The sequence below is a fragment of the Gastrolobium bilobum genome, unplaced genomic scaffold, assembly GCF_033153095.1.
Source record: "Gastrolobium bilobum isolate Gb01-03AN ecotype WA unplaced genomic scaffold, APGP_CSIRO_Gbil_v1 utg6635, whole genome shotgun sequence".
NCBI classification, from domain to species: Eukaryota; Viridiplantae; Streptophyta; class Magnoliopsida; order Fabales; family Fabaceae; genus Gastrolobium; species Gastrolobium bilobum.
Genome location: NW_026895505.1, coordinates 1 through 72089, shown reverse-complemented (window position 1 = coordinate 72089; position 72089 = coordinate 1). Strand labels below are relative to the sequence as shown.

General features: G+C 35.5%; 5 protein-coding genes and 1 pseudogene across 6 annotated transcripts; 5 read left to right on the top strand and 1 right to left on the bottom strand.

Moving 5' to 3' along the window:
- Positions 1–36305: 36305 nt before the first annotated feature.
- On the top strand, positions 36306–38070 carry LOC133314308 (uncharacterized). Its single transcript, XM_061515773.1, has 2 exons — positions 36306–37730; positions 37981–38070. Exons 1-2 carry the CDS (start codon positions 36306–36308, stop codon positions 38068–38070), a joined length of 1515 nt encoding a protein of 504 aa, XP_061371757.1.
- Positions 38071–47519: 9449 nt separating this feature from the next.
- LOC133314289 (uncharacterized) lies at positions 47520–50480 on the top strand. The gene is made up of 2 exons (XM_061515742.1): positions 47520–49537; positions 50087–50480. The coding sequence occupies exons 1-2, from the start codon at positions 47666–47668 to the stop codon at positions 50195–50197; spliced, it is 1983 nt and encodes a 660-aa protein (XP_061371726.1). The 5' UTR covers positions 47520–47665; the 3' UTR covers positions 50198–50480.
- An 11498-nt stretch (positions 50481–61978) lies between these two features.
- Positions 61979–64535, top strand: LOC133314338 (E3 ubiquitin-protein ligase At1g12760-like). 2 transcript variants are annotated; one of them, XM_061515814.1, is made up of 3 exons: positions 61979–63340; positions 63832–64216; positions 64345–64535. In XM_061515814.1, the coding sequence occupies exons 1-3, from the start codon at positions 62847–62849 to the stop codon at positions 64489–64491; spliced, it is 1026 nt and encodes a 341-aa protein (XP_061371798.1). In that variant the 5' UTR covers positions 61979–62846; the 3' UTR covers positions 64492–64535. The 2 variants fall into 2 exon arrangements, with proteins under 2 accessions (XP_061371798.1, XP_061371793.1); XM_061515809.1 differs by having other exon boundaries at positions 63823–64216.
- Positions 64536–65590: 1055 nt separating this feature from the next.
- On the bottom strand, positions 65591–66237 carry LOC133314301 (SKP1-like protein 12). The gene is made up of 2 exons (XM_061515765.1): positions 65947–66237; positions 65591–65776 (listed from the first exon to the last, which is right to left on the bottom strand). Exons 1-2 carry the CDS (start codon positions 66235–66237, stop codon positions 65591–65593), a joined length of 477 nt encoding a protein of 158 aa, XP_061371749.1.
- Positions 66238–66253: 16 nt separating this feature from the next.
- On the top strand, positions 66254–68692 carry LOC133314296 (AP-1 complex subunit mu-2-like; annotated as a pseudogene).
- Positions 68693–69022: 330 nt separating this feature from the next.
- Positions 69023–70754, top strand: LOC133314280 (SKP1-like protein 11). The gene is made up of 4 exons (XM_061515732.1): positions 69023–69119; positions 69225–69580; positions 70499–70639; positions 70719–70754. Exons 1-4 carry the CDS (start codon positions 69023–69025, stop codon positions 70752–70754), a joined length of 630 nt encoding a protein of 209 aa, XP_061371716.1.
- The last annotated feature ends 1335 nt before the right edge of the window (positions 70755–72089 follow it).

Genomic DNA, 72089 nt, shown 5'->3' with positions numbered 1-72089 from the left:
CACGTAGAATCTGATATGGTCTAGGGTTTTGAGCCAAAAGTTGTATTTATAGATCATTTAAATTTAAACACACAGTATTAGCACTAATAGCTACGCTTAGCATTTTAATCCCAAACTTTGGAATCTGAACTTACTCATTTTTCTAAGATTTTTCATATTTTTATTTTATTTTTCGCAGCACCTTTCCGGTACGCGCTTTTACTTAGCCAGTATCAGTTCTAGCACAAGTTCTCATTATTTTGACTTGAAACTTGTTATGCCAGTCCTATATATTTTTCTAGTGACATATACATACTTCTCATAATTTTCCGGGGAAATTCATCGGTACGCATTTATACTGTGCAGCAGAACCGGTATCTGCACTTTTCATCAGAAAAGCGGCTTTCAGCATTCTTAATCACTTACTATAATTATTTAAGCCTTCTCATAATTATTAAGGTCAATTATGGAATTATTTCCTAATTCTCATATTTCTTTAATTAATTTCCTAAATCAACAGTGCGGGTTCTTACATTTACCCCACCTTTTTAAGGATTTTGTCCTCAAAATTAGGAACATACCTGTCTCGGAAGTCGGGGTACTGTCGGAGAAGCTTATACTTTTTCTCTCAAGTAGACTGCTCAGGAGTTCTTCCTGTCCACTGTACTTTGACCATTGAAATGATCTTGCTCCTCAGCTGCTTCTCGCCACGATCGAGAATCTTGAGTGGCCTGACGGGAGTTTTCAAGTTCTCCCGAACCTCCGCATCATCTGGTTGCACCACATGCGAAGGGTCTGCTATGTACTTCCGAAGCTGAGACACGTGAAACACGTCGTGGAAGTTGGCCAAGTTCGGAGGCAAGGTAAGCCGATAGGCAACAGATCCTACTCTACCAAGTATCTAGTAAAGCCCAATGAATCGCGGGCTCAGCTTCCTTACTCCGAGGGCCCGACCAACACCGGTGACAGTGGAAGTCTCACAAACACGTGCTCACCCTCACTGAACTCCAGTGGACGATGCTTGACGTCGTAGTAACTCTTCTGGCAATTTTGCGTCTGCTTCAGCTTCTCTCTGATCAACTCGATCTGCTGGGTAGTATCTTGGACAAAGTCCAAGCCAAACAACTCTTTATCTCCAACCTCAGACCAGCAGGTAGAAGTCCGACACATCCTACCATACAATACCTGGTAAGATGCCATGCCCAGGCTAGCATGGAAACTATTGTTGTAAGAAAACTCGACCAATGGCAGGTACCTATCCCTTGCTGAACCTTGCTCCAAAGTACAAGCCCTCAACATGTCCTCCAAGGTCTGGATGGTTCGCTCAGTTTGTCCGTCAGTCTGAGGGTGATAGGCTGTACTCAATTGCAATTGAGTACCAAAAGCTTCCTGCAGCGCCTCCCAGAACTGAGATGTGAACTTCGGGTCCCTATCACTGATGATACTCTCGGGCACCCCGTGAAGTCTCACAATCTCGCGAACATATAGTCTGGCTTAGTGAAGCTCACCTTCACCGGAAGAAAGTAGGCTGACTTCGTCAATCTGTCCACAATAACCCAGATAGAGTCACAACCAGCCTGAGTCTTCGACAAACCCACCACGAAGTCCATGGAAATGCTCTCCCATTTCTATTTTGGAATCTCTAGAGGTTGAAGTTTACCAGACGACTTCTGGTGTTCTATCTTCACCTTCGGGAAAATCAAACATTTAGACACATAGACCGCTATGTCCTTCTTCATGCCCGACCACCAGTAATTCCTCTTTAAGTCCTGGTACATCTTTGTAGCACCAGGGTGGACAGTAAACTGGCACTTATGAGTCTCTGTCATCACCTCAACTGTCAGATGCCCTCGAGGAACCACAATCCTCTTCTGGAAAGTCAACAATCCATCCTCATTCCAAGACACACTCTCCTGATTCTTCACATAATCAAGGCATTCTATCTGCACTTGCGCCTCTTTGATTTTTTCCATGAGCTCATTCTCAACTTGCGCGGTTTCCATTTCGAGAAGTGCACCCCCTGACAAAGAGGTCACTGTCAGATCTCGAAACAGCTCAATAATATCATAGTCACCCATGGTCAAACTAGATAGACTCGCGGATTTCCGACTAAAAGCATCAGCTACCACATTGGCCTTGCCAGGATGGTACTTCAACTCAAAGTCGTAGTCCGTCAGATACTCCATCCATCTCATCTGTCTCATGTTCAGCTCTTTTTGATCAAACAGATACTTCAAACTCTTTTGATCACTGAACACGGCAAACTTCATGCCAAACAGATGATGCCTCCAAATCTTGAAAACAAACACAATAGCAGCCAACTCCAAATCATGAGTCGGGTAGTTCTCCTCATGAGGCTTCAACTGCCTCAAAGCATAGGAAATGACTTTGCCCAACTGCATCAACACGCAGCCCAGCCCCTTTCCGGATGCGTCGGTGTACATCTCAACTTCCTCAGCAGGATCAGGAAGGACCAATGTAAGAACCCGCACCGTTAATTTAGGTATTTAATTAATTAATTATGCAAAAATAGGAAATGATTCCATAATTGACCCTAATAATTATTTATGAGGCTTAATAATCATAATAAGTGTTTAAGAATGCTGAAAGTCGCTTTTCGGAAGAAAAGTGCAGATACCGGTTTTGCTAGTCAGTATAAGTGCGTGCCGAAAAAGTATCCCGAAAAATTAAAGTAAGTGCATGATAATTACTAGAATAATATGTAGGACTTGTAAACCGAGTTTCAAGTCCAAATAATGAGAATTGGTGCTAGAAACCGGTACTGGCTTTGAAAAGCGCGTACCGGAAAGTTTCTCAGAAAAATATAAGAAAAATATGTTAATTCTTAGAAAATTATGTAGTTTCAAAATCCAAAGTTTGGGATTAAAATGCTAAGCGTAGCAATTAAAGTTAATATTGTGTGTTTAAGTGTGTTTGGGCTATAAATACTCTCATTATGGGCACAAAACCCTAGGATCAGATTTCTATACGTGAGTTGGGGCTGACCATTTGCTGGTTACTGTTCCATTGGCTTTCCTTTCCATTTCTTGAGCCAAGTTGTGATCTTTCTTGAGTTTCTTCACATTTCCACCTTGTAAACACTTGGGAGCAGCCTTGTGGGAGTGAAAGGAGGGTCTTTTCTGAGTCTTAGCCACTGTTTGAGTCAGTCTTGAGGGCTGAGTTTGGAGGTTGAGTAGTGGAAGCCTTGGTCTTGTCATTTGTGAACTCCAAGTGTCTATCTTTGTGGAGAAAGGAGCCATCTTGTTGTGCATTTTCGTGCACCTTCTTAGTCAGAATTGTGAGGAGCTGTATTGATCTCCAAAAGCATCTCCATTTACTGTTTTTGAGCTGTGGTATGATCACCAACCTTTAACTTGAGTTTTAAGGCTTAAAAATGGTACCTTGATGCATCTAATGACTAAAAGATGATAACTTGTTGTTGGGTAATGTTGAACACGCCTATAAATGCATGATTAGGTGTTTAAAATCGGTAAAAGGGAACCTTTTTGGGATATCTTCACGAAAATGCAGAAACTGCATTCTGTCGTGAAATATCCGGATATCAGCCCGTAGAATATCCGGATATTGGATATCCGGATATGTGTATTCGGATATGGGATTTTGGGATATCTGGATATTGTATATCTGGATATGTGAATCTGTATATCCGGATATTGCATATCCGGATATGGACAGTGAGATATCCGGATATTGCATATCCGGATATGGTCCCGAGGAGTATCCGGATATTCTGGGATTTCGCAGAACAGTAGCTGTGTTGTGCATACAGTAGGCTATTGGGGGTTTGTAGACCCTAGATTGATGAAGTTGAACTTTTGTTTTTAATGGATTAAGCCAGAATCATAGGACTAAGGGCTTGTGGCTTTGTTAGAAGCTTTAAGACTGGAAAACGTAATGAAAAGGCGTTGTCTTTAATTTGTATGCATGTGGTACATGTTATTGATTTATATTTGGTCCATATCAGATTGTGATTGGACTTTGAGCTTGTGGCATTGGATAGCTAGCTTAGAGGTAAGCTTTCGTGTCCTCGGTTTAGCCATGTTGTGGTTCCACCATGTCCCATGGGGATATGGTATATGCATGTTGTGTTACATGATTTTGATGTTTTGGAAATGTTGTTGAGCTATTGTATTTTAGTGCCTTGTTGATATGCATGGAGGTGTTCCACCTATATGGTAAGCCTGAGTATGTGGAACATACAAGAGGGTGAGGCTGTGGGTGAGGTGAAAGCGGTGTTCCTTGTACTACATGTAGGGAATAGACGTATTCCTACATTTCTCTGGCCAGTAGATAGTGATTACACACATGCCATAGATATCTGTTGCACTACATAGTTTTGGAACTGATAATGATATAAATGCTTTTGAACTTATATTGCACATGTAAGTGAGCTTGGGGTGGAAGATCCTTGAGGACCCCTTGTCTTACTGAGATTTCTAGTTTAGAGATCTCACCCCACGTTTGGGGAATGCTTATTTCAGGGTCAGGTAATGTTGAGACCTCAGGCGGCAGGAGGCCGGAGCTGAGTTAGATTGCTGTTATATTATGCTACCTTGATTGGATGCTGGATTTGTATGCTGCTTTTATGCTTATAGCTTCAGTTTATGTTTTGGAGTTTTATGTTGAGACTTGTTGTTTACTATGTTTATTTGGTGAGCATGGGGATTGTCCATGACATATAGTATTATTATGTCTTGATTATGTCTTGAGTCTTTTGGAGTTGTAATAATGTATCAGGATATTGTCCGGATTACTTGATGTAATGTCATGATTTAGATACACACTTTATCTATATATTGAGGTATTTCAGTAGATGTCTTATTGCAATTTTACATACAGGCGATATTTTATGAAATTGATTAAGTAATCAAGTTGGTAATTGATAATGACGTCATAATTGAAAAGAAAAAGAATATTCCGCATTTTTAATTAAGCACCGCTTAATACGATGTAATGTTAATATTCTGAGTATACACGGGGTGTTACAACCAACACAGGTGCAGTCGTTAGTCTCTCCTTCAACTCCTGAAAATATTCCTCACACTCGTGATTCCACACAAATGGAGTCTCCTTCCGGGTAAGACGAGTCAATGGTAGAACCAACATGGAGAATCCCTTGATGAACCTCCGGTAGAAACTTGTCAAACCCAGAAAACTCCTCACTTTAGTAACCGTATTGGGCCTCTCCTAATAAAGCACGACCTCAATCTTGTTCGGGTCAACTGCAACTGCCTCAGCAAAGATCACATGCCCAAGAAACTTCACAGACTTGAGCCAAAACTCGCACTTGGAAGGCTTAGCGTAAAGTTTTTTCTCCTTCAGCACTTGCAACACAATCCTCAAGTGCTCTGCATGCTCTTTCTGTTAGTATATGGATGTCCTAGAGACAATCTTTTGATTAGATTAGGACATATGTGGACCTTTTTATATTGTCGCAAATAAATAATAAGCACTATTTATCCTGTTTCATATTTTGTCTCAATATTATTGTTAATATATTATATGAGTAACTGGATAATTCCCTTGGAATAAAATAGGTATCTCTTGAGTATCTGTGATGAGATCACGATCATGAGGATTTAAGGATACCAGATGTTTATTCCTAATTTTATGTTCCTAGTCTAGAGATACTGAGAATGGGGATCAGTAATCTCGGGTAAGACTAGCACGACTTATCTACTTGTATTCAAATACAAGGTAAAGACCTCATGAGCTACAGATATGGAGATGTCTTAGCTAAAGTCGTGGGTGGACCGATAAGGGTATAGCTCGCACTGAACAGACCCACAAAGAGACTCTATGAGGAAATCTTACAAAAGTATCATTAGAGCGGTCTCTTAATATTTGGGTATGTCTTTCCTTAGACCATAAGTTGTCACCTAGACTGTGTTCTAGAAGGCATATTTTGATTGTATACCTCGTCTTCCTGAAACATGGAGACTTATAGGTATACTTTTGGGCATGTCTTGAAAGAGCACAGGCCTAGGGTGATAGGCTGAAGGAATTCGTCAAATCTCTGTAAGGGATTAGGTTATCTGTAAACCAGAAAAATCAGGATGACATTTACACGACTCGAGAATCTATGCATAGTAAAAGAGATCATGAGATGATCTGCCTTTAGAGTCAGTAAATTGAAGATTCCCTATTTCGAATTAAAGCTTACCCTAAACCGCAAGGGTTGATACATTTCCTCACCCTAGATTTAAAGGGAAGGTAACCGAGACGAGAGGAAATACATACGGTAACCAAATATATGTAATAGGATGATCATGTCATTAACCTAACTAGTTCTGGGGCAACAAAACATTGCTAGTGCTTTGTGTTGTCATTAAATGGGTTGTGGGCTTGTTGGGCCCAAGCCCATTTATGTCAGTGGCTATGTTGGGCCTCATGGGTCACACACTAACACCTTATTGTCTTGATGAATATAGCATTAAAGGTATTGAGCCTAATAAAGGTTGTTAGCCCAAGAAGAAGTTTGGAAGCCCCCTAAGAGGGAAAGGCGCATGGTACATGTAATGGGCTTGGATGGTCCAAGACATTATTAATTAATTTAATTAGTTAAATTAATTATCAAACATTTAAATTTTGAATTTGAATTTTGAATTTAAATGTTTGAACGTTTGAATTTAAATGTTAGAATTCGAATTTGAATTGGCTATGAAAAGTTATTTCATAACAAAAGGATAAGATAAGATCTTGTTGGAACAAATCCCAAGTATCAAGAAGATATCTTTGGGCATCATCCAAGGCTGATTTGGGGCGCTGATTTTGGGGTCTTACGATGGTCATAGATCAACCAAATAAGCTCCAATCAGATTTGGTTGGTTGAGAGAATAAGTGAGTGAGTTGGTTCAAATTTGAATACAACTACTTAATGTATTTGGACTCTTTTTGGGCTGAATAAGGGCGCACCATATGGCTGGCCATATGATGGTTATTAAGTCAGATTTTTTTTTTTTTTTTTTGTAAATAATTAAGTCAGATTTTTGACAAGGTATAAACTTAGTCTCATGAGGATATGATAGGAGGTTGTTGGCTAGATTTGAATTGCAACAACTCCACTTATTCCCCTACCATTGGGCGCTACATAGGTCAGATTTTTGGGAGAAAAATCCGATTCAATTCAATCATTCTCTCATCTCCAAGTGTGCTTCCTTTTGTGAGGTTCTCTTTAGGGTTTTTCAAAAATGACATAGCCTTTTCTCATAGAATCCATGCGCCACTTTGTGAGTTTTTCATGCTGAAAAATTCACTCATCTAAATACATTAACCTTGCCTTTTTCTTCTCCTATTAGGACGCCTAAAGTGCCTTCCTTGTGGTGTTCGTTTGGTGGCTTTTCAAGAAGGGTTCTTGCATCTTGACGTAGGGTGGTGTGGATCAACGTTAAAAGGGTTTGAACTTTCAAACCTAACACTGATCACCTTGGAGTTTTGAATCACGAACAAGGTACATCATACTGTCTTAAAGCATGTATCTTGATTAGCATGTGTGATTCCGCTTTGAAAAATTTTTGTTTTCATCCTCACATGCCATCGCCTTCAAGGCCATTTTCTTTTAAGTGGTATCAGAGCCCAGTTGCTTTACCATCGAAGGGTGATGGTACTTTGTTTGTAAAAACTTGTTCTTTACGGTCAAAAGTTCTTTAAAGAATTAAAGCTTGAATCTTAGCATGTGGATTATGAATTACAATGCTTTAAATTGTTAAAAGTTTTTTATTTTATGAACATGTTAATATGATTGCTATGTTCATATATCTATATGTGTTCATGGTTTTGTTTCTTTTTCTTTGTGAAAGTTTTGAAAAGAAACACCTTTTTGAAAGGGATGATTCAGCCATAAGGGGTGCTTCGAGTACCTTGATTGTTTTCTTATTTTTCTCTAGGAATTGTTCCATGAGAATAGCATGAAATTTTTGTGATAAAATTTATCATATATATACATATATGATTCAGCCATACAAGGTGTGATGTCTGCATGCGTGGTTTAATTTTATGTTCTTTGAGAAAGAGTCATCAAAATTTGAATTATATTAATTGTTATATAATTCGGCCATTAAGAGAAAAATTAAGAAAATTTGAATCATGATTCTTGTAATGACATTTTAATTGTTAAAATGTTAAGACGTATGGATGAACATATTTTGTAATATTTGATATTTTGTGCTTGCAAGTTGTCTAACTTTTCAGGTGCAAATTGGAAGGGGTAAATTTGAATTTTAAATTTTGTATATTCATTTGTCCCTCCAAAGATGTTTTGGAGTTTCTTTAATTATTTTGTAATTAGAGAATTAGGCTAGTGGCGTTTAGACGACAAGGAGCCGTGGCTTAAGAAGCAAGATGGACGAATGCACGAGCACCATGACCGTCTCAAATAAAATTGTTTTATATGCTTGTATGTTTTTAAACGACTAGTATGCATGAGATAGTGTATCGTGGATGTATGCTTTTGTGTTTTTAAACAACTAGTATGCATGAATTGGACAAATCGCGTTTGTATGTATTATCGTGCACGTCCAATTACGACTAGTGTAATCCGATAGATGTTTGACATATGCATTTGATGAGACTTAGTAAACCCTAAATAAAAGGAATCCTTAAAGGAATTAATTATTAAGTGCATGATTTACCTCCCACCACCAATATTACTCAAACCTCCTTTAAATAGTGGTGCTCCACAACTCAGTTGGAACCCACTGTTTCGTTGAGTAAGAGTAGTATTAGAAGTGTTAGACACTTAGGGTGCTGGTTAGTGCTTAACTGAGAACATGAGTTGCAGGCTCAGCCGGGCTCATGTGCTTAGGGTAATAGTGCTAGGTTGGTTGCATGAGATGCACCACTAAGTGACAAAGAGTTGTCAACCTAATGTTAAGAGAGGGTATGAGATACTGTTGATAAAGATCAACCCATTATTTAATCTAATCTTGCGGTATCAGACGAGGGTTAAAATAATTAATCGCACTCTTAAAATCCCACTAAGGTAAAATCTAAAAGTAGAACAACCCTAAGTCAAAGTTTAAGGGTCGTTGACTTAGATAAAATAGTGGGAGGGGCATATTATTTAAAAACTTTAATAATTTTCTCTTATTACACGACAATATATATTAATTAATCTATCTTTACATCTTTCAGTTTTTAGTATGACTAATCCACTGTCACTGCGCTCAATACTCGATACGAATACATTAACCGGTCCTAATTTTATGGACTGGTATCGGAACGTCAAAAATGTTCTGTGGGCCGAAAAAGTTACTTATGTCCTTGACACTGCTTTACTTATTACGCCTAAAAAAGGGGAAGATGGGTTCGCGAAATTTGAATTCGAAGCCCACAAGCAACACATGGATGATAATGTGTTGGCTTGTTGCATCATGCTGGAATCCATGTCACACGAGCTGTAGAAACAACACGAGCATATGGATGCCCCCTCCATTGTCCTTCATCTCAAGGAGTTGTATGATAAGAAGGATAAACATGAGATGTATGAGACCTTTAGGGAATTGTTCCTATGCAAGATGACCGAAGGCATGTCTTTTAACCGCCATGTCCTGAAGATGATAGCGCTCATTGAGAAGTTAAAGGGTCTAAGCTTTATAATGGATGCTGAATTAATTAATGACTTAGTTCTATCATCAATTCCTCCTTCTTTCAGTGAATTCATTTTGAATTACAACATGCACGGGATGCTTGTGAACTTGCCAGAGTTGTTAAGTATGTTAACAACTGCTGAAGTGTCTATCAAGAAGGATAAGACACAAGCTCATCTGATTGGTGGGCCTAAAAAGGCCAAGGGTAAGGGCAAGGAGCCTGTAAAAGGCAACTCCCTTAAGCCCAAAGGAAAACCCAATAAGAAGAAAGGCAAAAAGAAAGGTAAGAGTGCACCCAAGGACAAAAACGATGTTGTGTGCTTCCATTGTGGCAAGAATGGCCATTGGAAGAGGAATTGTCCAGACTACCTGAAGAGTGTGAAGGACAAGAAGCATGATGATGCTTCTACCTCAGGTATTTACATGATTGAGATAAATTATTCTTGTGCTAATCTGACTTCATGGGTATTAGATACCGGTTGTAGTTCTCATATCTGCAATATATTGCAGGTTCTTAGGAGCCCTAGAAGATTGGAGAAGAACGAGGTGGACCTCCGTATTGGTAATTGAGCAAGAGTTGCTGCGCATGCTGTTGGAGATACCGGCCTCATTTTGCCTACGGGCCTTTTATTGCTTTTAAATAATTGTCTTTCTGTTCCTAGCATTTCTAGAAACATTATTTCTATTTCTTGTTTAGAACAAAATGGTTTTGCTTTCACTATTAGGGATGGTACATTTTCTATCATTTCGAATGATATTGTTTTTGGTACTGCTTCTTTAATAAATGGCTTATATGTTTTGGAAATGGGAACTGAAGTGCTCAATGTAGATGTGAAACGACCTAGGACAGATAATCAATCTTATCTTTTGCACTGTAGACTAGGGCACATAAACGAAACAAGATTGTCTAGGATGCATGCAAATGGATACCTAGATTCCATGGATTTGGAATCCTATGGACAATGTGAATCTTGTCTAGATGGAAACATGACTCGTCACAAGCCCAAAGGGCTTGAGAGTCATAGGGCTAGTGAGTTATTAGAACTCATTCACTCTGATGTTTATGGCCCAATGTCTATAGAGGCTAGAGGAGGATACTCCTATTTCATTACCTTTACTGATGATAAATCGAGATTTGGGTACGTGTACCTAATGAGATATAAATCCGAAGCTTTTGAAAAATTCAAAGAGTTTAGGAATGAAGTAGAGAAACAGTGTGGCAAGATGATTAAGACATTGCGATCAGATCGTGGTGGTGAATATCTTAGCCATGAGTTTCAGGATTATCTGAGAGAAAATGGAATTCTCTCGCAGTTTACTGCACCTTACACACCACACCAAAATGGTGTCTCCGAAAGGAGAAACAGGACCTTGTTAGACATGGTCAGGTCTATGATAAGTGAGACTCAACTTCCAAAATCATTTTGGGGATATGTCTTAGACACGGCGACACACCTTCTAAAAAGGGTACCATTTAAATCTGTTCAGAGCACACCATATAAGATATGGAATGGTAAGAGACCCAACCTGAGTTACCTCAGGGTATGGGGATCGCCAGCATATGTCAAAGCGTTGGCATCAGACAAGCTTAGAGCTAAGAGTACTAAATGTCTATTTGTGGGGTATCCCAAAGGTACTAAGGGATACTACTTTTACTCCATGGATGAACACAAGGTGTTTGTGTCCAAGAATGCTGAGTTCCTTGAGAAGAATTTGATCTCTCAAGGAGCTAGTGGAAGTAAGATTGATCTTGAAGAAGTTCAAGGACCACAAGAACAGATTGAGGAACCCGAGTCTGCTCCGCAGGTGACGTTCTCCAATGGAGAAGTAAACACACAACTCTGTAGGTCTACTAGGGTCATCCATCCACCTGAGAGGTATGGGCTTGTGATTGAGAATCAACAAACCTTCGAGGATGATGAACCTAGTAACTATGAGGAGGCGGTCAAGGATGTTGACTCCTCTAAATGGCTTGAAGCCATGGAATCTGAAATAGATTCGATGCATCAAAACAAGGTATGGACCTTGGTTCCTAAACCGCAAGGATTGTTCGTATCGGTAATAAATGGGTCTTTAAAAGAAAGACTGATGCAAATGGCAATGTTCAAACCTACAAAGCTAGGTTGGTTGTGAAAGGATATCGTCAAAGACAAGGAGTTGACTATGATGAGACTTTCTCACCAGTTGCCATGATCAAATCTATTAGGATCATGCTTGCAATAGCAGCATATCACGACTATGAAATTTGGCAAATGGATGTCAAGACCGCCTTCTTGAATGGATTCTTGAAGGAGGAAGTGTACATGACACAACCTGAAGGTTTTGAAGCCAAAGGTCAACAACATATGGTATGCAAGCTTCAAAGGTCGATATATGGGCTAAAACAAGCATCAAGGAGTTGGAATATTCATTTTGATGGTTAAGGAGTTTTGAATCATCTTGGAGTTTTGAATCATGAACAAGGTACATCATACTGTCTTAAAGCATGTATCTTGATTAGCATGATTGATTCCGCTTTGAAAAAATTTTGTTTTCATCCTCACATGCCATCGGCCTTCAAGGCCATTTTCTTTCACTTCCTCCGTCTTGGAGTATATCAATATATCGTCAATGAAGACAATCACAAACTGATCCAGGTACGGCTGGAAAATCCTGTTCATGTAATCAATGAACACTGCGGGTGCATTGGTGAGTCAAAAGGAATCACCAAATACTTATAGTGACCGTATCTCGAACGAAACGCGGTCTTCGAGACATTTTCTGGCTTCACCCGAATCTGATGGTAGCCTAACCGGAGATCAATCTTTGAGTATACACAAGCTCCCTTGAGTTGATCCAACAGATCATCAATATGCGGAAGGGATACTTGTTTTTTATTGTCACCTTGTTCAGCTGCCTGTAATCGGTGTACAATCACATAGTTCCATCTTTCTTTTTAACAAAGATGACTGGTGCTCCCCATGGAGACACACTCGGTTGAATGAAGTCTTTCGCCGAAAGATCTTCAATATGCTTCTTCAGCTCAGTCAACTCTGGTGGTGATATCCGATATGGAGCTAATGAAATAGGCCTCACACCAGGCAACAAGTCTATGGAGAACTCTATCTCCCGCTGTGGCGGAAACTCAGGAATCCCCTCGAGAAACACTTCGAGGAATTTCCTCACCACAGGAATGCCAGCGATATCCTCTTGTGACCCATTCACCAAACCTCCCAACATGACATAACCAAATGCCCCTGCTCTCAAGGCTCTCCTAGCCTACAACAATAAAATAAAAGGCGAGGAACTGGCTGTGAAATCACCTGGAGACATCACAACTCGCTTGGCGCAACAGTCAATCATCACACAATTTCTGGACAACCAATCCATGCCCAGAATAATCTCAAGATTGGCCATCGATAATCCTATCAGATCTACCGAAAAATCACGGCCATCCCACTGAAACATGACATCTCGATGAACAGTGGTGGTAACACACTTTTCTCAGGTGGCGGTGGTCACCCGCAACGGAGGAGAAAGCACAGACATAGGCAACTCAAGCCCCACAGCAATCGGGGTTGCAATAAAGGAATGTGAAGCCCTTAAGTTAAACAAGACATCAACTGCCGAATCACCAATGGAAACAGTACATCTGACAAGGTTCAGAGCTCTCTCCGACTGCTGATGATCCAGGGTGTAAACACGAGCCGTGGCAGGTGGCACTACAGGTGCCGCTGTAGGTAGAAGGGGAACCATCTGAAGTGGAACTGCCTGAACCGCTGCAGCTCTCGCCGTCGATGACGGAAACTCTCTGGAATAGTGGCCCTCCTTGCCACACTGAAAACATATAACCTGGCCGGTAGCACACGGCCCCGCATGTACCTTCCCACATCCCGTGCATCTGGGAGCAGGAGGACTCGCTGGACTCCCTTGAGTGGGAGTCCTCTTAAACTGATTTGGCGCTTGCTTAGCCGCCAACTGCTTTCCTTTACCTTTCCCCCCAAACTTCCCGTCTCTCCAGGAAGTGGAACTACCAGTTCCCTTCACATCAGCAATCTTGGCCCTCTTGGTCGCTCACAATGCACACATCCACGATGTCTCGACACTGATGTACCAGTGTCCCAAAATCTCTCGATGCAGCTCTAGCAATGCGATCGGCTATCACCTCATTAAGTCCCCTACGGAACTTAGCAGCCAAGAACGTCAAAGTAGGCATAGCGATCCAGAAATACGCAAACTTGACCAGTTCATTGAACTTAGCCAAGTACTCCTCAACAGACAACGAGCCTTGCATCAATCTGTCGAACTCCCCCTACTTCCTCTCCTGGGCATCGTATGGGAAATACCTCCCAAGAAAATAGTTTTCAAAGAATGGCCATGTCACGACATGACTCTGCATCTCAAAAGCATGAGAGGTGTTCATCCACCACTCATATGCATCGCCCTCCAGCATATATGTGACGAACATCAACTTCTGCGGGTCGGTGCACTACATGACTATGAAGATCTTATCCAGCGCCTGTAGCCATCTCGCAGCAGCAATATGATCATAAGATCCATAAAAAAAGGATGGCTTATGCTTGCGAAAAGCATTAAGCAGGCGGTCTATCACGTCATGATCCTCAACAGGCTCCAAGTAGGGTTCCATCACCCTAGTAAGAGGAGTGGCACCCTCAACGTGACTCAAGCTCTCGTCTTGAAGACTGGGTGGAGGCGGTGGTGGTGGTGATGGTGGGAACTGACCCTCATAGCGGCCAACCCGCATTTCCTCCAACATGACCCTCATCATGGTCGTGTTCGCCAGCCTGTTCGCCTCAAGAACATCTTCCATGGCCTTCCAGTTCGCCTCTTGAACGACGTCCATCATTGCCAAGTTGGCCAATCTAGCAGCCTCTTAATCGGCTAGTCTAGCCGCCTGCATCTCAGCTAATGCAGTCAAGACCGGGTCGGTTTGACCCTCAGTCGTCTCACAGTTTCTCCGCGGTAATACCATGACTCTGCACAAGTTACACAAAGAATGAGTTGATCAGGCTCACACAATGTGGTCACATATGCATCATCATAGCAAAACCCAATAGATAAAACACACAAGAAAGCAAAACATCCTAAGTTATTGCAATACATACAGGCTTTTCCCTAGAAAGTGCTCTGATACCATAAAATGTAACACCCCATGTATACCCGGTTTGTTATCATGTCATCGTATTAAGCCACGCTTAATTAAAAATGGGGAATATCTTTTTCTTTTCAATTATGACGTCATTGCAAATAGACAACTAGCTACACTGAATAACCTCATTATATAATAAAGGTGAGTATCTAAGTCACAGATCTACAACACGTAGTCCGGACATATTCCTGATACATTAATACAAGTCAAATCTAAATAAAACATAGTAAATCAATGCAGCATGGACAACCCCCATGCTCACCAAATAAGGCAACAGGCCCAACAGAGTCTCAACAAAAACAACATAATCATAGAGATAGAACATAACAGCATCCAAGCATCACAGTATAATCAGCAATATCTAACTCAGCTCCGGTCTCTTGCCACCCGAGGTCTCAAACCCCGAGTTACCTGAACCTGAAATATGTGCCCCAAACGTGGGGTGAGATCTCTAAACAGAAATCTCAGTAAGAGAAGGGGTCCTTAAGGATTTCTCCACCCCAAGCTCACTTACATGTGCAATATAAGTTCAAAAGTAGTAATATCATATAAGTTCCAAAATCAGTGCAATGCAGCATATCATCAAGTAATGTGTGTTAACTATTCTACTGGCCAGAGGAATGCAGGATGCACGTGCATCTACAACCCACAATAGTACACGCCAACGCCGTACCTGCCCACACAATCATAATCCAATCTAGGCGAACATCACATACATATCATAGGCATTTGCTATTAACATCTCAAAAGCATTTAAATAAATCAATACATGAAAACACATCATGCATATAAACCATTCCCTCATGGTGTATGATGGAACCAACAATGGCTAAACCGAGGACACGAAAGCTTACCTCGCAAGCTAACTATCCCAACAAGAGTCCAACCAGCTCAAAGTCCACAAACAGCAGAATCACAATCTGTTTTAGACCAGCAATCGTATCAACAATCATACTTTACAAGCATATAACATAAAGACAACGCTTTCCTTTACGTTTCATGTCTTTAGGCTTCTCACAAAGCCATAAGCCCTTAATCACTTTGATTCTGACTTAGATTATTTATTACAGAAGTTCACATTAGCCATTCATGGGTCCACAAACCCAAAATGTCATTCTGTATGAACAGTACAGCTACTGTCTCGAAATTCCCAGAATATCCGGATATATGTTGGGGGCAATTACGGATATTGATATCCGGATATCCATATTCGAATATCACAAGACCCCATATTCAGATATCAATATCCAGATATCATATCCGGATATCATATCCGGATATTTCACGACAGAATGCAGTTTCTGCATTTTGCGAGATATCATTCCCAAGGTTCCATTTTAACCCATTAGGACGTCCAAGCATGCATTTTTATTCACTTTAAGGTTCATGTTCAGGTTGGTTACTTATTTAACCTATTAACATATCAAGACTCAACCTTTAAGCAACTAAAACTCATGATCAAGGTTCGACAACTTACCCCAAGCACCAAAACAGAGGTACAATGGCTCTTGGAGCTCTCACGACAGCTCCTCAAGTTCTGACTTTAAGAGAGTACGAAAATACTCCACAAGCAAGATCCTTTCTTTCCAAAGGTTGCTTCTTGAAGCTACACAAGCAAGGAACAATGGCTTCCCAACACTCAAACCAACAAGGTCAGCTCCCACACCCCACACACAGTAGCTAAAACTCAGAAATAGTGGCTCTTTCCCACTCACAATGTTAGATCACACAAGGCCAAGGTATTTTGGTGAAGATTGCAAGGAGAAAGGATGACAGTTGGTTGAGTTTCAAGAGGAAGAGAGGGTGGCAGCCTCAAAACCTCAGAAATGACCCACGTAGAATCTGATATGGCCTAGGGGTTTTGAGCCAAAAGTTGTATTTATAACTCATTTAAATTTAAACACACAATATTAGCACTAATAGCTACGCTTAGCATTTTAATCCCAAACTTTGGAATTTGAACCTACTCATTTTTCTAATATTTTTCATATTTTTATTTTATTTTTCGCAGCACCTTTCCGGTACACGCTTTTACTTAGCCAGTATCAGTTCTGGCACCAGTTCTCATTATTTTAACTTGAAACTTGCTATGCCAGTCCTATATATTTTTCTAGTGACATATACATACTTTTTATAATTTTTTGGGGTACTTCATTGGAACGCATTTATACCGTGGAGCAGAACCGGTATCTGCACTTTTCGTCAGAAAAGCGACTTTCAGCATTCTTAATCACTTCTATAATTATTTAAGCCTTCTCATAATTATTAGGGTCAATTATGGAATTATTTTCTAATTCTCATATTTCTTTAATTAATTTCCTAAATTAATGGTGCGGGTTCTTACACTTATGGTGAAGTTAAAAAGGAAATTTTCTACGAATTCGTTAAAAGATCCAATCGAATTCTGTGACAACCTAGAGAACCAAGTCATGGCTGCCCCCATCAATGTAGATTCGAAAATCCATGAAGTAATCGGCTTTTCAATACCCTTAACGTACATATCCATGTTAAAAGCATCTAGGTGAACCTTAGTTGGCTCTTATTATAACAACCCTAATTCTCAAACTATTTGAAATTTGACAGTTACGTGAGACAGTGTGTAAATTCTGTCAGTTAAGGAAATTTTGTCAGTTGAATCATGAAACTATCATGATAATGGATGTAAGGATACAATTCATGCCTAACAAGTCAATTAGAACCTAAAAAGAACGTAAGTTGTGTTTAGAGACAAAAATACATAAAATGGTGTAACGAGGGTATTTTGGGTAATTTTGCAAACTAGGTCTGAACTGATTTATGAAAGTCTAGTTAAATTCTCTGGTAAATTCTAAGGTTTGTATATGTGTTTAAATTAATTAATCAATGTGTATAATAATTTAATTAAATAGGTCAAAGTTTGATTAATTAAAAAGTCAACTAGTTGAAAAAGTAAGCTTTAACCTTACACCTAGGCTTAATCTTTAGTAAAAGATGATTGTCTTTCTTTCTATGCTATATGTGATGTGTAATTATATTATTGTATGATTGGTTGGTCAAAAATTCAAGTGGATGATGTGTAAAGTAAAAATCAATGAAAATTAAGTTAGTTTAAAGCTTTGAAAAGTCAAAAGTTTTGTGCTATTCTCCTCCCACTTGTGCAAGTCGGTTCCTAGCTCTTTTGGACCCATTTTCATGGTGAAAAATCTGATGGGAATGAAGCTTAGATTGTCTTAAAAGTTTGGTTAATGTTGGATAAACATGTCTAAGTTAAAAAGCTTAAAAAGTCATAAAAAGTAAAGCTTTAAACCTTTTAATTTCAAACCACTTGTCATCTTCTTATTCTTTCTTCAAGACACAAAAAATACTTCATCTTCTCCTCCTCCATGAATGTGGCATCCTTGGAGAGTGATAGCTTGAGAGAACTTGATTTCTAGTCATAATTTCAAGAAAGTTACAACATGAAAAAGATTCATTGTGAGCTTGTGAGAAAAAGCCCTCAAACCATACACCTTCTAGCCTTATATTGAGTGAGATAATCCCTCCTAAAGGTTGAATATGGCAGCTTCACTTTGGTGTTTTGGATGTGTTTTGTTTGGGTTTTTATGTTGGAAAAAGCTTAAGGTTACCTAAAGGAAGCTATATAAGGTAATTGCTAACAACTTTGTTGATTTTATGATGATTTATGAACATTTGTGCTCTCATGTTCAATATGAATTTCTATGTATGTTTATGATGAATTTTGAAATGGTTGTGTTGGAAATTGAGTTTTTAATCTTGTAAATCAAATGCTATATCTTGAATTCTTGAAAAATTGCAAGAATTAAACATAACCCTAACTTTTAATTTCGGCCATGAATACTAAATTAGAATTTGATATGATTTGATGATGCTTGTATGTTAATTGATGTGGTGTGATGTTGAATTGATGATTTAACGTTTAATTAATGATTTAGATATTAAGAAAAATGTATGCAAAGAGTTGATGTTCAAGTTGTAAATTTGACTATGCATACTAAGTGTATGATAATGATGTGATGGTATATGATTGATGATGGAATTAAGGTTGTGTGATGATTTGTTAATGAATTGTGTGATTAAAATACAAAGAAAACCCTAAGTACGTACCTATGTATACATTCGGCCAAGTGTAGGTAAATTAGGGTTTATATGCAAAAAGATAAATTGAATGTTTATAACATAAATTCAATGTGTATATGATGATGTGGTGTCATTGATTTAAAGTTTGAATGCATAACAGTCATGAAAATCTAATATATATGATTCGGCCATTTCAAGTTAAATTGGTATCCATGATGTTTAATTTGTTTTGAATGATGTTATATGTATTTGATGGATAATAAAGTGTATGTGAATGGTTGGTTTAAGTGTTTAAACTTGTGAAAGTAATTTGACAATTAAAGGATATAAAAGCAATGATTTGAAAGCTTAAGTTCAAGTATTTGTTTTGATGCATGATTAAATGCTAATGTGGTGTAAAGAATAATGAATGAAAAGTATGTGAATGTGATGGTTAACTTTCAGCCATATTAGGTTAAATTGGTTGGAATTGAAGTTAATTGGTAATTAAACCATAAAAGCTTAAATAAAGAATGTGTAAGTAAGTTTGAATGATCAAGTCTCTAATTGGTAATGTGTGGCTATAGGTTTAACTAAATATCAAGTTTAAAGATAGGTTGACTTGTGGCATGGGCATGAATTGTTAAAGAGTGAATTTGTAAAGAGTGTAATATAGATTGCACAATATATAAATCTTCTGTTACAAGTTGTTATGTGTATGTCAAATCTGATGTATATTTGGGTACAGGTGTGAATCGGGAGATACAATGATTCCTGATTAGTGTTCGAAGGATTTGAATTGATTATTTGTTGTACAAGTAAGCTTGCTAGGAGCTACAAGAGGTAAGCTCTTGGTTTAGGATGATTCTTCCTCTTTGTTTGTTCCACTAGGATTTTATTATCTTGGAGGTATATCTGTATGTTTGTGTTTTATGATAGTCGGATATATAGTGTAGTTGCATTCATATAGATTATAACATAATTTGATGTGATATGAGTTGTGGTATATGGGTTCTTGTACAATGAACATTTTCAGATAGGCCATGAGTGCACCTAGACTGGTAGGCTCTGGTTGCTATTGAGATTAAATTCCTGGAGTTATTTGTGCAAACGAGTAGTCTGATATTATTCTGTGATTATATGATGTATGTTATACTATGTATCTGACCTTTCATGCAGGAAAGTGAACTCATGGGTGGAGACTTCTCCATAAACCCTGAGTTTACGAGATTTATTTCTCACCCCGTGTTGTGGGGATATATTTCAGGTATTCCAGCAGTTATTGATCAGTCATCTCACGGCAAGAGGCCTGTGCAGAGTGGCTAGTGTAGGAGCTAGATTTTATATTTAGATATGTGTGTATATGTATATACTTTTTGAGGCATGTGTAGTATCCATGCATGTTGTCAGTTGTTGTCTTTTGAAAGTCATGACTAGTCTTTATGTTGATTATTTGTAATGGAGTTATGAATTTCAGTATGTATGTTGTGTATTTGCTTTAAGCCATAGTTTAGTACGAGCTATTTCAATATGTTTTTGTAACTGTTGCAATTTAAGATTCGCAGGTTTAATTATGTGCAGGACTGACACTGAGTTAGATTCTGTGAGAATTCATGAATCAATTCTAAGTCTGATAATGTTTAAATATGTTTCGTGTAGATTTTTTGTATTACAAGAATCTGGATTTATCCGAATTACAGCCGTTATGCTGTCGGTAGGTTTTCTGTTCGAAACGGTCTCTATGATCATATTTGACTGGAATATATCTGTTCAGTACAGATATAAGTAGAATAGATGTAGGTAGGCCCTTCAAGAAATTTGTACAGGTATGGAACTGTACAAATTATAACATTTGGAATTAAGTTTTGTACGTGGCAAATCAGGGAATAATAGGAAATGTGTTAATTCATTAATGGAACGTAAATCAGAACATTAATAAGATAAAAGAAAAATTTTATTTGTATTTTTTCATAACTTAATTAAATACGCGTCTTAAGCCTTCCGCTTAATTCATAAATTGTAAAGCACTAGTGTACCATATGTAGGTTAACTCACCGGCTTCAGACAAGGTATTACACTTATCGTACTTCAATAGGTGTACCGAGTTTTAGTCTTCTGGGTAGGGAGCATTGACGATGTCATACGTAAATAGGTTGTTGTTGTACATCCCTTATGGTATCTTCTCCGAAATGCGCCACATTCAGCTCAACCTCTGATATCAGATTGACCTTGGCCATCGTTGTTTCCACCATCACTGTTTTGACTATGGTTCTCATCTCGTCATTGACTGCCACTTCCCTTGTTATTGCGGTCGTGATTATCCCTTCGACCTCAGCCTTATACACTATTGTCACCTCGACCATGACCTTGTCCACTGTCTTTATTCCTCTCAATCTTGTGATCTCGGCTTCCCTGCCTCTGCACCCAGCCTTAGTCTCTACCTTGTTCTGGATCGTTACACTTGCTCGCTTATCCTCTGTGCGTCCATCCGGCTCTAGAGGAGGTACCTATTCTGCATCTCATCCATTCAACGCAGGATGGTAGTCTGGGATATACGATTATTGTAAGAACTCGCACCGCTAAATAATTAATAAAATAACATTATCAATGTCGGAGCATAGATTAGATAAAGATTATGCATAATCATAGGAAGATAATTATTTAGAAAGTTGAATAATGCTCAAAGTCACTTTTCAGACAAAAAGTGCATATACCGATTTTGCTTCGCGGTATAAATGCGTACCGGTGAAGTATTCTGAAAAATTATAATAAAAATATGATAATTCCTAGAAAAATGTCTAGATTCAGAATATTAAGTCTGGTAGCGAAATAATTAGCAGAGCTATCAGAACTAATACCGATGGATTAATTAAGTGCACTTATAAATAGGAACGCACATAAACCTAGGTCAAAATTCTCCACACTCCTACGTGACATTCGGCAGCTGCCATTGTGTCTCCACCTTGCCACCATCTTTCCTCTTCAAGAAAATCTCCAAGTGATCACCTTTCTTCTAGCTTTCTTCACCAAAACACCATTGATAAGTGTGAACAAGATTGGTGTGGGAGAAAAACCAGTTCTTGATCGTGTGAGTTTCTGTTTGCTTTGAGTTAGTGGGCTGACTTCTTGGTGTGGGGGAGAGGGAGTCATTTTCCTTGCATTTGATGCTTCAAAAAGCTATTTTATGGAGGAAAAGACCAAGCTTGTGAACCAAATTTGTGGCCTTGCAGTAGCAGAACTGTAGAGTAGTGTAGAGAGCTTCAAGACACTCCCTTTGTTCTGTTTTGAGCCTTTAGGTATGCACCACTACCTTTGTTCATGAGTTTTTATGTTAAAGATTAAGTCTTGGCATGTTAAATGAGGAGATTAATCAACCAACATGAAAATTAGCTTAAATGTGTATAAAAATACATGCTTGAACATATGGAAGTGTTAAAAATGGAACCTTAGAAGGATATCTTCGCGAAAATGCAAAACTGCATTCTGTTGCGAAATATTCAGATATGATATCTGGATATTGATATCTAGATATGATATCTAGATATTGACCCTGTGATATCCGAGCACCGGGTGCACACAGGGTGTAATATTTTATGGTATTAGTGCACTTTCTAGGGAAAAAGCTTGTATGTATTGCAATAACTTAAGATGCCTTGTTGTGTGAATTGTCTTGTGAGATTCTGTTAGGTTTTGCTGTGATAATGCATGCATGACCACATTGTGTGGGTCTGATCAACTCATCTTTTGTGTAACATGTGCAGAGTTATGGAACCTCCTAGGAGAACTCAGAAGACGAGCGAGGGTCAATCTGATCCTATCCTGACTGTATTAACTGAGATGCAGGTGGCTAGACAAGCCGATCAAGAGGCTATCAGAGCGGCCAACCAAGCTATGTTAGATGCCGTGAAAGAGGCAAATAGGAAAGCCACTGAGGACGTGCTTGAGGCAAATCGACTGGAGAACATGACCATGATGAGGGTTATGTTGGAAGAGATGAGGACTGGTCATAATGATGGCCAGCATCCTCCACCACCATCTCCACCGCCTCCACCTAGTCACCAGGATGGGAATGGAGGAGGTGGGGCGCACATTCCTGAGGACGATGGTCAGAGTCACATGGAGGGTGTTAGCCACCTCACAGGGATGATGCAACCTTACTATGAGCCCATGGCAGATTAGAAGACGAGAGATCGCCGGCTGAATGCTTTCTGTAAGCATAAGCCATCTTCTTTTGATGGATCTTATGATCCCATTATTGCTGCTAGATGGATCCAGGCCCTGGACAAGATATTCAGGATGATACAGTGTGCTGATCCATAGAAGCTGATATTTGCCACCTATATGCTTGAGGGAGATGCACATGAGTGGTGGATGAACACCTCTCAGGCATACGAGATGCAGGGCCATGTTATTACTTGGCCATTCTTAGAGGAACTATTTCTTGGGAGATATTTTCCTTATGATGCTCAGGTGATGAAGTAGGGAGAGTTTGAGCGCCTGGTGTAGGGCTCGATGACTATTGAAGAATACTTGGCTAAGTTCAATGAACTGGCCAAATTCGGTCGCTTTCGAATTGCTATGCCTTCACCTGCATTTTTGGCTGCTAAGTTCCGTAGGGAACTTAATGGAGAGATAGCGGATCGGATAGCTGGAGCTACATCCAGAGATTTTTATACTTTGCTCCAGCAGTGCCGAGACATAGAGGATGCTTGTGTGAGAAACAAGAAAAGGAAGACTGGAGAGCCAGAGGCGAAAGGAGCTAGTGGCTCCACTACTTGGAGAGATAGGAAGTTTGAGGGAAAAGGCAAAGGAAAGCAGTTATCTGCCTGGCAGACGCCTAACCTGTTCAACATATGATTCTGGGGCTACGCACTCTTTCATTGTAACCTGATTGCCGTGGGGCTTAAGTTTCCCATATCTGTGCTTTCTCCACCTTTGCAGGTTATTACCGCTACCGGAGAGAGGTGTGATACTTCATCTATGCATCGTGATGTTGTGTTTCAATTGGATGGCCGAGAGTAATCGGTAGACCTGATTGGTTTACCTATGGCTAATTTGGAGATTATCCTTGGCATGGATTGGTTAATGAAAAATTGTGTGATGATTGATTGTTGTGACAAGAAAGTGGTGATGTCTCATTGTGATTCCACTACCAGTTCTTCTCTTTATCTATCAGTGTTGCAGGCTAGGAGGGCCTTGAGAGTATGGGCATATGGCTGTCATATTGGGAGGTTTGGTGAGTGGGACATTCCTTAGTTTCCGCCACAGCAGGAGATATAGTTCTCCATTGATTTCTTGCCTGGTGTGGGGCCTATTTCATTAGCTCCATACCGGATGTCTCCACCCGAGTTAGCGAAATTTAAAAAGCATATTGAGGATCTTTCTGCAAGGAACTTCATCCAACCTATTGTGTCCCCAAGGGGAGCAACGATTATATTTGTCAAAAAGAAAAATGGGAGCATGCAATTTTGCACCATTTACAGACATATAAACAAGGTGACAATCAAGAACAAGTATCCCCTCCTACGTATTGATGATCTTTTGGATCAACTCAGGGGTGTTTGCGTTTATTCAAAGATTGATCTTCGGCCTGGATACCATCAGATTCGGGTTAATCCGGAGGATATTTCTAAGACTGTGTTTCGTTCAAGATACAATCATTATGAGTATTTGGTGATCCCGTTTGGACTCACCAATGCACTGGAAGTATTCATGGATTACATGAACCGTATTTTCCAGCCGTACTTGGATTTTTTATGATTGTCTTCATTGACGACATATTGATTTACTCCAAGAACGAGGAGAAGCATGAGGAGCACTTGAGGATTGTATTGCAGATATTGAAGGAGAATAAACTTTATGCAAAGCCTTCGAAGTGTGAGTTTTGACTCACTTCAGTGAAATTTCTTGGGCATGTCATTACTGCAAGAGGAGTGGCAGTAGACCCAAATAAAGTAGAGGCAGTATTGGATTGGGAGAGACCCAAAACGGTTACGAAAGTGAGGAGTTTCTTGGATTTGGCAGGCTACTATATGAGGTTCATTGAGGGATTCTCCAAGATAGTATTGCCACTTACTCGCCTTACCTGAAAAGAGACTTCATTTGTATGGACTCACGAGTGTGAGGAATGCTTTCAGGAGTTGAAGGAGAGATTGATAACTGCACCAGAGTTGATCCTTCTTGATCCTGTGGAGCAGTTTGAGCTATATTATGAAGCTTCTAAGAAGGGGCTAGGTTATGTATTGATGCACACTTGCAGAGTTGTTGCTTATGCTTCGAGGCAGTTAAAGCCTTATGAGGAGAACTATTCGACTCATGATTTGGAGTTGGCTGCTATTGTTTTTGCCTTTAAAATTTGGAGGCATTACCGTTATGGAATGAAGTTTGCGGTGTTCAGCGATCATAAGAGTTTGAAGTACATGTTTGACCAGAAGAAGCTGAACATGAGACAAAGAAGATGGATAGAATTCCTTAAGGACTATGACTTTAAGTTGAAGCAGCACCCAGGCAAGGCCAATGTGGTAGCTGATGCTTTGAGTCAGAAATCCGTTAGTCTATCCAGCTTGATGATTAAAGATTTTGATGTGATTGAGAAATTTCGAGACTTGACAATGACCTCTTTGTTTGGGGGTGTACTTCTAGAGACAAAAACAGTGAGAGTTGAAAATAAGTTAATGGATAAGATCAAAGAGATGCAAGTGCAAAGGGAATGCCTTGATTATGTGAAGAACCAAGATGGTGTATCTCGGAACGATCAGGGATTGTTATTGTTTTAGAATAGGATTGTGGTACCAAGAGGTCCGTTGACGGAGGAGGTAATGTCAGAGGCTCATAAAGGTCAATTCACTATCCATCCTGGGGCTACAAAGATGTACTAGGATTTGAAGAGGAACTTCTGGTGGCCGGGTATGAAGAAAGATATAGCAGTTTATGTGTCCAAGTGTTTGATATGCCAAAAGGTGAAGATTGAGCACTAGAAACCATTTGGTAAGCTTCAACCTCTTCAGATTCCGCAATGGAAATGAGAGAGCATTTCCATGGACTTCGTGGTGGGATTGCCTAAGACTTAGGCTGGTTGTGACTTGTTGGTTGCTTAATATATTCTTTGAAAGGACGTTCCCTTAATTCAGTTCATCAAGAGAAAACACATTCATTCTCTTGACTTCAACCCAAGTGCGCAAGTGCACGCATCAAGTAATAAATGGGACTATTAATGCCCAGATTATCGTTTCCACGAGGATAGAACTCTAATATTATAAAGAATTAAAAATGATAAGAAAAGACAGTATTTGAACTGTTTGGTCGAACGTTCCCTACTATCTTGATAACGTTCATCAAGGATAGTAGGTTCAGTCTGACTTCAAACAACTCCTCGCGTCGTTATATATGAAATCCTTCTTGATGAGAGAAGGAACGACAATATTCATTGGAGATTTGATTTTGTTGTCACAAGATTTAATAAAGAAAATAACAATAGCATAACAATACTTAAAAGACAACAATATGGGTGGATAAAAACAGTTTTTAACACAAGGAACGGATCCACTGTTCCATTTTTAAATAGCTATATTCTCAACTCAAGACTTAACCCTTCTGAATTTGTTCAGGTCTTTTCACTTCCAACTCTGATTCCTCAACTCATGAACTTTAATAACTCACAAGTTTCCATATTCCTATGGCTCCCTTGACTCCAACAGTTACTAAGTTCAGAACCTTAAGTGAACGAGGTGGTTCCTTATTCCTAAGGCAACCAGTAGTGTTGTTTTCACAACACTACCTTCCTCCTCTGATTAAGCTGCCTAAAATTCCTTCCTTATGGAAGTTCCTTTCTCAGTATTAGTTCAATTTCCATTGATACGCAATGAATATAGCACAATTAATCACAGAAATACAAAAGCTTCAGTGCAAAGTTTTGAAAATAGTTCTTTAAGAACTTCGCAGCTTTTCCGTTCCATAAATAACTTAGCCCATGGCTATAACAATAAACATAATTATTCCAAACTGAAGTCTCATAGACCCGAGATTCAGTTCAGAGATAACAAGTGGAAGAAAAGAGAAATAACAACTTATATTGATAAGAAACAAGTTAGGTTACAACAAAATAAAATGGAGAATGATGGTGATTGCTCGTGAAAAGTCTCAAGTGGTGATACATAATAGAGAAAGAGTGTTGTCACTTAACTACTGCTAGAACTGTTGCACTTCCCATACTTTGCTTTCCTTTTGGCCAATGGGAGCTCTCTATTCTCTGTTGTACATGTTTCTTCCTGCTTGATTGTTGTACCTCTTATGCTTTATGGAAGCTTCTTTTCAACGTTTCCTGCAAAGTGTACAGAGAGATTGAGTTAGTGGAGCAGGTGTATTTAATGTTCCCATTTCAAATTCCCCTTTTTTCTATATTTCTCAAATGATTACATCATCATCCATTCCCCACTGTGTTTTTGTCATAAAGATATAAACATGTATTTTTAGTGCAAAAGTTGCTCATCAGATGAGGGAATAGATGGTATTTTGCCATCAAAATGGGCTTAGATGGGAACAAATCTTTGTCTCATCATGACTCTATTTGGGTCATTGTGGACAGATTAACTAAGTCTGTCCATTTTCTTCCAGTGAAGGTGAGCTTCTCTACAGAGCTATTGGCTAAGCTTTATGTTCGCGAGATTGTGAGGCTTCACGATGTGCCCGGGAATATCATAGTGATAGGGACCCGAAGTTCACATCTCGGTTCTGGAAGGCGCTGCAGGGAGCTTTTGGTACTCAGTTGAGATTGAGTACAACCTATCACCCTCAAACTGATGGACAAACTGAGTGGACCATCCAGACATTGGAGCACATGTTGAGGGCTTGCACTTTGGAGCAAGGCTCAGCATGGGATCGGTATCTACCATTGGTTGAGTTTTCGTACAATAACAATTTTTATGCTAGTCTAGGCATAGCACCCTATGAGGCATTGTATGGTAGGAGGTGTAAGACTCCTACCTGTCGGTCTGAGGTTGGAGATTGAGAGTTATTTGGCTTGGGAGCGGGAGGACGAACTTCTCCGGTATTACCCCAAGTTTAGGAGACAGGTATGTCTCTAATTTTGCGGACAAAATTCTTAAAAGGTGTGGTGAATTTAAGAACTCGCATCATGATATGCATTCAGCATATAAGGAAATCTAAGCCAAAAAGAGAAAGAATGTTGATTAAATCTTAAGCAAAATGGGCAATAATCACTATTGATCTGTCAAAATATTAATCAGAGATTGCATACTGATTTTATGTTGATTTCGTAGGAAAAACAGACAAACTGGAGCTAAAAAGGAAATTGCTAAATTGAAGGCCCACGCTGAGATCGTGGGTGTGACCCTCACAGCGTGAAGGAAGCTTTTCAGCCAGAGGCATCCACGCTACTAGCGTGGGATTCACGCTAGTAGCGCCAGAGATCAAAAACAGGCAGAAGCTACCACGCTACTAGCGTGGCATTGATGCTAGTAGCACCAGACTCTCAATCAGTCCACACTTGCAGTGTGGAAGCCACACTAGTTGCGTGGAGCTCCAGGATCATGAAGAAAAACTTCCACGCTCACAGCGTGGGAATCACGCTAGTGGCGTGGGAGGTGCGTCAATCAACATTAAATCTGTTTTAAATCAGAGACAGATCACATTGAGATTACGACAAGGATTCAATTAAGATTCTACACCAGGTCAAAGACTCTATAAATAGAGATTCAGACCTCAAGAGAACAGAACTCTTGCACAGAGAGGAAGACGGAGGCAGAACGCAGAGCAAGCTTCTTCTCTGATTTTCTGGTTTTATTATTTTATTTTATGAATTCTTTTCAATTCTTTGAATTGTCAGACATAAATATGTCTGGCTAGTTTTTCTAATATTGTGGTAAGGGTCACAACCCTTGATGTGAACCCATTGTATTTTGGTTAAGTTTTTAGTTAATTATTTCAATTGAATTTATTTTACTCTGTTCTTCATCTATAATTCTTTTAGAATTGGCCACTTTATTAGGATTGCGAGGGTTAGAATTTTCAATAGGAATATTGGGATTCTAATTCCTGACAAGGGGTAAAATAACAATTCATGTATGCACTAGGGATAGGCTACATGAACTGCAAACGGGAAAAATTCACTGGGTTAATGGATTAACTTGAAAAAGGATTTCTAAGAGATTAGGATTATAATAGGGTTAATAAAGTTAAGATCACTAAGGGATTAGGGCTTAACTAATTAATTATTAGATGGTGAATTGTTTGATCAATTGGGTAATTAAATATAAACATTAATCAATATTACAAGGTGGGGATCGGAAAGGTGTTGGAGTCCTTTACTGCAATATCTTTTTATATATTTTTCTCAATCTCAACCTTTTACTTTAAGTTTTCAAACTTCTTTTTGAATTGTTCACGAAATACTGAATAGTTCACAATTGTAACAACACAATTATTTCAAAAACCTCTTTTTGTTAATCCAATAAGAAAAGAATAGTTAAATTAAATTTGGTGCTTCAATCCTCGTGGGACGATATTCTTACTCACTTTTTATTACTTGGTACGATCGGTGCACTTGCCGATTTTACGCAACACATCGCTAAATAATTAATAAAATAAAATTATCAATGCTGGAGCATGGATTTGATAAAGATTATGCATAATTATAGGAAGATAATTATTTAGAAAGTTGAATAATGCTCAAAGTCATTTTCCGAACGAAAAATGCAGATATCGGTTTTGCTTCACGGTATAAATGCGTACCGATGAAGTATTCTGAAAAATTATAATAAAAATATGATGATTCCTAGACAAATGTCTAGGTTCTGAATATTAAGTTTGGTAGCGAAATAATTAGCAGAGCTATCAGAACTAATACCGATGGATTAATTAAGTGCATTTATAAATAGGAACGCACATAAACCTAGGTCAGAATTCTCCACACTCCTACGTGACATTCGGCAGCTACCATTGTGTCTCCACCTTTCCACCACCTTTCCTCTTCAAGAAAATCTCCAAGTGATCACCTTTCTTCTAGCTTTCTTCACCAAAACACCATTGATAAGTGTGAACAAGATTGGTGTGGGAGAAAAACCAGTTCTTGATCGTGTGAGTTTCTGTTTGCTTTGAGTTAGTGGGCTGACTTCTTGGTGTGGGGGAGAGGGAGTCATTTTCCTTGCATTTGATGCTTCAAGAAGCTATTTTGTGGAGGAAAAGACCAAGCTTCTGAACCAAATTCGTGGCCTTGTAGTAGCAGAACTGTAGAGTGGTGTAGAGAGCTTCAAGACACTCCCTTTGTTCTGTTTTGAGCCTTTGAGTATGCACTACTACCTTTGTTCACGAGTTTTTATGTTAAATATTAAGTCTTGGCATATTCGATGAGGAGATTAATCAACCAACATGAACACTAGCTTAAATGTGTCTAAAAATGCATGATTGAACGTCTGGAAGTGTTAAAAATGGAACTTTGGAAGGATATTTTCGCGAAAATGCAAAACTGCATTCTGTCGTGTGATATCCGGATATGGATATCCGAATATTGACCATGTGATATCCGGATGTGCCCTAGAGGTATATCCTGATATTTTGGGAAAAATCATGTTTTGAGCTATTTTGCCCAAACAGAAGCGTGGGTTAGGTTTCTGGACCCTTAATTGGTTAGTATAAACCTCTGTAATGATGTAACTAAGTCTAAACCAATAATATTGAAGGCTTATGGCTTTGAGAGAAGCCTATGGTCATTAAATGAAAAGGAAACGTTGTTCTAATGCAATGAACTTCTAGACTATGAATATTGATGATATTTCTGGTATAAACAGACTATGATTGTGCGGTTTGGTGATCCGTGAACTTGTGTGGACTTCTAGTTGGTATTACTAGCTTGACTGGTAAGCTTTCGTGTCCTCAATTTTACCTATTGATGGTTCCACCGTACCTCATGAAGGGGTGGTTTATACGCATGATGTGTTTCCTAAAATTATGTGAAGAATATTTGATATGTTGTTGAGCTTTTTTATGAGTGCAAATGCCATATGTTATGTATGTGGGGTGTTCCACCCTTGACGGTAATCCCTAAGTATGTGAGGCACGTACAAGATGGTAACTCCGTGGGTGAGGTACAAGAGAGGAGCTTGTATTGTGGGTTGCAGACGTGCGTAATTCCTACTTTTTATTCTCTGGCTAGTAGGATGCATACACACATGACATAGACATATGTTGCATTGCATGGATATCTGCCATTATACTGTTATTATCTTTTTAGAACTTATATTGCACATGTAACTGAGCTTGGGGTAGAGAGATCCTTGAGGACCCCTTGTCTTACTGAGATTTCTTGTTAGAGATCTCACTCCGTGTGAGACACATTTTCAGGTACAGGTACCTTTGAGGTTGAGACCTCTGGTAGCAGGAGGCCGGAGTTGAGCTGGTATTATGCATGCTACTTTATTGCCATATTTAGATATGATCATGCCTTGTTATTACTATATGGCTTTTGTACTTAAGACAATATTGACTATGTTGTTTTATTTGGTGAGCATGTGGGTTGTCCATGCCACATTGGTATAAGCTATGTTTATTTCAGACCTGAGTTGTAATATTGTATCAGGATATGGTCTAGTCTACGTGTTGTAGTTCCATGACTCGATACTTATTTATGCTATAAGGTTATTCAATATAGTTATTTATTGCAATTTACATACAGATAGCTTTTCAAAAAGAATCACTGAGTAATATGATAATGAATCATAACTGGAAATTTTAGCTTCCGCATTTATTGAGCTGCGCATTTTACCATTCATATGTTTAATACACCGGGTGCACACAGGGTGTTACAATTATCGACATCCAATGCTGGCTGTGCCTAGGTAGGTCCGAGCTAAGCTTCTGTCGGGTTGGTCTGACCCGACATGGATACTGATTCCGAAATGGCCTCCCTAACATGGACGATATTGTCTTTCGGCTGGGTCCGTTGAGCGGCTGCTCTGTCTGGTGGTTGAGATGGGGTGGCTGTAACAGCGATTGCTACTAGTGGTTGTTGGCGATGTTCCATGTGTTCACCATGATGGGGCGAGAGTAGAAGTTTATCTTTTACCACAGACGGCGCCTATGTTCGATCGTAGGTGGATCGAGATGTGCAATCAAAGGATTGGTTGGTTTCTGTATGATCTGTATGACCTCTCTCAAGTATTTATGTAAGAGATACCTTAGAGACTAGCGAATTACTATACACAATGAACTAGCAGCGTAGCCAAGATGTGGGGTGTATATATGCACAATGATAACTAATAAGGCAGAGAGAGTAAGTGTCATACCTATTGATTTTATCTTTTATTTATAGAGTTTACCTGTAGGTAGTGAAATTTTGAATCTTTAATATATCTTTGGGGTCCAATGATTTGATCCGCTGAAGATATACTATGATATATTTTGGAAATCTTTCCTTGTTTTCTCTATTAGCTGTTTGCCTTTATTAGGCCTTTTAGGATATAAACGTTATAGAATATTGGGCCTTCAAAAATTACTTACCCTAAGTACTGCATCAAATTTGGAGATTCTACTGCAGGGTACATGTTTGTAGAAATATCAAATACATAGAAAGAAGGCAAGTGTATTTATTGTTTCTAATCTCTTTAAATTGTCTAACTGGTTAGCACGTACACTTATTATTACTACCATTGGAGGCAAATAATTGTACTAAAATAGTGGCTTAATTGGTAACACATGTTGAGTGGGTGAGAAATAATTTGAGTTTAATTCTTATTAAATATATCTTTGAGGAGGAACATTAAACTTTAATTATGATTAAGCCCGAAATTAGTCGCATAACGAGCACTAGCGCCATCTCAAAGAGGTAATATCGTGTTTCTTAAATGGCTAGTAGAAATATGTGAAAAGAAAAATAATTAATTAAAAGATACAACAAATTAAATATGTGAAAAGAATAATGGTAGAAACTTGGGAATCTAATCTCGAGAGAGAACAAAACGAAATTGAATAGAATAGTGGAATCTTACGTCAGTGAAAATGAGGTCACGAAGAAATTGGGGATTTACGACCAGAGACAAAATATTTTTATTAATCTCATGTTAAAAGAGATAAGTTATCTCATGTTATATAGATAAATTTGAGGGTTCTATCAAATGAAAAATAAAAAAGAAAAGAAAAGAAAAAGATGACACAGTTATAAAGGATGTGTAAAAAAAAAATTTATCACATTACAATGTAATGTAAGAATAGTTTTTCTTTACAGATAACCGACCGACATCTTTTTTGCTGGGTCCCGCATAAGTCCACTTCGTAGCAGCTATGAAATCCCTCTCACCTGTTTGCTTGCCGAGATAGATTAGGGAAAAAGAAAGGAAAAGTGTATGGTTATTTTCTCCGAGAGAGAAATTAAAAGAGAAATAAAATGATAATGGACTATGGCCATTGCAATATAAAGCTGTAACCAAGAAAAAAAAAAGTATTCACCAAGGTAACTTTACTGCTATTATATGTGATAAATTGTTGAAGTAATTAATTAGACCTATCTCATATTTACCATTGTAGTCAAATTTTCTTTAATAATATAATGATATTTAAAGTTAAAATAATATAAAATAAATTTTATATTAGAATATTATTTTATGTTAAAAAAACACTCCTGAACTTTCCCATGACACAAAGAAATGGGGAAAAAAATAGTTTTTAAGCTTTAGCATAATTACTTAATCATGATAATGGAAAATAATTATCGACAATCCTTTTAATCAGTGTTATTAAACCCCCCTCGGGCATCGACTCGGTTGGGGTACTGGGTCATCGGGTCACTGGTCGGACCGGTTGACCCGGATATATATAGATATATAAAAATATATATAATTATGAACATATAAATTCAATTATATTCTTTATATCTAAAATGAATTAAACAAGATTCATTAAATAAGAATAAAAAACATGAAGCATAAATAAATAAAAATGCATGCTATTACTATGTTAATTTAAATTGGAACTCAAAATCGTCCTAAACATACCTCTCAATGACATTGAATTCATATTTTTCAAATTCAACTACATTAAAAATGACATATGTCACAATCTCTTAATTTATTATTCCACAAATTGCTTCAGTATTGGAAGCTGAAATTTGAGGTCATTGTAGAAAAGTATAATAGCAAATAAGATTACAAAAAAAAAAATTAAAATGAGTTCTACATTTTTTTTGACAAAAACAATTTTGGTTTTTTTTTTAAAAAAAAAATGGATGACCCGACCGGGTCACCGGGTTTGGCCGGTTTTTTCCTGGTTTTGACCGAGTCGATGCATGACCGGTCCAATGCTTGACTAGAACCGGTCTGATGACCGAGTCACCGGATTCTGGGTCGACCCGACTCGGTCGGGTCGGGTCGGGTTGGGTTTTACAACACTGCTTTTAATATATCCACCCGGATTGTAAATTATTAATCTCACTTAATTTTAATGACTCGTCTAATTGATATATTATTAATGTTTGATACAAGCTGAATTAATAACTAATCATGAATATATGCCCAAAAAAACACACACATTCTTTTATATGTACCATACGTGACAGGAGCGAAAACAAAAGTGAAGTCAAATTAAATAATAAAAAAAGAGTATGAAGTACATAAAGTAACGTGTGAATAGCAGTGATATTATGTTATATTCCATTTCTAGTTTTGTTTTAACCTTGCACTGCCGCATTCCTGGTCAGTTTTTTTGAAGAAAATGAAATCAATTTTGATGACATGGTGGATAATTACACTGCCAAGTTTTATGAAACAGCGTGTGATTCGATAGAAATGTTGGCTGTGCGTATAACATGACTGAATTTCGGAGAGAGACGGTTAATTATGGGCTAAATGAGTAACGATCTTAAATAAATTTAGACACCACAGCGAAATTCAAAATCTCAAGATATGAGTCTTCCATTTATATAATGCTTACTTAGTCAATTTTTAATTAATGCGGGACTTCACTTACTCACACTTGAATTCCTTAACATATATAACCGGAAATGGAGCCAGATTTTTGCGGAACATGATTCCCTTTTACGAGAACTTGTAATCACCAGTGAGGATTTTCCATTCAAGGAACTGAAGTATCTAAGCATCTTTTTGCTAGTAGTAAAATTGTGCTTGTAAGCAGTGCCAAATTTATGTTCAACCTTGCAAATTCCACAATCTATATATATATATATATATATATATATATATATATATATATATATATATATATATATATATGTACGTAGCTGCATAATTTTGTTTTCAATTTTTATCTGACTAAACGGTATTTATTTGGGTTATGTTTTATCTGATCATATCAGAGTCTGGACAACAAGTGATGTGCATGCTTCCAAGTTCAAACCCCACTAGTGTCAGCTTTGTGGAAGTTTTGGGCATAAAGCTAGGCAACTAAGGCTGGAAGGCAGGTACATATTGGTTATTGTCTTTTTCTGTTATGCACCTTTCTGACTTTCTTGTACATGTATTGTGGCCATCGGGTCAAAAAACCCTTTCTGACTTTATGATTCTGCCACCACATGTTCACGTATCTTTTCCTTGTATTTTCGTGGAGTTTCTGACTCGGCTCAGAACTAAAACAAAACAAAATGCAAAGAAAGCAAACATGTGGGGTTCTAACGTCTAAGATTGGAGTGCCTACAATCCAATCAATTCTCTTGGAAGTTTAAATTATCAAGCGAGTACATTAACAGATTTATATTAATATCTTTAATATATTCTCTCCTAACAGGTTTTACACTTAAAGTGTGAATATAATGCATAAATTTATTCTTTTATTTATTTTAAGTTGAGCTGATTTTGGACTTTTTTAATTTTATTAATACATGAGTGGTAATTAAGGTTTGAACTCACGATTACGTCGAAAATTTTTATAAGAGGGGGTGCGTAAAAAACAAATTCACACTAATTTAGATGGGATAACACGATTGCGGGTTGATACGTAGTCAGATTTAAATAACTCCCAAGTTTTCTTCATAAATAAGAAATAATAAAGATAGAGGAGAGGCAAACCTATGTTACACTATCTTTCTTTTAAGTATAAACTTAGTCAAAGATAAATGTTTGATGAAATTGAGAAAGCGATCCCCTCTCTAGCTCCACCAATATTTGTCGTAATTTGAAGCACATAAGTAATAAGGGGTTTGCATTTATCATTTAATATGACACAACAAAGTTTCCTACACACACAACATTTTGTGGGGCCCACACTTTTTGAAATAAAAAAAAATTACGGCGCAAAACGAATCTCTATAACATTACACAATTACTTTTTCTACAACATAACTCTTATAAAACTCTTATATTAATACGTGTGCCATGAAGAATATGGTATAACAAACAAACAAACTAGTTTCCCTTTCTTTCCGCGTCCTTTGTTTATCTGTGCTCTGTGCAAGTGTTGCCATGCAACCGAAGGACATGTTCGGATCAGCAACCATCAGAAGAGGAAGTAGCTCCACCCCCAAGCCCTATGTACAGCTAGCTATGTGCATAGCCATGGCATTGCTCGGGTTTGTCTTCGCCACTTTCACCCTCCAAACTTATTTCAAGCTATTGAAACAGTACTACACACCCCTCCAATGGGCAGTGCTCTGCTCCATCCCTCTCAGGGGCATTCAAAATACCCTTGTTGCATTCTGGTCTCAACCTCTCCAATTAGGCCTCGTGCAAACTCTTCTTGCTGTTCCTGTTGCTGTTTTCACGGTTCTTTTGGGTACCCTTGTTGAGATCCGTGAAGCTTCTCTCAGCTTCATTCTAAGGAAACCAAGGCCTGAGAACCACCCCACTAGGAGGCACAGTGGGTTTTCCAATTTGCTTCGTTTGCTTTTGTGTTTTTGGATATTCATCATTGCTTATGAGAGGCTTGGTGGTTTTGGAGCTATGTCACTTCTAGTGTTGAGCTTTTTGTTCACCTCAGACAATATTGTTTCTGCTTTATCTTATTCCAGGAGCAGTAGCTTCAGGCGTAGTGCAATAAGTGTTTCTATCACGAGGGGGATATTGAAGAGGTTGAAAACTATTGTGGCCGTTGGGCTGATTGTTGGGTTTTTGACTGGGTTGATTTTCTTCTCTTATAAGATTGGAGTTGAAGGGAAAGAGGCAGTGATTTCTCTTAAATTGTATGTTGAAGAGAGCAATTATGCAGAGAGAATTGGTGTGAAGAAGTGGTTGGCCGAGAATGATGTTGCTGGAATGGTGGATAGTTACACCATCAAATTATATGAGTCAGTGTCTGATTTGGCTGCACGGTATAATATGACTGCTGTCAAGCATCATGTGATCACTCGTGAGGATTTAGTTGAGAAGGCCAAAGGATTTGCCATAAAAGGAATTGAATCTCAATGTTTTTTTGCTAGTAATAGAACTGTGCTTGGAAGCAGTGCCAAATTTATTGCAAATTCTATAATCTTTGGAGCTGCTGAGGTTTTCAATTTTGTCTCTCAGTCAATGGTATTTCTTTGGGTTTTGTATTATCTCATCACATCAGAGTCCGGTGGAGTAATAGAACAAGTGTTGTGCATGCTTCCAATTTCAAACTCTACTAGGGTCAGATGTATTCAAGTTTTGGATAAAGCTATTTCAGGATCCCTTTTGGCCACAGCTGAGATTGCACTTTTTCAGGGTTGTCTTACTTGGCTTCTATTCAGATTGTTCAAAATACATTTCTTGTACATGTCAACTGTACTTGCCTTCATCAGTACCCTGCTGCCAATATTTCCATCTTGGCTTGCAACAATCCTAGCAGCTATGCAACTAGTGCTTGAAGGCAGATACGTCGTTGCCGTTGTCTTGTTTGTGATTCACCTTTTCCTCATAGATTATGGGGCATCAAAAATTCTGGAAGATGTGCCTGGGAATAGAGCATATCTTACTGGGCTGAGCATCATTGGGGGAGTGACATTGTTCTCATCTGCTCTAGAGGTAAATTTTTACCCTCTTGTCTCTCACTCTTAAAGATTGTAGAAGCAAGCCTCACACTTGATGCATCATGTTTTAGCTGAATCTCAAGGTTTCAACCCATATATAACAATTAACAAATTTGTAATTAATTTTAGGCACTTTATGTCAACTCCTTTATTCTTGTTTCAAAATTGGAAACTGGTTTAGCTGCATAACTTTATGAGATCTCATGACATTGACAGATTGAATGAAGGATTATGTTGTTTCGCAGGGTGCTATTATGGGCCCATTGATATTTGCAGTTATGATTGCTCTGAAGGATTTGTATGCTGAATTTGTTTTGGGAAGAAACCAAGGATAAGGTGTTACAGGGGAAACTGGAAATGTTCGGGGAAGGGTTTAAAGAGTGTATATTAATTAGACAGAAAAAAGAGACTTGGATGAGATCACTCTCCTTGATTCTAAGATACAGCCAAGTGCCGTATATATATAACGTGTTGGGAAAAGGATATATAAAGTTTATGCTAGAAATAAAAAAGAGATTTGAGATCACTCCTCCTTGATTCCAATATAAAATCATGTAAAATTTTAGGAAAATATAACTCTCATCTTACGAAGAGAAAAATTCTTTCATATTCTCAAAAATCATAGATGAGATCATTTTATATTTATTTTTTCTCCTCTATTCTTTTTTCTCTCTTTTCTGAGTTGAGTACATGAAAGAATTTATCTCTCATACAACATGAGAGTAATATTCTCCAAAATTTTAACATAAAATGAAATAGATTCTCCGTGCATAATTTTAAAAGATCACCAAGGCCATCTCTCTTTTAATAAATAAATAAATATATATATATATATATATATATATATATATATATAGGAGAATGTTATATTTATAAATTTTTTGTTTACAAACTGCACTATGTCTGACTGGTCATACTTAGTGTAATTTGTAAAAAAAATTTGTAAACATATCATTCTCTCTCTCTCTCTATATATATATATATATATATAAAAATATATAGAGAGAGAGGTCGTAGGATCCTTTGATACCAGTGTCAAATTTCAAATTTGACACCTCATCTAAAAGTCGTTAGATCAAAAAAGATCAATGATATCACATGCTTACAAATCAGAGTCGTTGATCTTTTTTGATCTAACGGCTCTCAGATGTGACACTGTTATCAAAGGATCTTGCCTCATATATATATATATATATATATATATATATATATATATATATATATTAAAAGTTGCAAATCTAAATACCTTAAACAAGAGAACTCAAAAACATATTTCATTGTTCCTAATTCTATTTTTTTGGTGCAAATCCTAATTCTATTTAATTTTCTCCTTTTTTTTGTTTTCTCTTTTCTTGGCTTTTAAAATATTTTTTATTGAAAAAAGTTATATTTACAACTTTTTTTCTTTACAACCACTTTTATAATTATTGGATCAAAATCAAATTAATGACTTTCATTTAATGTCATTTCGTAACCGTTGATTTGATTTTAATCCAATCATAAAAGTGGTTGTGAGATATTCTAAGAGAAAAGAGGTTGTAAATATAATCTCCATCTTTTTTATTTCAATTTTTAAGCATTTCAACAAAAATAAGGGGAAAAAAAAAACTAAAACTAAGCTGACATTAGACTAAGTGAGAATTAAATCAATAACTACAAAAGAATTACCTCGACTCAACCGAAATACCTCAATCATTTTCTAAATCAATTTTTTTGTCATGAACTTAAAGTCCACAAGTGTCCCTCTCTAGCATTAATCCTGATTGGCACTGCTGGCTTTGGTACTGGTTTGTATGTGGACAGTATTAACCATTATGGTGTTCATCATGCTCTACACAAATGCATTGGGAATTTGTGATCACTATAATGTATCTGGCATATTTCAAAGTTTGTGTTGCTATATGTCGGAGACATAAAAAAGATCAAATGGACAGAATATTTTGAAAAAAAAATTCATTATATAGTCGGTTATTCAACTTTTTCCCCAGCCATATTGAACGTCTAAGGTTTTGACATCTTTAACACTTGAAGAAAATAGGTTTGCATATTGTTGGCCAATTTCTTTTATTTTCTAGGTTGTAACTTAGATCTGGAACTACAACAAGAACTGGCCAAGGACTCGCTAAGTCTAAAAGTTACAAGATATTATTTTTGAAGTGAATTAAAAACTCCATTTAAATCAAATATACTATTTTTTCCCACTGAAAATACAAATAAAAATTGTCTCTCTTTAACCCATATGAACAACACAAACAGCACAAATCTACAAGTCAAGTAAACCACCTTGAATGAAACAAATTAAGTCACAAGCAGCAGGTCCAAAGAAGATAAATTAAAATAAACAAAAAAAAAAGTACAGAACCAGTTCAAAGTTCAAAGCAAAAAGATGGTGGTTAGGACTTACTGCACGGTGGCTCAAGCTACAAGGCATGAGGACTTGTGGGTTGCTCGCGGTGGCAGTTCCTACGGCACGGTGGCTCTGTCAAATTTAAACTTCTCCATCGGAGACCAACAACATTCTTTTCGTTAGCAATAAAAAAACAGCACATGAGAGTTAGTGAGTGAACTAATAAATAAGTGGCAAAAGTTAAAGACATAAATAAATAAACAGAAGATGAACGTGTATCAATTTTATTAACTATATAAAATAGCCTTTTATTGTTTTTTTCTCCTTAAGACAGCTCATGGAAACTTCACATTGCCTTTGTTATTCATAAAGCTGTTTCTGAATAAATTACTAACATAATTTGACTTATCACATGTTTCGTATTATAGTCTATGTTTTAATAATATAATAATGTGTTTGATTAAATTATAGTATATGAAGTTTTATATTAAAAAATAGTCCCCAACTTTCCCTTAAAAGAATTGGAAAAAAAAAAAAATGCTCTAGCAGAATTTACTTAATCATGATTATGAAGAATATTAATGCACGACCATTTTTTTATGTAGCAATAAGGTTTGTTCCTTCACCGAACGAGTCGAATTTGAGTAACAATCTCTTTATTAAATCCAAGCCAGGTTTGTCGTTTTAATACTGAAAGATAACGAAGATAACCATGGAGTAACAAACACACCAAAGCAAGATGCAAGGACTACGTACATTGATAAGTTAAGACTAGTTCAAGCACTTTAGTTGCACTTTTGTTGGGGTTTCTTGGAGAAAATCTACAACCAAATAAAAGAGGCTCAACTAAGAGATTAGGTAATTTTTTCCCATATGACAGGACTGAAATGCTAATCACTATCTTTGCAGCAGCAGGTTGGTCTAACGTTCTACATTTGAATAGAGCAAGTGTATCAGCACTCTGTGACATGGTGGCACATGTCCGCTATCCTAATTTTTTCATGGTTATCTACTTATCTATTCTACTGTTCTATTAATAGCTATAACAATTCAAGTAAGATGTGTCAATACTCAAATTGGTTGAGTTATTGGTTTATCATTTGTTTGAATTAAGCTATAGCAGGAATGGCTGCTTCTTTGATACTAATGTTATTTCTTACAGGTGGCTATATATTATTAGGGGTGTTAAAAAAACCAAATGATCCAAACCAATCTATAAACTGAACCGAACCAGTTCCAAAAACTGGTTTTTATAAAACGGTTTAAAAAACTAATCCAGTTTTTTAATTTTAGTTTAAGATCGGTTATCCATTTCCACAACAGTTTGGATATCTAACATAATCAAACCATATCCATTTTTTTAATAATTTTTTATTTTTACTTTTTAACCCTATCTTCAATATTCATAATCTCTTATTTTTTAGCCTATGAACCCTAACTCCCAAATTCCCAATTTTAATGAATTTGCAGTAACTCTTGAATGGAAAAAGGAGCAGAGATTATGCTTTTTTATTTGGAATAGGAAAGAAAAATCTGAATCTGATGCTGGAAAAGTAAAAATTTACTTGCTTTACTTCGCAGTAACGTGGTGATTGATTTTAAAATCGCTTTTGGTTTTGAATCGTTACAATCAAAACCGATTTTTCGTTTTGAATTTAAAAAGAAGTAAACATTCCTATCTCCTCCCATTACATTTTACCGTTTTCCTCTTTGAATCGTTACAATTAAAATCGGTTTTGATTGATTTTAAATCAAAACCGGTTTTTAACCATAAATCGGTTTTGGAACCGGTTTCAAGTTGATTTGGATAAATAAAAACTGATTTTAAAAAAAAATTGGTTCGGTTTTAAAATCAAACCGTTTAAAATCGGTTCGGTTCAATTTTTGTCAAAACCGATTATGAACCGCTTTATACACACCCCTATATATTATGTCCCCGTAGGTACAATATTTTTTAGTGCAAAAGCTTATTGAATAAGTGTTATCCAAAAAAATAAAAAAAAGGCTTATTGAATAATGAGTAGCAATAATCCTAATCAAAATGGGACATAACTTGAATGTAAGTCTCATATTCATTTGCATTGTGCAAGATTTCCGACAATAAATGACCGAAAGTGGCATGTTTTTTTTTTTTTTTTTTTTTTGATAACATAAGTGGCATGTTTTTGTTGCAGCACATATATACCAAAGTTCATACGGTTATTTGTCGTTCATGTACTATGGGTTCAGGCTTCTTCTATTCATACCTTTAACAATCTTTTATTTAGCAATTAAAAAAATTAAAAATACATCTTCGAGTTAGTGAATTAACCAATAAATGAGCTTAAAAAATTATAGACCTAAATAAATAAACAGAAGGTGTGTGTATTTATTAACTACATTGAACGGACCTTTCAATTGCTTCACTTATGACAAATCATGGAACCGGTAACATCGCTATATTTTAATTAGGGAAAAGTTCAAATACTCCGTTGTTATTTTTCTCACTTACAACCCCTTATTATTATTTTTTTTTATCACTTATTCCATGTGGTTTTTTCCATTGTGTTAACTGTGTTAGAAAGTTAATTAATCCTTCACATAAAAATACTTCAGCTATCTCAATGTGTCACGTTGAAAATCAACAATCACACAAATCGCAAACGAGAAGAGAAATAGAATAGATATAATGATTTATCCTGGTTCACCCAATTTAGGCCACGTCCAACTTGTCTGTATTATTCACCTTACCGTCACTCGTTACAAATCACTCGATTTACAAGGAGAATATAAATAAAATTAGAAAAACTCTAACAACAGCTATTTATTGGCCTAAACCCAAACTACTAAGAAAAAAGCCCTTATCAGCATGCAAAATATGAACCATACCCAATATATCCATCTTATTCCCCAAGCTTTGCATCTTCACTAGTTTGCTTAATAACGTACTGCCATAATATGTGTGCAAAAGCAAATATAGAACACCATGCATGCTATAGTTAGCATTGATTTCATCCCTATAAGAAGAATAACAATCGCACATTTGTACCTGAAAGTGTAAACTTTTGATGCAGCGCCCAATTCGCCAAAACAATGGGACCATGATCCTTTGAAACTCTACCATGTTAATTGCTTCCAAAATTTATTCCAGTTCACCGAGGAACACTACCTCCTTTCTAACTATTTGTTATTGGCCAATATTTTAATTAACAAACTCCTTATGACAATGCTCGCCGCCAATTTGGACTCCTTCACTATAAACTACGTAACATATATAGTGGGACAAATCCTGCTGGAAGTTGACCCCATATATTTTGGCTTGTGCAAGGGGATCAAAACTCTCCACAAGTAATATCTAAAAAAAAAAAAAAACTCTCCACAAGAAGATTTTGTGTTCCTCTTTCAAGGGCAAAGCAAACCCGCTGATTATGCTTCCAAAGTGGTTTTTATTAAAAATAAAACTTACATAAAGGAGAGATTCTATTGTATCCTAAAAAACCCTTGCAAAGTTTGAGGAGCGCAAGACAGCCAAGGAAAAGTGGGTAGAGCAGAAAATTTTGTTAACCAAGTAAATACAATTATCAGGGAAATAATAGGTAAAGAAAATTGCTGGTAAAGTTGATAAAAAGTTGTTTGGCAGGACGAAATATTACCGGATAAATTAAGTCTTCAAAATCTATGTTTGGTAGAAAGTAAAATATTGATAGGATAATTTGTGTAAATTACCAAAGTGGACATTGTAAATATTGAAACTGTAAACAAGGGTACTCATCCTCATTGACATTGAACAGTAAACAAGAGTCATTTTGGACAATATTTTGGCGCTCGTTTTTTTCATTACTGATAAACCACGAATTACCACCGACAATGTGAGTATTAACAACAGTGCAATAAGTTCAGTTTTTCACATGATTCACGTTGCCTGGGTATATCATTTTGTTGGCATATTTTTTTAGACTCTTCTACCAAACGTTGACATTCTCAAATCCCTATCTAATTTGCCTAGATATTTCTTGCAAAGACCGTTACCAAACGGCCCGCTATAATATTTTTGTAATAAGGGTAAATAGAAATATTAATTAACTTTCTAACACTATTATAGATGAACTTGGATGGAAAAAAGTATAGGGAATAAATGATAAAAAAATATAAAAGAGTAAGTAATTCAAAAGGAAATTATATTGGGAAATGAACTTTTCCCTTTTAATTATTCACAAATATGAAGTGTTACCCAATTTTTTTTAATTATTCACAAATACTTTAATTATTTATTATATAAATCCATTCTTTTATGAAATGTTCATTTGAGTTTTTCCACATTGATATGGTTTGATTCGGTTTAATTTTAGACCCATTTTTACGAATTGGTTTATTTTTTTAGCCAAACCAATTTAAAAAAAATTAATTTGACTCTTAAATCGATTTGAAAAAAAAAAATTAATTTTTAATTTAATTTTAAAAATTATAATTTTTAAATATAATTTACATAAATTCACAATTCAATTCGGTTTATTTCATTTACTTTCGCGTCCTTATTGCCGTAGATTGATCAAATGAGTATATTGTTTCCCAAGGTGCCATGTGGGCCCATTGATAAGTGGTGTTTAAAAATTGAGTCTGTTAGGACTTAAGCAGCTGGCCCAGGGAGGATAAACTAATTAGAAAAATAAGTAAAAGAAAAGGAACCAATAAAGGTCAAATCAAAAAGACATTTATGGTGATTACGGCTTAATGCTAGGACACGAGGCAAAGGCGGGGGTGGCTCGAAGTTACAAGGCACATGGGGCTTGACAAGTGTAATCAGAGAATTTTAAAGGATACTACCAAAATGTCACTCTTCATCAATTTTTTTATCTAAATATCACGCGAACAATGTTATTTTTCAATCTGACACGGGAGTAAGTTCGCTACCCGGTGTAGCGAACTCGGTTTGCTGACGTGTCATATTTCTAGTGGATAACAAGTATCAAGTTAAAAAAAATAAAAAAAAGGTGTGGAGTTTGCTACTTCGTGTAGCGAACTTGGTGTTCACTAGAAACGTGACACGTCAGCAAACCGAGTTCGCTACACCGGGTAGCGAATTTGCCTCCGTGACAGATTAAGAAATAACACTGTTTACGTGACATTTAGATAAAAAAATTGATGAACAGTGACATTTTAGTTACTGTTACAAATTTTAATTGGCAGAGAATTTTCCCATTGCAGCATAGACGTAATCAGAAAAAAATTTAAATGGGCAAAAATTATAATGTAAATTGTTTTTTAAAGTTATTACTAGTTATATAATAACCCATAAAAAATATAAAAAATATTTATAATTAAAGGTTTCTATAAATTTTAAAAGAGAGTGAACACTAAATATATGATAAAAAATAAAAAATTAATATTCAGTTATAAAAATTTATATAATTTTGAAGGGTCCCTAGCTCCACCAGTGAGTACCTATGCACTGTGGTTAATAACCTTTTAGCTGGCAATAAAAAAAACGGCTCAGATTTAGTGAGTGAACCCTTAAATAAGTTTCAAAATGTTGAAGCCATAAATAAATAAACAGAAGTTGTTCATGTATCAAATTTATTAATTACCATCACCAACTGGGCATAAGGTTACTCCAACAGTTTCGAGTTTTGACCTATCATTAGGGGCAAACTTATTAAAATCGGTCTAGTCATTGATCCGATCGAGGTACTGGGTTACTGGTTCAATTGCATGACCCGATAATTATATGTAATTTTATAATTTATATTAAAAAAATTATAAACATACTCATATATCTAAAAAATGATAAAAATTTCAAATATTTTAATATAAAAAATAATAAATGACATATTATTATCCAATAAAAAATAAAACAAAAATATAATGATTGTGATATGGGACTTTAGGTTAAGAAAACGACATCTTTAACTATAAATCAAATTAAAATTTTCTGCGTAGTGCATAATTGAGATAATATTAGTGTTGTAGGTACATAACTTAGGTAAGTCAATAAGTAAAAAAATATTCAAATATGTCCATTTTGAATTTTTTTTTGAAAAAAAAATTAGATTTTTTTTTGGGTCCGGACCGGGTCACCGGTTTTCATGAAAACCGGCCGGGTCGCACCGGTTCTGATGCATAACCGGTCCGTTGCTTCAACCGGACCAGTTATATGACCGGTTTACTGGTTCTCGGGTCGACCTGACCAGGTCGGTCCGGGTTTCATAACACAAATTAGGGGTGAAAGTGGGCTAGGCTGGGCCAAGCTTTGCCTCGAAAAGCCCAAGCCTACGTCAAAAAATTTCAATTTAGCCTAGCCTAAGCCTAGTATGAGTCTAGCTGTTAGCCTAGTTTAACCCATTTATAAAAAAACAAATGGCCTGACTTGGCCCGTTAGCCTGTTAATTTTTAACTTCTAAGCATAACCATGAATCAATTTTACAAAGTATTCAAATTCTGTTGCTACACCAAAAATCATAATTTCAACGTCCAAGCAGAATCATGAATCATAACAAAACTAATACAATATGCATTTAAGTCATTTTCAAAAGCAAAATGCTCAAACTAAATAACATATATTTCATCAGATAAATAAATCCATACTATGTAAATTAAAATAACTACATGAATCCAACAAACACATCATGATGCTTGTAGTAAGTATAACCTCTCACAAAAATCTTTTAATATATTCATATACGCAATCTAACATGTTGAGATGTTGGTTCCTCCTATATAAGAAATAAAGTAAGATTTCTATTAAAATATAATCGAATATAATTAAGTTATAAATAATTGCAATTGATTAAATTTATATCTTTGTTTTTCTTCAAGACATACCTACTCTATTTATACGCAATCTAACATGTTGAGATGTTGGTTCCTCCTATATAAGAAATAAAGTAAGATTTCTATTAAAATATAATCGAATATAATTAAGTTATAAATAATTGCAATTGATTAAATTTATATCTTTGTTTTTCTTCAAGACATACCTACTCTATTTTATTTTATTTAAAATAAATAGTACAATATAGGCCGGCCTGTAGACTTATAGGTCCTACCTTTTGAAAGTGAGCCTATGGTTTTTTTATTAAACAAGCTTTTTTAAAGCCCAAGCCCGGCCTATTATACAAAATATACTAAGTTAGGTCTAGCATGATGTAGGCCGAGCCGTAGGCCCTTGTAGGCCGACCCGGCCTAGTTTCACCCCTACCTATCATATATATATATATATATATATATATATATATATATATATATATATATATATATTATAGTCAACCTTTTTAATAATATAATAACATATATGATTAAGTTATAGCATAAGAAATTCCATATTAAAAACTACTCCTCAACTTTCCCTTAAATGGGAATGAACCTCTAAGGCTCTGATAGACCTTTTTAACATAATCACATAACTATCCATAATTTTGAAATAAGACCATTCGTTCATCATTCCTCTTTCATAGTCAACACTCACTCTGAGTTTCTGACACCACTACCTCAACAACACACAAACACACACGCACAACAACGTTCCCACTTGCTTCTATCAGCTCAGAATTTCGAAAAAAACAGAATCTCTCTCTCTCCTCTGTTCATGTTCTGCTGCATCAATCAACATGGAACTCGTTCCATATTCTGACCCAAACTCTGCCACCCCAGCATGGCAGGACATGTTCCGATCCGCATCTAGCAGAAAACCCAACTCCACCCCTCATCCTCACGCGCCGCAACCTCAATCCCACGCGCCTCCGCCTCAACCCCACGAGCCGCGGCCGCCTCAGAATGACGGCGACCCAGATGGAAAAAACAAATTTTCCGGCGATCCCCAGGTAAGGCTCGCTCTCTACATAGCCATGGCACATGCGGGGCTTGCCTTCGCCATTTTCGTCCTTTACACTGTGTCAAAGCTATTGGATCAGTACATGAGACCCCTCCAATGGGCAGTGTTATGTTCAATCCCTCTCAGGGGGATTCAGCAAACCCTTGTTGCATTTTGGTCTGAATCCCTCAAGTTAGGCCTCACAGAAACTGTTCTTGCTGTTCCTGTTGCTGTGTTCAGAGTTTTTGTGGGTACCCTTGTTGAGATTCGTGAAGCTTCTTTTAGGGTGATTCTTAGGAAACCGAAGCCTGAGAACCACCCAGATAGGAAACGTAGTGGGTTTTCCAATTTGCTTCGTTTGCTTGTGTCTTTTGGGATATTCATCGTTGTTTATGAGAGGTTGGGTTGTTTTGGGGCTATGTCACTTTTGGTTTTGGGTTTTGTGTTCAGCTCAAAGAATGTGGATTCCACTATGTCCACTTTGTCTTCTTTCAGGAGCAGCAGCTTCAGGCGCAGTTCAATCAGTGCTTTTTTCACCAGAGGGATATTGAAGAGGTTGAAAACTGTTGTGGCAGTTGGGCTTATTGTTGGTATGATTGTTGGGTTTTTGACTGGGTTGATTTTCTTCTCTTATAAGATTGGAGTTGAAGGAAAAGATGCTGTGATTTCTCTTAAATTGCATGTTGAAGAGAGCAATTATGCTGAGAAAATTGGTGTTAAGAAGTGGATGGATGAGAATGATGTTACTGGGGTGGTGGATAGTTACACTACTAAGTTCTATGAGACAGTGTTTGATCAGATTGATGGGTTGGCTGTGCAGTATAATATAACTGAATTTGTGACTGGCATTAAGCATTTTGTCATTTCTACTCCTGTTAACTCATCAGCACGTTCAAGATCTTTGATGACCTCCCCACCATACACAGAAAAGCTCTTGAGTTTGAAAAGCCGAATTAGAAACAGGGAATGGAGCCAGATTTATGCAGAACTCGATTCCCTTTTCCGGGAACTTGTAATCACCCGTGAGGATTTAGTTGAGAAGGCCAAAGGATTTGCTATTAAAGGAATTGATGTATCTCAACGTGTTTTTGCTAGTAGTAGAACTGTGCTTGGAAGCAGTGCAAAATTTATGTTCTCCATTGCAAATTCCATAATCTCTGGAGCTGCAGAGGTTTTCAATTTTGTATCTCAGTCAATGGTATTTATTTGGGTTTTGTATTATCTCATTACATCAGGGTCTGGTGGAGTAACAGAACAACTGATGTGCATGCTTCCAATGTCAAACCCTACTAGAGTCAGATGTGTTGAAGTCTTGGATAAAGCTATTTCAGGATCCCTTTTGGCCACAGCTGAGATTGCATTTTTTCAAGGATGTCTTACTTGGCTTTTATTTAGGTTATACAAAATACATTTCTTGTACATGTCAACTGTTCTTGCCTTCTTCAGTGCTCTGCTACCAATATTTCCATCTTGGTTTGCAACAATCCCTGCAGCTATACAACTAGTGCTGGAAGGCAGATACATAGTGGCCATTGTCTTGTCTGTTATTCACCTTTTCCTCTTGGATTATGGAGCGTCAGAGATTCTGGAAGATGTGCCTGGAAATAGTGCATATCTTACTGGGTTGAGCATCATTGGGGGAGTGACATTGTTCCCATCTGCTCTAGAGGTAAACTTTTACCCTCTTTCTCTCACTCTTGATGATTATAGAAGCAATTTGTGCTTTAGTCTCTCACTCTTGATGCATCATGTTTTGACTAAATCTCAAGATTTTAACCCGTATTGTCTGTGATTTAGGCATTTTATGTCAACTTGCTTCTCTTGGAATATTCTTGTTTTAAAATTTAAAACTGGTTTACCTGCATAACATAATTAAATTTCTAATTCTACCAAGCTTTGAAATGTGACTACTAGGTTAGTGTGGTCTTCTCTTAACTAAACTTATATTGGCTACTCTTGTAAATGCTCAAGTAACTCTAATTGAGATAAGTAGTTCTGATTCTTTTGGGCTTTGATTTTCTATTTTTTTCAGTTTTATTTTTTTGGGATGGGGGTTTGAGGGAAAAGGATAGCATTCTACTTATTAAGATCTGGCAGAAATTTCCTTTTCATTTTTTTGATCATGTTTGGTTCAGTCTATCAGTGAGTTTGTTAAGATGCACTTCTATTATATCCCATAACATATTTAAATTGACTGAAGGAGTATGTTGTTCTGCAGGGGGCTATTATGGGCCCATTGATAACTACAGTTATGATTGCTCTGAAGGATTTGTATGCTGAATTTGTTTTGGAAGAACCTAAGGACAAGGCCAAGGAGAAAGTTAGCTAAGCTTCTTCTCGTGTCTACAAAAGTATTTTTTTGCAGTTGAAGTTTGCTACAAGTGTGCATTGCTCTATTATGCCTTTGTTAGTGGAGTTTGCCTTCAGATTTGTGATATGCTCATAATTATATGTTTTCAGAATAGGACCTTTTTTTTATCCATTTCAGGGGTCATCAAATATTTTCACTTGGTGGCAGTGTTTGATAATTGTACACTTACATCTGTAATTTATTCTTGTAACTATTTTTGTTATTCATTGTATAAAAGAAAGAAAAACTCATGTAAGCTTGTAGGAAATATAATATTACCTTCATTTTTCTTGGATTTAGCCATTAAGATGAGTTCCACTACCATTGCTATTTTTATTAATTACGTGCATTAATAAGCAACACTGCCAGTTCAGGAGATAAAAATCTTCTGAGAGAGCATGAAGTTAAACCAGAACCTCCTAACAAAAAATTGCATCGACTACACAATGTTCCTAATCTATTTTCAAATTAGTTTTATATAATCGAACCAAGGTTTAACATGCTTCACGGCCTTGTGTTGTAAAAGGATCAGTCTTTTCATGACATGAAAGAAGAAAAAAATAAGAACAGGGACTTGTAGCTAGGGAAATAAGCTGCAAACACAGATGAACACATCCTCATGATTAATCGAAACTTAGAAAAATCAAACGAATGAATGATTAACCTTGCCTAGCTTTTCCTTTGTTCTTTCCTTCTTTATTTGTTCCAGCTCAGCCAACAGAGCTTGTGTATCATCTTCATCATCATCCTCATCACTGCAGAAAATTATAATCAATTCCAAACAACCTGACTCACATGATGACCATTACATTCTAATAATAAATAAAGCATGAAATTAAAATTAGGAGACCAACCAAAGAAAGGTTAAAAGAAAAGCAACTGATAAAAAGAATTCAAGTGAAGCTGCTTTTCTGGTACCTAGAAATCAACCTTGTGATTCAATTCACCAAAGAATTAAGATAACATGAGACTGTCACACACCAATGAACTTCCCCATTTTTCAAGGTAGCAAGAAGGAGAAAAAAACCAGGTATCAACAACATAAAAAAAAGGAAGGAAAAGTTGCAAATGATCCAAATCTTATCAAGATATTAAGGTTCAATTTCGTTTAAGTTCAGTGTCAAAACTATTCTAAATCACAGACGAATTAGGTTGGTATCAGAAAATGACAGCTTAACTGTATCAAAGGGAATACATACTATTTTAAGCACAGAACAAATAGCATAACAAAGTCTCACATCTTAGCCACCAAAAGAGACAATAGAAAAAAAGGTTAAATATCTCAAACTTGAATCTATCAGTGGAAGCGAAGAAAAAGAATTTAAAAGTAGCAAATTGTGAACTATGCATATAATGCTTCTCCATGTCACTTTCCAAATGTCAGAAGAAAAAATCTGACACTTAAACTTATTATTTATGAGTTTTGCTAAAATATATATTCTGCATACCCTTTATTTGTTAACCATACACTTATACATATATACCACTACATAAATAATTAATAATTCTTTGAATAATCAATTTATATATATATATATATATATATATATATATATATTTGAATTCTATAAATATATACATATAGTATTGTCATTGTATCTAATTTGGAAAAAAATAATTACCAAATTAGATATTAGGAGGAGCACTAATAAGTATTATATATGTTAAAAACATCATATTATGTATAAAAAGATACACAACAATTAACTATTGTCAGTTATATTAAAAAAAAACAAATACCTTCTGTAATTGTACTCTATGAACTAAAATTATAATTATCATAGAACTATCTGACACAAATTAAATTTCTAAAATATTATTTCAATTCAAACCATGAAAGTAAGAACTAGAAGTTCTAAAAAAAATATAAAGATAGCAACTAGATACTTCTAAATATGAATCTCACAAAGGAGATCATGCAAGGAAAAGCATATAATAAAAAAAGTGTTAGTTACAGTGGAGAAAAAAAAAAGTAATAGGAAAAAAAGAAGAATAACTTTATAATAATAAAAAAGCTCCACAACTTTCTTAAAGCAAAAATGAAGCTTTGGTCTTATCTCTTGATGAGTAGCTATCTTGCCGACCTGCATAAGAGAATTTGAAAACGTTATTCAATCTATTAAGCTTAAACAGTATGCGTACAAGGGGGCATAACATAGTCTCTTTATGGGACAACAAATTATTTTATATATATATATATATATTTTATTTAGATTTCAGGTTCCCCCTCACATGAGTGTGGCTTGGCCACGGATAACCACTTATATGTCATCTTTCTATAAATCAAAAAATAAATTTGGAGTTATAAGGTAACAAAATTGTCCAACCCAATAGAATATTACACATATTACAAACTCATGTATCATGCATACTGGAAAGAAAAGTAGTCTTGTTAAAATTTAAATTTGTTGTAAATTGATTTATATTATTTAGATAGTATTAATAAAAATTAATTTTAAATATGCAATTATATAAACATAATGTTTAATTAATTGTGTTGAGCTTAGTTATACAATTGTTTTTATATATAAAATATACAGCTAAATATAATTTTCTATCATAGATGTTCTATACAAACAATTACATATCTGTTTGGTTTATATGGCAACTAATACGACACGATATATGATCTATGCAATATGGATTGCTGTAATTCATTTTTCCCATATTCTAAAATGCGTTTGTAGAAAGTAAATATACTTCTTCATTTAAAAGTATTCTCTCTTGCTACTTTAAGAGTGTCATTATATATAGGAAAAACTAATAGATAGTAAATAAATAATAATAAATTCTATTATTTTTACCTTTAATTTTATTTTTTTATAACATGATCTTCTCATATTATTACATAAGGATAGGTTATTCTACCTATCTTGTCTACCACTCTCTAATATCGTTAGATCATAATCTTAATGTAACATCCCCGTCTTGAGCTGGTTCAATTAACATACATATGATACTAAACAGAAATAACGGAAGACTTAACTTACGAAAATACGAGCTAACCTTTTCTTTTTTCTTTTATCCTTTTCACATGATATTTAATATTGCATATATCTTCTAGTTTACTTTTCATTTGACGGAGACGAAAATCGGACAGAGTAACGTCTGTAAATCGAATAAATGGAAAATTAAGAATCTCACTCTCAAGGTATACTGATAAGCAATTTATACAGTGCATGATTTCAGAAATACGAAGTATCCATAAAGGACCATATGGGCACATGCACAACTTGGCTCCGTGCCACTATGTCTAACAACATGCATATCCAACATGTAAACATATAACTGAATACTACATAATACAAAAAGGCCTGAATACACAATTGTACATGTATCAAACTGAAAGACATGTACAAAACATATACAGGCCATATACAAGGAATGGATCAGACATCATGATCCCAAAATAACAAAATACTATGCAACATAAACATCCACCAAATATTAGTAGCCTACAGCTACTCCAAATCCGGTCCGTCGCAACCCCTCTAGCCATGAGTCGTGTCCCTGCCTCGTGAGGGCTCACCGGAAATCTGAACACCTGAAATGATGTCCCCAAAAGGGGTGAGATAACAAAATTCAATAAGCTTCAGGTTTATAGAGAATTCTCCATACCCCTGGGCCCACTCCTGCATGAAAGTCAGATACAGAGTATATAAAGCATCATATAACAGATATCATACCTGAACAAAGCATATATACATATCTTATCAGAGGCGCACACCGTCATTCTCAAGGGAGGACCCCAAGCGGAAATCAACGCACGTGTTCCCAAGGGAGGACCCCAAGCAGACATCAAGCACATACAATCAATAGCCAAAGATCATTACAAAAATCACACCAGAACAAAACATATCATATCATCATATAGCTTTATATGAATGCATCTATACAAAGCATCAAATACAATTATACAATCCAACCATAGTCCACTAACCATGGTGGAACACTCATGTAGGAATAGACTCCTTAAACATAGAGCTTATCTCTTGGAGCTTTACAATTTGCTTACTTGAAGAACAAGCTACTTATCTTGCTCCACGAGAATCCAAACGCTCACAATCCCTAGGCACACCTAGAGAAAGAATTCAAAGCAAAAATCAATAGAATGCTACAATGCCATGTAATTTACACAAGGCATACATTTTATTGCTTTCTTTTTTTTCTTCACACTTATGCCAAACATATATGCCAATTAACAAGTCAAGACCTTAATTTCTTAAACTCCTTTGTTTAGACCATTTTAACGGTGAATATTTGAACCACAAGTAACCACATGGTTTCATACCCACATAGGATCTTAAAATGACCCTACCAAGCTTCTAAAATACCATTTTATAATTTTAACATATCCAAGCCCTAAAGACCCTAAATGGCCGAAACCAAGAGGGTAGGGTTAGTGTGGTTCTTTTCTTGTACAATCCATTTTTTCCACTTAATTCATAACTTACACATGTATATATACCTTCACACTATGAAGCACCGATACTTTAAAAATCCTGACGTGTCGTGTCCGACACTTCTCGACACTCTCGGACACTCTGACACTCCCTGACACTCCAACACGCATTATAGAAATTCAAAAAAAGTTTAAAGATTGCGTTACGTTGAATTTTTAGTTCCAACTATTAGATTCGTTGAATTACGGTTACTATATTATTGAGTTTAAATAAATATTTGAGATAGCTTATGTTTTTTTACAAAATTTATGAATATTATAAGTTTAGATTTATTTTTTGTTAAATTATTGAATATTAAATATAATATACACTATATAAATTAAAAATAATATTTAATATCAAAACGTGTCCTAACGTGTCGAAATTTAACGTTTTTTAGAATTAACGTGTCGGAGTGTCGTGTCGTATTGTGTCACGTGTCCCGTGTCGGTATCGGTGCTACATAGCCTTCATAAAGTGTCCAATTAAATTTGAACATCAAACCCCTCTATGATACATCATGGCTGAAACATAGGGAGGCAACACCATGGAATTTTTCCAACTTTACACTTATTCAAATGCTTATCTCACATTCCTATATCTAAAACATCAATAATCCATCATCAATTCAAATTTTAAACTCAGTTTTCCCACTAAAACATGCTCTAAATTTTCAAAACTTAAATCATGAAAATCAAACCATGAAAATAGAGATTTCATATCTCTAATCCTTTATACAAAGCCTAGAGGACAACCTCTAAGTAAAGCTCCATCAAAAACAAATTTTCACACTTGATGAATAGTAACTAAAAAAAGGGGAAGGGAAGAACTCCTCACACAAGGAATTATAGCCCAAACCAAGTAGTGGAATGGATTCCTTGGGTGATTTACTATGAATTTCGTGTGATGCACTTAAGCATTTGGTTGAGTGAGTGAGGAGAAATCAAGGAAGGAAGAAATAAACCAAAACCTAACTCCATGGAAGGGGAGCTCGACCTTGAGGAGAGAGAGGAGGGAAATTCTGATATGAATAGTGCCAGCTTAAGTGACTTGGACTTATATGCACATATGGCCTTTTACCGGTTGTATTCCTCTCGCGTAATTTCACTTCAATTGACCCGAAACTAACTTAAAGTTATGGACATATTTTTATTTTTCTGAACTCATGTACATTAATTTTTATTTCGTAAGGAATAATATTTTCAATTCACAGTAGGGTTTCTGCACCGTTTTTAACAAAAAGCACTGTGAGTCACTAACTGTGCACCGTTTCCATACAAAAACTTAAAACTTATAAACCTATCATTCTTGTGTCTATTATGACTTGTTTGGCATATATTGGACTTTCTTATTTTTATTTCATCAATTATTTAGTTCTGGACTCTACCGGTTGTTTAAATAGCGATACAAAATACCCAACAAAAAACACAATTCATGAGATTTTCACGAAAAATGGCAGACTATACAATTTTTTGTTCTGAACTCATATTTGGCATCATAATTTCCAAATTAGGTCTCTAAACTCATTTTGCTCATTCTGATCTCTATCGGTTGATTCACAACAATGCAGAACATCCGACAAAATGCACTGTTCATGACCTAGTCATGATTACAGTCAAAACACTCGAAATCACGATCTGAGTCTAATTATGACATTTAAATTCTTAATTAAATCTCTAATTAAGATTTACTAGGTAGGGTCATTGTTGCGAAATCGGTAAGTATATCGTTCGTTTCAAGTAATTAAAGTGATAAGTAAAGATCGTTCCCTCGAGGATTAATGCACCAAGTGTTAATTCAACTATTCCCCTTAAGTTAGAAAAAAAATTGATTTGATTGTGAAAGTGATTGATTGTTGTAATTTTAAAAACAAAATTTTTAAAAACAATAATATTAAAACGCATGCAAGAAAAGATCAAAAACATCAAGAAAATATAAGAGTTATGATAAATTGTTAAAGAATCGTAACCAGGATGCATTTCACCTCCGATCCTCCCTTATATTCCTGTATTGTATTTTATAATTAACTAGGTTATTAGCTCAGACAATTCATTATGTCCCTATTAAATAGTTGAACTTTAATGTCTTAGTGATTTCAACCCTTTAACCCAATTAGAATCCTAGTGTCCTAGTAATTCCTTTTGAATTAAGCATTAAACAAATAAATTAAAAGTCTGCAATCTATTAAGCCTTTGTCTAGGTCATGCACAAATTGTTATTATATCCTTGTCTGAATTAAAACCCCAATATGTCTATTGTGAGCTCTAACCCCTCAAAACCATATAATAGAGCGATCAATTCTATCAAGGATATGGAAGAATTAACACAGGTAGAATAAAACTAACTAAACTAATTAATTATAAAGACAAAATAGAAAATATAAAGGATTCACATTGGGTCCGTGATCCCAACTACAAAAAGAAATTAGCCAGACATATCTGACTTTAGCAAATTAAAATAGTAAAAAGAATTCATAACAAAGAAAGAAAAGAAAAAGATGAAGAAGAAAGATCAATGGTCTTTAATCTTCAAGTTCTCCGGAATCCTGATCTTCAGCGTGAGTCTCTTCCTCTGAATATTGTTGCCTCTGTAGAATTGTGGCTTTAAGTTTCCAAGAGATGCCTTTTTATAGGGATGAAAACCATATCTTTTAATTTTTCATCATATCTTCTTTGAAATCTTCACTAGAATCTCTAATCATATCTTTGATTCAATCTTTCAAATCTTTCCCTTTTTTAATTTAATGAAAAAATTTCCTTAAAAATATTCAAAGGAATATTTGATAAAATCTTCAATAATTCAGAAATCCAAAGCAACTCTACTTGATATCTCCCATTTATCTCTTTATTGAGCTGAAATTACTGCAAAATATCAGAAATCTTATGAGAATATTATTGGGAATAAAATAACAATTTAATTATAATTCTCATAACTTTTAATTACTTTTAAATCAGTTTCATGCTCATATTGACCTTTTATACATAGTAAATTGGAGACTCATCAGTTATTAAACTTAACTAATATTTACCATTTATTTTTTCTCTTGAGATTCTAATTTAACAGTAGGCATGAAAAAAGTTTGGTAGAATAACCTATATATCCCTATTTAATAATATAAAATCACCTCAGAAAATAATAATATAAAAGCATTTTAATATGCTCTGAAGAAGAATTAAAGTAAGTAGGCCATACATTAAATCACCCAAAGTGATTGTTTGTCATAAATATCAAATATGTTGTCATTTCAAACGTGTTTAATGTATGTAGACTTTCCTTGTATTGAATAAAAGTTTAAAAATCACTAAAATAACGAATTCTGTGAAAATTGCATTGAAAATTATAGTTAAAGCAGGGTTTAAAGGTATGAGTTTGAATTCTGTGAATATTGTTTTTAATGTTATTTATACGAATTTTTGTGGATTTCCATTAAAAGGATAAACCCTCGCCTATCCTAAATTACTATATAAGTTTGTTCGGTTATAGTAGAGCTTGCCATTGCTAATCGGAAGCACGAGCTAGGGAAATTATCTGAAATTTAGAGCATATTATTGTGCTCTTAGATATTTTCTAGCTTAATTAGTCAACCTTTTGCCTAAAATTCAAATCCTTTTAATTTTCTGCAAATAAATAGATTAAATAAAATAGCAAAGATGTTTGGAAAGTGTTCACTGATTGTTGTCATCATATCCATTTAATTTTGAAAGTGATATTAACACGTTGCATGTCCTACCGGCCAAATAGGGTCAAATTTGAGTCAAATACGTTATAAACAAGCCTAAACTTATTCTTTTCTTTGTTAATTATAGCTTTTTTTTTTTTTTTTTGTCAAATAGAACCACTTAATAAGCAACATGTTGGCAGTTTTCATTGGTTAAACAAGGTTGAATTCTAGTTGTTCAAGTAACATACGTACCCAACTTGTTTTGATTCCATTGAGGCCCTCTATTGTGAGGTCATGTCCCTAATTTAAATTATATATATGCTCATATTTAAAGTTGATAGATTTTAAATTGAATTTAACAATAGCCAGTAAATTGATCTTTATTTGTGCTGTTAAACATGCAAACCATTCTTCAATTAACAACACATCAGTATGACTATTACCCATCAATATCTTGGCCTCAATTTAGACTCACCATTTGATTTGCAATTCTTGAATCCAAGAAGGAAATTATGTATATGTTTCGGTACAACAGAAAATGACGTATAAACGAAAGCTTTTTTGAACAATTATATATATATATATATATATATATATATATATATATATATATATATATGGGTTTTTGTTTTGTCCTTTAATATGATACAAAAATTTTTTCTACACACACAACATTTTGTGGGGTCCACACTTTTTAAAACAAAAAAAAAAAAAATCTAAGGCACACAAAACGAATTTCTATAATATTACACAATCACCTTTCCTACAACATAACTCACTTTTCCTACAACATAACTCTTATAAATCCATATATATATATATATATATATATATATATATATATATGTGGAACCAATGCACTCCATGAAAAGAATATAAAGGTTCAACGATTTCGATGATAACAAACAAGCATGGAAAGAAAGCTTCAAGGAGCAACCATCAAAAAGAAGTCTAAACAAAATCAGACTCAAGCTTCAAGAGACGTCACTAAGTCCAAACTCAGAGTAATATACTGTAGGACTTAGGATTATTTGTAAATTGATTCTTTACAAGAATAAAGCTCAAAGTTTTTTTTTTAAAATACATGCATTAAATCAGCGTTTGACATTCAAATACATTCTTAAAATGAAAACATACTTTTCAATGTTCAAACAATATTTGAAAATAATGTGAATCAAGAGAAAACCATTTTAGGGCAAAAACCAACCTTTCAACAGGTTGGTAATCGATTACCAAACAATGGTAATCGATTACCCTTCATGGTAATCGATTACCCACTCAATGGTAATCGATTACCTACTGTACAGAGACAAAAATAACGGCTATAAAACGGCTAGTTTGCGAAAATGAGTAGGAAAAAGGCCATGGGGGCCCTCTAAAATAGATACTACTGTTCCCATTGATGGGACACAAATATTGATCATCATTACTCATTAATTCTCATCCTATTTGCCTTATTCTTGTCTTCTTGATCATAAATCCTATTTGAGTCTTATTCTTGTAAGAGTGTCATATACCCTTGTTCTTCAACTTGTGTTATTTGTACTTTGAGAGTACTTAGCCATTATTAAACATCTTCCTTGATTACTTGAGTAGCTAGGGGAGTGAACCCTACACACTTGAAAGGTCACCAAATTCTTAAGAAAATTTGGAGTGAAAAAGTGTAAGGCATCAAGAGCCCGAAGTCTTGAAAAGTTGTAGTGGTTTGTCAAGCACCCTTAAGCTTGATAGTTAGTGAAAAGAATTGATCGAGCGGCTTCAGTCTGGACGTAGGTCACGGTGGTGGTGACCGAACCAGGATACATCTAGTTTGCAATCTCTCTAACCTTAATCTCTTTATTTGAGTATTAAAATTGCATCTTAGATTGTCTTTATATATTCACTTGCTTACTTTGTTGATCACTACACTTGCTTTTACTATTAGACACTTCTTTATTAAATCACTTTATTGAAGAAATAATCTGTAAAACATCAAAGGAGGTACTTTGCGAAAAGATTTTGTAAAACTCAATTCACCCCCCTCTTGAGTATTGAAGCCACCTGTCCAACAATATATATATATATATATATATATATATATATATATATATATATATGATCGGTAATACTTCAATCAAGAGTGTATGACCGATTATACATAATGTAATTTGTAAAAAAAAATTGTAAATAGATATGACCGATTATACATAATGTAATTTGTAAAAAAAATTTGTAAATAGATACTTTATATATATATATATATATATATATATATATATATATATATATATATATATATATAGGGGGAGGATCCACTTACCACCAAAAAAGTTTACAACTCTTACAACCAATTTAATCACCGTTGATTTTCGTCAATCTAACGGTTATAATTTATTGGAAATTAATAAATGTGACACAATAAATATTATTAATTTATAACCGTTAGATTGACGGAAATCAACGGTGATTAAATTAGTTGTAAGAGTTGTAAACTTTTTCGGTGGTAAGTGGATCCGTTCCCATATATATATATATATATACCTTTTATATTTCAATGTCCATTTCTAATAATTGCACACAAAAAATATGATCAAACTTTGCTATCATTTTAGGTACCTACTTTCTGTCACATTAATTAGGGGATGTTGACCTATTATAACTTGCATCGTCCCAGATGTTTATTTTGGCTGCTCTGTAATAGATTTGCTAGTTCTTGACAAATAAGCCTAAACCTTATCTTATCTATGTCAAACTCCTCATAATGGAAAAAATGGCGAGTAATCTTCAGTTTGCCAAACATATTTTTAACAAGAATCAGTTATCATAGATTGAAGATTTTAGTAAATTAAGAATGTTAATATTCATCAGAATTTTACATTCAATACCTTATATAATATAATTTTATCTGATTTTAAATGAAAAATAGATGGGGGCTGTTTAAACTTATAAGACAACACCACTTATATAATTGTGCAGAGTAGAGAACACAAGAATTATGTATCTTTATGTTGGTCTTCACTTCACTTAAATATCAGAGCAGGTTAAAAGAAAAAAAAAGCTACCCTACAGAGGAAGGGGTGTGGCTAATATGCAAAATCGTAGCAATCATTCCTATGCTTAAGGAGGGCCATAGTCCTCTCCAACATGACACAAATTACTGGTTGGATTAGGTCGGCAACCCTATACCAGACAACACAATATCTCAAAATCAACTGTCCCCGCCAGAATTCAAATCAATTTTTTGGTTTTCTTTATCATATAAAAAATAATCAATTTTGGAGGCCATGATATAAAGTATAAACAAACATTAGCCATTACCAGTCGTACGTATGAGATCATCACTTTAAGTCTTATCCACTTGAATTCAAAGAGAAGATGAACTATTAAACTTTACTTTATGGGTTATGTTTATCTCATTTTACATGAGATAAACATCTCTCCTACACACACAAAAAAGGTTGGGTCCCACCACTTTTTTTTTCTCTCTCCTCTTACATGTGGGTCCCACTTATACTTTTATTTCTACAACATGAGGTAATTCTTTTCCTACAACATAAGAAAAATATATCCCTTACTTTATTATATATATATTTATATATATAGATAGATAGATAGATAGATAGATAAATATAAAAAAAATCTTTGCGTTCGTCCTAATTTTCTCAAAGGAAGAGAGAGAAGGAAAGTTCTGAAATTGAACTCCAATTGCTTTCTCAGCAACTCTTACTTCATAGAAAATATAGGTAGGGGAAGTTGGCCAACGGTTAACTTCCTTATGCACCTTCTGAGTCACTTGTAATCAAAGCAAAGTTCAGTAGTTGATTCTTGGTCACCGTCTGAAACTCAAACTTCACCTTCCTGACATATCCTTCATACCAATCACCCCCTTCTCTTGTTTCTCCCAATCCTTCTTCTATATTATATACACTTCAGCTCCATCACTTCTGCTTCATATTCACCTCCATCTATGAAACCCCCCCACTTGACTTTATCACCCACCTCTAAGTTAAAATCTTTATGTTCATTATGCTATTGCTGAAAGGTTCATGTCCTTGAAGCCTTGGTTTGTAATATTAGTTTGATTTTGTTGCCAAGTTTTTGAGCTGGTGGTGCAGACCCTGAAAAGCTGACAAGGTCCAAGGAGTTTTCCAATTGGAGTCTTAAATTTCAATTTCTCATGATATAAAAGCTGTTGCTTTTGTGGGGTTCAGAAATATTGGAGCTGATTTCAATTGTTAGACAAATTCTGTTGCTGAATCTTCTTCTCATGTGCCTTCAAGAGATGGTATTTTAAATTAAGCATAGTGAAGTTTCTTGAATGCTTCTTATACCTTTAAATTATTCCTCTTAAACTTCAACTAAGTTGGCTCTCTCCAATTCTTAATGCTATGTTCAGTATTAAGAATCAAAGAAGACTTGGTCTGTAGCACACGTTTTTCAATTTTGGACTAATTCTGATCTGAATATATAGGGGCAAAAAGGGGGTATCCTCTATTCATGTTTTGGAAAGTTGTAAACTAGAATTAATTCCAAAAACTACATTCCAATGAGTTCTCCATGTTCATCAGAGTTCTTGGTCAATTCAAGAAGCATAGTATCATTTCCTTCAAACTCTTCAGCAGGAGAAGACAACATGGCCAGTGATCAAAACAGGCCTCCTCATGCCTCCCCACCTTCATTTTTGACTCGTGTGGCCATGAGAATATCTAGAGCAAGATGGTTCACCTTCTTAAGAAGAGTATTCCATTACCAAAATGGACCAAGATCTAATCTTGGTTCTAACCCTTTCAATTCTAGCACATGGATGATGCTGGAGTTGATTGCTTTGATGGTTCAGGTCACTAGTACAACATTCACTTTGGCCATTTCAAAGAGCGAGAAGCCTATTTGGCCTATGAGGATATGGATAGTAGGTTATGATATTGGTTGTGTCCTTAATCTGTTGCTACTTTATGGCCGCTACCATCAACTTTATGTGACTCAAGGGGATGCTCTTACCCTTTCTGATATGGAACAGCAGAGAAACAATGAAGAAACCAGGTACCCTATTCTTTTCACATCAAGAACTTCCTTTCAGTCATTTTGTCCATAGCAATTGGTAGTACTTATTATGGACCAATGTAATGGCCCTTTTTTGGAAAGGTAAAAACCTTTTTATTTTATTTTTTTGGATATGTAAAAACTTTTTTATAAATTAAGGGTTAAGCTTACAGGTTTCTCTCTGGAAATCTTAACCCTTATAGTTTGTCACTATCCGTACAAACACAACCCCTTTAACTTCTAGCCCCTTTTTTGTGCACAATAATCTGCTACCACACGCAGTTGTTTTCCCCATAAACACCGCTTGCTCACAGAGCTAATAACAACCTTAATCTATTAGTATCATACAATACTAATAGCTTTTAGTCTAATCATATCAAAATTCAAAACTAACCGTTGAATGAGATAGTGTTAGAACAGAGTAAATTTTGTTTTTAATTGCAATTTAAAAAATGTGACTTAATTTGCTTTGTACTATACAGTGTGTACAGGAGCTCACATTTGATGGATAAATGCCGGAGTTCACTAGAGCTTTTTTTTGCAATATGGTTTGTGATGGGCAATGTTTGGGCTTTTGACTCACGTTTTGGTTCTTTTCAACAAGCTCCAAAACTCCAAGTGCTCTGCATCATCCTCCTTGTTTGGAATGCAATTTGCTACTCTTTCCCTTTTCTACTATTTTTGCTATTGTGCTGTTGTGTGCCACTAATTAGCACCCTCCTTGGATACAACATGAACATGGGTTCCTCTGCTAGAGGTGCTTCTGATGATCAAATTTCACAACTTCCAAGTTGGAGATATAAAGTGCTTCATACCAACAACTTAGACCATGCCAATGACTCAGAAAGCAGTCAAAGATTGATCAATGAAGATCCAGTAAGTGACATAACTATTATATCTGCAGAATTAGTAATGCTTTGTTTTATATGTACATATATATGGTTTATTTCTATTTATACTTTTATATTGAATTGATAAGTTATTGCTGTTGGGTGTGCTGACAGGAATGTTGCATTTGCTTAGCCAAGTACAAAGACAAAGAAGAAGTTAGGCAATTGCCCTGTTCCCATATGTTCCATCTAAAATGTGTGGATCAATGGTTAAGAATTATATCTTGCTGCCCTCTTTGCAAACAAGGATTGCAAAGGTAGCAATAGCACATGCCAGACAATAGTCAAGAACATTAATCTTTATATACTCCAATATATATATAGACACATACACGCATATATTATACTCCCAAAGTTTTTTTATTTTATTTTATTTTTCATTTTGGTTACATGAGTGAGTTTGTACATGTACAGAAGAGGTCACCAGTAACCAAAACTACATTGTATACTTGGTTCGTAGGTGTGAATCCCTACTTTTCAAATTAGACGTTTGCATGTATAAGATTTTTTTTCTTTTTTTCTTTTCCTGTTTCTAAATATTGTGAGTTGAGCATCGGTGTAATAATGAAGCAAATATTATATTTGATCCTTGATTCTTATACAAAGATTTATAGTTTGTGTTACATGTCATCATCTCAATCAACATTTTCTCCAAAACCAAGCTTATACAATAAGCTAATTCTTTTATGGTAAGTATCACTTCCCCTTCTTTTATAACATTTTAGTGTTTGACTCAATAGTACCAAACCGAACTATAGATCTTTGAAGCAAATGGGTATAACTATGGATCGATTCAGTTTTTTAGTGAAGCAATTGTACAATCAACTCAGTATCAAATTGATGAACTGGGTATAACTCGCGGTCTAACAGATACCAGTTTTTGAAATCCAATTTTTGAAATTTTTAATAAGTTATTTTAAGTTTTGCATTCTATAGCAATCAAACCCATAACCTGTTGGGGCTTGCCAGCAACACTTATCCGTGATTAAGCAAATGAAGCAATCTTATATGTTCTGAGTTATCTAACATTTAAACATTCAAAATCAAATTAATCAAATGAAGATAATGCACAAAAGAGGTTCAAGTATATCAACCTAGAAAATAAAAGAAAGAAATAAAAGTTTCAACTTCAATTGAATACAAAAAGACCATAAAGCCTATTACAATCATGAACAGAGATATGTAGGAGGTTTAGCCAGATCCGGATCCTCTACAATTTCTTAAAAACTGTGTACAGTGTTAATCTTTAAAAAAGTGTTATTTTATGGTAAAAGAATCATTATAAACACAACCCAAAAATTGTGAAGCATTGGATATGCATATGATGATGAAGGATTTCTAACTGCTGGGAATGCCACTTTCATAAAAGTCGATGGGGTTCTCTTTGGAAATTAAGTTGTTTTTCTTTTTTGTGATGAGTGAGAGTGAAATCATTCTTGATGGTGAAGGTTTCACATATCTCCTCTACGCTCTTCTCATTTATCATATTTGCTATACTCTCCAATAATAGATCCTGCAGACTCTTAATCTCAAGACACTCTGCCGCCTGAAAAAGAAACAAGAAAAATAAAAATAAAAATTAATAACCACAAAATTAACAAGAAAGAAAGGCAAGAAAGACTGAAAAAGAAAACAAGTCTTGAATCTTGATTACAAAACCGAAACCGGTTTGACTTATCAAGATAGGATGTGTATATGTATATGTGTGTGACTTACCATCATCAAATCATAGAGGGTGTTGGGGTCCACATTGGCGAACTCAACGTCCCACTTCTTTAGAGCATCCTTCAAGTGCTCGTTCTTGTTGTAAGTGTGCATGAAGCAATAACGGATTACCTTGGTGAGGGTCTTCTTGTCAACGTTCAACATAGGAATCTTAATTTTATTGAAGCAGCCATCATGGATCATGTTCTTGATGACCTCAGAATGAAGCATAACCTCTTCCTCAACCACGACTATCTCTTTGTCGGAGCTACACACTACGATCTTCTGCCACGGCGCAGACATTATATATACAATATCGATGGCAAAGAATGACACAGTTGCAAATAATGAAGGGGTTGTCTGTCAGTGTATATATAATGTTGGCCAGTGTAGTGTCTACTGACTGATGGAGAATCAAATTAGGAGTTGTGGAAAGGACTTAAAGATACTATGTATCAAGAATCGCGATAAGATTTGATATTACCGATAAGTGGGATATTGAAAGATAAGCTTTCAAGTTCTTGCTTGCATTATCATCTTTCTTGGTGCAAAAGTTTTGCCATATTAATATTCAAATAATTTTTAACAATCAATATCACCGTTAGATCGATTATGTTGATCTAACGGTTATATTTATTTCTATGTTGTATGATCATGATTTTTTAAATTTAATACTTTATATTTATTTCCACCTTTGTATGGTTATGATTTTTCATATTTAATGCTTTCACTTTAAACATGAGAAATCATAACCATACAAAGATAAAAATAAATATAACCGTTGGATCAACATAATCGATCTAACGGTGAGATTGATTGGTAGTAATACAACTTGGTTGTTACAATATCCTTCCTCTTAATATTCAAATAATTTTTTATTTCAAAATTTCTGCTGATATTACATTCAAACGAAAAATAAATTTGACTTTTTAAAAAAAATATTTCATAAGAACTACTTTTTTGAGAGGTGGCACATCCATACACACACACAGAGAGAAAGATATGCAGAATAAAAGCTTTTTTTGTTGATTCTACCATCTCTGATTTCAGGTTAAGCCGTTATTTTACAGCACTGCCACAAATGTTGAGATTGAGTTGCCTGTGCCTGTTGATGCAACTAATCCAAATGTTCGAACTTCAATGGGATCTGCATCATATGCACCTGAAAAAGATGCATTAATCTGGAAAATAAGATCCTTTCCTGGAGGCAAGGTATTAGTTCAGTTGCAAATGGCATTGAACACTTGAATAACACCTATCTTGATACCTCAATTTGATTGTGATTTATTGGATTTGGTTCTCCTCTTTGGTTCTTTCAGGAGTATATGTTAAGAGCAGAGGCTCGGCTTCCCAGTATAACAGATGAGAGGATGCAGCTCCCGAGAGAAAAGCTCCTATACGTGTGAAATTTGAGATACCATATTTTACTGTTTCTGGAATACAGGTATTGCTGCATAAATGCGGTTTCCTTATATTCGGAATATCTTTAGGATATTTTTTCAGCATTCGAAATAATATTTTCTTCCATTAATGTTTCTATCTCTGTCTGATTAAATTTAGGAGAATATTTCCTTTAAAAGTTATTCTGCTCTATAAAAATCAAACAAAGTCAATTTTGAAATCAATTCTTTTACAATCCATCCCAAAAAGGCAATTTTCCAACATTATTTATTGTGTGTGTCTCTATGCTGTTTTTCCAGTTTGGATTTTGTTAAGTGTCTCTATGCTGTTAGAGATTCAGATTCTACATATTGCAGCTCACAAAAGTGATGCAATTTGTCTCTTCATTCTTTTCATGGTAATTGAATCCCCAATTGAAATATATCCTCGATCTCATATCCTTTTAATGAAGTTGTGAAAGACAGTGAGTGCATCATCATAGTGAAAGAGGAAGAGCAATTGGGTGTTATTGGCTACAGTTGAAATCAACTCCACTTACCCATGGCTGGCTTCTAGAGGTTGTTCAGAGGTAACGTTCTCTTATCTTTGTCTTTTTTTTTTTTTTTCTATTCTTTTGTTTGGGTTTGCCTTTTTTTTGGAGTTACCCAACCCTAATTATCTCTTTTGTTTGGGTTTGCCGGCTATGAGACTAATCCGGAGTGCGAGGGAACAATGATGGCTAAAGGTTCAGCTCCCTCCCCAATATTCAGTTATCCAACCCCACTAACTTTTGAGCTGCACCCATTGGGTTTGTTTGGGCTTGCCTTGTGAATATGTTCTATTTTTTTATTTTTCTTTTGACTAACGAAATTAAGGGGGGTTTACTGTTGCTGCTCTTGTTAATGCCTTTGTGTCTATAATTTTTGAATTTTAAACCTTGTGTTGGAATCATTAATTATTGATACTATAACTTTCCCAAAATTCTTTCAATAAGCTATGCTAAATTGGCAAAGCATATCAAAGATGATTACAATGATTTAGCTCCCCTCCTGACCAGAAAAAATAAAAAAATAAAAATAGTGTGCTTAGACTGCTTATATCTCATTTTTGCATGATGATTTTACTGATTTCTTTCATAAAATATTGAAGGTTGAAAACTTCCTAGTTAATACTAATTATATCATTTATTATTTTTATTCAAGGTTAAAAACTTCCAAACTTCAATTTCAATTTCTCAATCAATGTCATTTACTATTTTCTTTTAAGGTGAAAACTTTGAAATTCGAATTACACAATCAATGCCATTCAAGGTTGAAACTTTGAAAACGTCACAATTAATACTAATTATATCATTTATTATTTTCAGTCAAGGTTCTGATTTCATTCAAATTTGAAATTTGAAATAGATTTATGCAATTTTGTGATCCTATTTCTGAGTTACTTGAGGAAAAAAAAATCCTTAATAATTTTATATATATATTAGTGCAACGCAAATCCAACCCTCTCAATGCTAATTCTGCATAGTGCGCCCTATCTCTCTACAACCTTTTTCTCTTTACATTTGACCATGTCTTCTTCTTCGTCTTCTTCTTCCTCTTCTTCTTCTTCTTCTTCCTCCTCCTCTACTTCTTCTTCCTCTTCCTCTTCTTCTTCTTCCTCTTCTTCATCTTCTTCCTCTTCGTCTTCTTCTTCTTCATCTTATGAGAAGATGATAAAATTGCGTAGTTCAGAGAAAGACATGTTTGAGGTGGAGGAAGCGGTGATAGTTCAATCGGTGACTATCAAGAACTTGATTGATGATAATTGTGGCTCCTCCTCCTCCTCTTCTTCCTCTTATTCTTCCTCTTCTTCTTCTCTTCTTTCCTCTTCTTCTTCTTCCTTCCTCTTCTTCTTCTTCATCTTATAAGAAGATGATAATGTTGGGAAATTGTACTCCTCTTCCTCTTCTTCTTCCTCTTCGTCTTCTTCTTCTTCATCTTATGAGAAGATGATAAAATTGCGTAGTTCAGAGAAAGACATGTTTGAGGTGGAGGAAGCGGTGATAGTTCAATCAGTGACTATCAAGAACTTGATTGATGATGATTGTGGTGACGGTGTTATTCCTCTTGAGAATGTCAACAGTCTCGCCCTCGCAAAGGTTCTTGAGTATTGCAACAAGCATAATGCAGAGGAGTCCCACGATGACAACAACAACATAGAAGCTCTCAAAAAATGGGATGATGAATTTGTTAAGGTGGATCAACACACCCTCTTCCTTGTAATGATGGTGAGTGCATCTAAATATTCACATCCACATATATAACATTTCTCTCAACCATTTGATATCGATAATGTTATAGTTAGTGAATGGTTTTTAATCCGTCGGTGTATGCTCCTAATTTATTATCTCAAGATAAAAAATTAAAAAAAAAATTCCCTAATAAGGGTTAACATAATTGGTAATTTGGATTTGATTTTCAATTTTTGCTTCTTAATAAGTTATATTTATTTTTATTTTAAATTCTCAATTAAGTTGATGGTCGTTCTGATTTGATATTGGGGGTTTGTGTCTCCCTTAATTTAAATTTTCATGTAAACAAAATCACTTCCCATAAAATTTTAACTTTATAAGTGAGACTCTGAGAGTGAAATTTGCAGTGAGGCAGACTCTTAACTGTTATCCTCATATCTCATATGTAGATATATTTTTTCTGAGTGTGTTCTTTTTTTCAATGTATTTTATGGAATTTGATTTAATTATTAAACTTGATTTTGGCAGAGATCAATGAAATTATTTCCATACCATTCAGTTATTAAGAAAAATGAATAATCAAGAAAGCGCAAATTTTAACCGAAGAATCAGTACTTTGCTAAAATTAAAGGTGAAAAAGGTAAAAATCCATGGAATTGCGTAAATTAATACATATCTGTAATGTGCTATATCTTCGTTTTTTCTATCCTAATTTTTAGAAATTGTGTTGTACTTTATGGAATCTAAGTTTGGATTAGGGATTTGTATATTTTAGAAATTTTGTCATGTATGTTTATCAATATATATGAGGCAGGATCCTTTAGAACCAGTGTCAAATTTAAAATTTAACACCTCTTCTAAGAGTCTGTTGGATCTTAGCATCTTAGCGTTGATGTGCTGTTTAATCAAAGTGCTTTTATAGTATTGTTAATTTGTGGTATATTTCTTTGTCAGGCGGCAAATTATTTGAAAATTAAGAGTCTGTTGGAACTGACATGTCAAATTGTGGCAAATTTGATAAAGGATAAGAGTCCAGAGGAGATACGCCAATACTTCAATATAAAGAATGATTTTAGTCCTGAAGAAGAAGAAGAGGCCATAACTTCAAAAAAAAGAAAAAAAATTAGTCCTGGAGAAGAAGAGACCGTAACTTCAAAAAGAAGAAAAAGAAGAGGCCATTCGGAACGAGAATAGATGGGCTTTTGAGTGAGATTGATGCATGTGTTTCCGAAGGGTTTATGATATAACATTATCGATAATAGGTCTTTTGTTTTGTTTTCCTTAGTTACTACATTGTTCGTTTTCTGGTAGATTCATTCCTTGAAGCATTAATATTGCTAGTTTTTGTTTTCGTATGAGCTCTTATCTATATAAAATCATGATTCAGTCAATATCATCACCATGTATTTTTATTTATTTACTGGAGTAGATGAATCTTAGATTAAATAAACTGTAAGAAATTAAGGTCACACAATCTTAGATTGTTCAGAGGTAACGTTCTCTTATCTTTGTCTTTTTTTTTTTTTATTTCTAATCTTTTGTTTGGGTTTGCCTTGTGAATATGTTCTATTTTCTTTATTTTTCTTTTGACTAACGAAATTAAGGGGGGTTTACTGTTGCTGCTCTTGTTAATGCCTTTGTGTCTATAACTTTTGAATTTTAAACCTTGTGTTGGAATCATTAATTATTTATACTATAACTTTCCCAAAATTCTATCAATAAGCTATGCTAAATTGGCAAAGCATATCAAAGATGATTACAATGATTTAGCTCCCTTCCTGACCAGAAAAAATAAAAAAAATAAAAATAGTGTGCTTAGACTGCTTATATCTCATTTTTGCATGATGATTTTACTGATTTCTTTCATAAAATATTGAAGGTTGAAAACTTCCTAGTTAATACTAATTATATCATTTATTATTTTTATTCAAGGTTAAAAACTTCCAAACTTCAATTTCAATTTCTCAATCAATGTCTACTATTTTCTTTTAAGGTGAAAACTTTGAAATTCGAATTTCACAATCAATGCCATTCAAGGTTGAAACTTTGAAAACGTCACAATTAATACTAATATATCATTTATTATTTTCATTCAAGGTTCTGATTTGATTCAAATTTGAAATTTGAAATAGATTTATGCAATTTTGTGATCCTATTTCTGAGTTACTTGAGGAAAAAAAAATCCTTAATAATTTTTTATATATATTAGTGCAACGCAAACCCAACCCTCTCAATGCTAATTCTGCATAGTGCGCCCTATCTCTCTACAACCTTTTTCTCTTTACATTTGACCATATCTTCTTCTTCCTCCTCCTCTTCTTCCTCTTCTTCTTCTTCTTCCTCTTCTTCATCTTCTTCCTCTTCATTTTATGAGAAGATGATAAAATTGCGTAGTTCAGAGAAAGACATGTTTGAGGTGGAGGAAGCGGTGATAGTTCAATCGGTGACTATCAAGAACTTGATTGATGATAATTGTGGCTCCTCCTCCTCCTCTTCTTCCTCTTATTCTTCCTCTTCTTCCTCTTCCTCTTCTTCCTCTTCCTCT

Excerpts from the sequence above, each read along its gene's own strand:
- LOC133314308 (XM_061515773.1), top strand. The coding sequence starts at position 36,306 with ATGGCATTGCTCGGGTTTGTCTTCGCCACTTTCACCCTCCAAACTTAT. Across the intron at positions 37,731-37,980 it reads TGTTCTCATCTGCTCTAGAG|GGTGCTATTATGGGCCCATT; the intron begins GTAAATTTTTAC and ends GTTGTTTCGCAG.
- LOC133314289 (XM_061515742.1), top strand. The coding sequence starts at position 47,666 with ATGGAACTCGTTCCATATTCTGACCCAAACTCTGCCACCCCAGCATGG. Across the intron at positions 49,538-50,086 it reads TGTTCCCATCTGCTCTAGAG|GGGGCTATTATGGGCCCATT; the intron begins GTAAACTTTTAC and ends GTTGTTCTGCAG.
- LOC133314338 (XM_061515809.1), top strand. The coding sequence starts at position 62,847 with ATGAGTTCTCCATGTTCATCAGAGTTCTTGGTCAATTCAAGAAGCATA. Across the intron at positions 63,341-63,822 it reads AGAAACAATGAAGAAACCAG|TGTGTACAGGAGCTCACATT; the intron begins GTACCCTATTCT and ends TGTACTATACAG. Across the intron at positions 64,217-64,344 it reads GATTGATCAATGAAGATCCA|GAATGTTGCATTTGCTTAGC; the intron begins GTAAGTGACATA and ends GTGTGCTGACAG.
- LOC133314301 (XM_061515765.1), bottom strand. The coding sequence starts at position 66,237 with ATGTCTGCGCCGTGGCAGAAGATCGTAGTGTGTAGCTCCGACAAAGAG. Across the intron at positions 65,777-65,946 it reads CCCTCTATGATTTGATGATG|GCGGCAGAGTGTCTTGAGAT; the intron begins GTAAGTCACACA and ends TTTCTTTTTCAG.
- LOC133314280 (XM_061515732.1), top strand. The coding sequence starts at position 69,023 with ATGATAAAATTGCGTAGTTCAGAGAAAGACATGTTTGAGGTGGAGGAA. Across the intron at positions 69,581-70,498 it reads CCCTCTTCCTTGTAATGATG|GCGGCAAATTATTTGAAAAT; the intron begins GTGAGTGCATCT and ends TTTCTTTGTCAG. Across the intron at positions 70,640-70,718 it reads GTCCTGAAGAAGAAGAAGAG|GCCATTCGGAACGAGAATAG; the intron begins GCCATAACTTCA and ends GAAAAAGAAGAG.